At 35.6% G+C, this 72089-nt stretch overlaps 5 protein-coding genes and 1 pseudogene across 7 annotated transcripts; 5 read left to right on the forward strand and 1 right to left on the reverse strand.

Annotated features, from left to right (window-relative positions):
* Positions 1-12248: 12248 nt before the first annotated feature.
* LOC148565864 (uncharacterized) lies at positions 12249-12701 on the forward strand. Its single transcript, XM_088487272.1, has one exon. It carries the CDS (start codon positions 12249-12251, stop codon positions 12699-12701), a length of 453 nt encoding a protein of 150 aa, XP_088343398.1.
* Positions 12702-17798: 5097 nt separating this feature from the next.
* On the forward strand, positions 17799-25892 carry ERA1 (Prenyltransferase family protein). 2 transcript variants are annotated; one of them, XM_088486564.1, is made up of 15 exons: positions 17799-18299; positions 21050-21212; positions 21309-21395; positions 21480-21585; positions 22235-22270; positions 22795-22877; positions 22977-23030; positions 23198-23249; positions 23451-23515; positions 23904-23960; positions 24044-24116; positions 24225-24311; positions 24383-24527; positions 24618-24742; positions 25460-25892. In XM_088486564.1, the coding sequence occupies exons 2-15, from the start codon at positions 21091-21093 to the stop codon at positions 25697-25699; spliced, it is 1332 nt and encodes a 443-aa protein (XP_088342690.1). In that variant the 5' UTR covers positions 17799-18299; positions 21050-21090; the 3' UTR covers positions 25700-25892. The 2 variants fall into 2 exon arrangements, with proteins under 2 accessions (XP_088342690.1, XP_088342691.1); XM_088486565.1 differs by having other exon boundaries at positions 17799-18200.
* Positions 25893-44695: 18803 nt separating this feature from the next.
* LOC107642046 (CASP-like protein N24) lies at positions 44696-49164 on the forward strand. The gene is made up of 3 exons (XM_016345371.3): positions 44696-45168; positions 46983-47118; positions 48946-49164. The coding sequence occupies exons 1-3, from the start codon at positions 44696-44698 to the stop codon at positions 49162-49164; spliced, it is 828 nt and encodes a 275-aa protein (XP_016200857.1).
* A 1384-nt stretch (positions 49165-50548) lies between these two features.
* On the reverse strand, positions 50549-51415 carry LOC110272316 (uncharacterized). Its single transcript, XM_088486461.1, has 4 exons — positions 51331-51415; positions 51023-51227; positions 50781-50920; positions 50549-50697 (listed from the first exon to the last, which is right to left on the reverse strand). Exons 1-4 carry the CDS (start codon positions 51413-51415, stop codon positions 50549-50551), a joined length of 579 nt encoding a protein of 192 aa, XP_088342587.1.
* Positions 51416-59504: 8089 nt separating this feature from the next.
* On the forward strand, positions 59505-61699 carry LOC107642048 (2-methylene-furan-3-one reductase-like; annotated as a pseudogene). The gene is made up of 4 exons (XR_015883556.1): positions 59505-59830; positions 60033-60356; positions 60938-61097; positions 61181-61699. The product of XR_015883556.1 is annotated as a 2-methylene-furan-3-one reductase-like (transcript).
* Positions 61700-66307: 4608 nt separating this feature from the next.
* On the forward strand, positions 66308-69965 carry LOC107644032 (2-methylene-furan-3-one reductase). Its single transcript, XM_016347807.3, has 4 exons — positions 66308-66624; positions 66889-67212; positions 68790-68949; positions 69500-69965. The coding sequence occupies exons 1-4, from the start codon at positions 66409-66411 to the stop codon at positions 69763-69765; spliced, it is 966 nt and encodes a 321-aa protein (XP_016203293.1). The 5' UTR covers positions 66308-66408; the 3' UTR covers positions 69766-69965.
* Positions 69966-72089: the final 2124 nt, after the last annotated feature.

Here is a 72089-nt window from a genome sequence, read left to right on the forward strand (position 1 = left end):
GTTGGCGTTGCTTTTATACTATATATAATTATTTATCCCAATAATATTAAAGGACAAGTTGTCCTAATGGAATATCAACACCTTTTTATCTTAAGGCCCAAGTTCGAGCCACATGGATGTTAATTTTTGAATTTAAAAGGGTGGCTCTTACCATGATCCATGGCATCGCTTGTCCATCATGGAGGTGCGCAGGATATTGACCTGCGGGTTAAATATGTTCGGTTCGAACCAAATTGACCGGTTTAAGGCGAGTCAATCTGGTTTTCTGCAGGTCAATTGCAGAAACGGTTAGAAGAGTCACCCGGACCGGTTTAAAATCCGATTCACTGGTTTTTAGTCAAATCGACCGGTCCTGTCCGGGTTTAATAACTATGGGTATTGTATTCCCATATTACCTCTGGTACTAATTCAGCCAAAAGACCTTTTGCGTCGTCAAGTTTTTTTTGTAAAGCGTGCAAGATAACCTTGTTGGTAACTTCTGCTAAGCCGTTTGTTTGCGAATGTTTCACAGATGAGAAGTGTTGTTTGATCTTCAGGCCATGCAAAAAAGAGGTAAACTTATTATTGGCAAATTGGCGACCATTATCATTGATAATGTGTCTAGGTGTGTCGAATCTGCAAATAATAGTCTTCCATACGAAGGAGATCATTTGTTTTGATGTTATTTTTGCTGGAGGTTGTGTCTCTATCCATTTGGAAAAGTATTCAATTGGAACTATAAAAAATTTTACCTGCCCCTTGCTAAAGGGAAAGGGCCGAGGATATCGAGTCTCCATTGATTAAAGGGCCAACTTATGTCGAAATTGTGAAGGACCTCGGCTGGAAGGTGTGTGATTGGGTTGTGCTTCTGACAATTGTCATAGTGTTTTACCTTTGCGATGCAATCTTGTTGCAGCATTGGCCAAAAGAAACCAGCCCGTAGTATTTTGGAGAATAAGCTACGGGCTCCGATGTGAATTCCACATATACCTTCGCGCGCTTCAGCGAGTCTTGGAGAATTGTTATATATGGTAAAGAAAGATACCTGTTGGTAAAATTGCCGCACATTATCAATGTTTCTGGAATCACTCGAGTCTTGAGATATTCTATATAGGGTGTTTGCCAATCTTCATCCTATGTAACATTCATAACTTTGGTTAGTTTTATGCTCGGTTCATGTAGGACAGATTGATATAGTGTAGAACTCAGTGTCTGTGTATTGGCGAGTTTAGATAAGATATCAACTCGGCTATTGTGCTCATGAGGTATATGAAGAACTTCAAATTTTAAAAAATTAGAAATAAGTTTTTTGACAATATCCGAGATTTTTAGTTCGGCTGCAAGTCTGAGTCCTGCAATTAGAGCTTCGTACTCTATTTGATTGTTGCTTGCTTTGAAAAAAAGGTGTAAAGATTGTTCTAGAACAAAACTGTTGCCATCTTCAAGCAAGACCCCGGCGTCGCACCCTTGAGGGTTAGATGCTCCATCCACATATAGAGTCCACTGTGTTGGGTTATCCACCTAACTTGGTACAGTGAATTTAGCGATGAAATCTGCAAGGTACTGAGACTTTATTGGGCCTCAGCTTTGGTATCTGATATCAAACTCAGAGAGTTCAACCGACCATTTTACTAGTTGGTCAACCAGCTTTGGTTTTCGTAGTACTTATCATAGTGGTTGATCAGTTTGAACATGGATAACATGACTTTGAAAATATGGTCGAAGACGTCAAGCTGAAAATACCAAAGCTAACGCTAATTTCTCGATGTTTGGATAGCGAAGCTCGGTGTTCTGTAAAGACTTGCTAATAAAATAGATAGATTGTTGCTATTTTTTCCTTTCTGTAACAAGAACAGAGCTTATCACCCAATCAATAACGGATAAATATAATTAAATTTCTTTCCCTTGAAGGGAACCAGTCTCTCATCCAAGGCCTAGTGAAAGAACCATCGGTATCCTTCTGCTTGAACCAAGTCCCAAACCCCCCTTCGTGGATCAACCCAATACAACGATTCTTAGAAGATGGGACTCTCCTTGGAGACGAAAAAGAAGCCAAAGTGATAAGAAGAGAGGCTACTAAGTACGCAATAATACAAGGGCAGCTGTACAAACAAGGACTTAATCAGCCCCTGTTGAAGTGCTTGCGTCCCGACCAGACGGACTACATCCTAAACGAAGTCCATGAGGGGTGTTGTAGCCACCACATTGGAGGGAAAGCGTTGGCCAGAAAGCTCATCAGAGAAAGGTATTATTGGCCCTCCATGATGGCAGATACCCAAGAGTTCGTAAGGAAGTGCAAGAAATGTCAAGAGAATGCCAATTTCTACAAGGCCCCAACAGGAAAGCTAAGTTCCATGTTGGCCTCCGGACCTTTTTCCCAATGGGGAGTTGACCTCTTGGGGCTGTTCTCGGTAGCCCCAGGACAAGTTAGGTACCACATCGTAGCCATTGATTATTACACGAAGTGGGTGGAAGCAGAGCCGTTAGCTAGCATATCATCAGCAAATTGTCAAAAATTCCTTTGGAGGCAAGTAATTACCAGGTTTGGGATCCCAGAGATTGTGGTCTCGGACAATGGGACACAGATCTCCGATAAAATGTTCTGGGAGTTCTTAGCTGGACTGGGGATCAAATAGAAGTTTTCCTTGATAGAACACCCCCAAATTAACGGTCAAGTCGAGGTGGCGAACAAAGTCATTTTTAGTGGGCTAAAGAAGCGCCTCGATCAGTGAAAGGGATCTTGGACAGATGAGTTGACTTCTGTTTTATGGTCCTATAGGACAAAAACATAAACTTTCACCAGGGAGACACCTTTCCGGCTTACCTACAATGTTGACGTGTGATGAGTGGATATTTTATACGTTTTTTGGCATCATTTTCATATAGTTTTCATTATGTTTTGTTTAAGTTTTATTAAGTTTTCATAGGTTTTAGTGAAAAATTCACATTTTTGGATTCTACTTTGAGTTTGTGTGTTTTATGATGATTTCAGGTATTTTTTGGCTGAAATTGAGGAGCTTGAGCAAAAGTCTGATTCAGAGACAGAGAAAGGACTGCAGATGCTGTCAGGATTTGACCTTCGTGCACTCAAAGGAGCTTTTTTAGAGCTACAAAAGTCCAAATGGCACGTTCTCAACGGATATGGAAAGCTAACATCTAGGGCTTTCCAGAAATGTATAATAGTTTATATTTTGCTTTAGAAATGAAGGCCCAAACTTGGCGTTCAACGCCAGCGACCAGCCCCATTCCTGGCGTCTCGCGCCCACAGGGGAGCAACTGGCGTCCAACGCCCAAAAGGGAGTCTCAAGCCAGCGTTCAACTCCCCTAAGGGGTACTAGCTCATGGGAGACACTCAAGCTTAGCCTAAGCACTCACCAAGTGGGCCCCAGAAGTAGATTTTTGCACTACAAGACTAGTTTATCTTATTTTCTGTAATCCTTAGTTACTATACTAGTATAAATATAACAAAGATCACCATCGTTAGTCGGACTTTTGATCTTTGCCTATTCAAACCTTTTCATTGTATTTTCGTACAATATGAGTCACTAATCTCCTAAGGTTAAGGTTAGGAGCTTTGCTGAGTTTCATGGATCAATAATATTACTGTTTTCATTCAATATGTCTGATTCTATTCTCTTATGCAAACTCGTTCTTCATCTTATGAATTGAGGGTGACCCATGACAATCACCCTTGTTCTACATGGGTTCCGTACGATTCCTGACCCGGATAGCATTGAACTAAAGCTAGAGATTGCATTGCAAATTCCAATAGAGAATCTGAGCAACTTTGGATATGTGACATGAAATTCCGTTGACTATGGGTGCGTGGGGTCTCTGTGGTGTTAAGGCTAGAGTCAGAGAAGTAGCACTTTTTGATCCAGAAGATCTGCTTTGTCTGTAGCACCTTGAGTAGGATCGTGAAGGGGAGTAGATTGCTTAGAGTTTCATCTTCTGCTACAGTGAGAAACCTAGAGTGTGGCTTGATGAGAGGACATGAGTCATCTTAACATGGTGGATTGCTGCAGTAGAGGAGGTTAACTTGATGAGAGGACATAAGTTAATCACTTACGGCTGCCATTGACAGAATCAGAAGGTTATTGAAGAAGACAGCAAGAAAATTTAATCCGAAAAGACAAAGCATCTCCAAAGCCTCAACCATTCTATCACCATTAAATTATCATCTATCTAGTAATGTTTTATTTATTTATCTATTTTATGCATTTTTTCCGTGACAAACTATAATTTTTATCTGCCTAACTAAGATCTGCAAGGTGTCCACTGCTTGCTCAAACCAACTATCTCCGTGGGATCGACCCTCACTCACCTGAGGTATTACTTGGATGACCCGGTATACTTGCTGGTCTATCTGTGCAAAGTCTGTGGAGCCAGTTTCGTGCACCAATGTGGTTATCCCTGTAGAGATCAGAGAGCCAAGCCCAAGGCTACTCCTGGGTGGAGGTAGTAAAGCGATAAAAAAAGATTTAGTTGACTAGACAAGAGAGATGGCTCACTTGTCGGAAGCTGCACTAAAACAGAGGATAGCCTTGCATTACAATTGCAAAGTGCTTAACAGAAGCTTTGAAGAAGGAGGTCTAGTCTTTCAGCGTAACGACATCGTTCCGTGGCCCCGGGAGAAGGCAAGCTAGCAGTCAACTGGGAAGGGTCGTACCGAGTAAGAGAAGTTCTCGAAAAAAGTGCCTATAAATTAGAACGATTGGACAGGAAAGAGGTCCTAAGGACGTGGAACGTGGCGAACCTGAAGAGTTTTACTGTTGAGCGACTACTGACCTCCCAGTTAGACGGTTATCTTTCACCCTCCTTTTTATTTCAATTTACTATCATCCTTTACTTTAACATCCCCTTGATTGGTACCTTATTTTCTTTTTTTGATACCTTATGCTCTTTTAAGTACTTGTTATGAAGATTTTTTGCACTTTCGTTTGATTATTAAAGAAGCACACTTTCCCCTACCCTCCATACGAGGTAACGGTAAGGGGTTTTAACGAGGCCTACTATTGAGAAAACTTCGTTGTGGAAAATTTACATCATGCTTGATATCATATTCATGGTTTATTGCTATTAAGTTATAAAAACGGCAACCCGAGATTGATCACCTCAGGCGCCATAATATTGTAATAAGCTAAGAAGATATCCAACATACAACAATCGACGACTTCATGATCAAGAAAAGAAATAACAAAAGCTACTAAAATGTATTCTAACTATGAATGAAAATGGTAGCTTAAAAAGGGGATCACATGAGCCTGATAATAATTTAAAGTTTGTAGCACCAAAACTTACCACTTAACGATGATAAAAGGTAAATTGTTCCAAGTTACAAGATGAGGGCATCACATTGTCCCAATAAGACAAAATGTATAAAGTACAAGATTCAAAGATTTTTTACAAAAAGACCTCACTTCCTCGGGATATCAACAATCTTCCCATCTTGAATCATCTTGAAGGCTCCAATCACTAAGGTATCGAGGTCGGGAGCAAGAAGAGAGACTTAGACTTTGATCACCTCCTCGGTAGCTTTGACTACTTCCCGGGCGTCCTGACAATCTCCTTGTTCTTTTTTTCAAAGCCAAGGCCTCTTGCTTGGCAGTCTCAGCTGACCTCGGGGCCTCTACAAGTTTTTCCTCCAGCTCTTTTACCTTCACTTCTACTGCAACAGCCCGACCTTGAGCAATGTTGAGATCACGGGAGAGTGAGAGATCGCGATCCACCAGGCGATTGATCTCATCAACACTTTCCTGGGCTTTCTTTTCCTCCTCGTCAAGTCGGGTCTTTAGAGACTCTTCCCAGGCCTTCAAGTCACCAATGTCTTTCTTAGCGGCCCGGAATTTCCCCTCTCAGACCTGGCCTTGTGCTAGCACGAGTTCTACCTTCCTGGTAATGGCAGTTGGCCGGAGGAGGCTGCAGTACGTCCACCTCACTTGGGTAGCCAGGTCCTCTTCCCAGAAGAACTCCTCAGTACCCGGAAGGAGTTGGGAATTAATGAAGTACCCCTGTGTCAAAGTTCTTTTCCATAACCGTAAGAATTTTCGATGAGCCAGGGGTTGTTTTCCTCTTCTTTGGATTGGTGACAAGGATCAACTCGGGATCATCCTCAGCCCACTCCCCCTTACCCCGGTCCACCTCATCGGCAATAGGGTTCTCCTCAAGGTTCTCAAGGGTTACCTCGGCAGATGGGTGAGGCTGAGCATCTCCCTCGCTGATGACTTGGGACCCGTGCTCGACCGAAGGGGTTGCCGAGCTGTCATCATCATTGTCTTCCGCGAGGAAGACGTGAGTCATCAAATGAGCTATTGTAGTATTCCCAGCTGCCATAGCAAATACAAGAAAGTAGAAGAAAAAGCAAAGTTAGGATGTTAGAAAAATGGAGAATTTCAAAACAAGCAAAACAGACAAACTCATTGGGAGAACGGGACAATAATGAAATTCAAGCCTTATCCACGCATTTGCGACTGGATTCCCGGTTACCCATCAGTAAATGGGGATTAAGATTTTTTTAACCAAAAATTGCTAGCAAGATATCTACGATTTGGCGGTCCTCCCGACTTAACCCTTCATAGGACACCTTTAGTAAGTAATCGAAGCCATCACCAAAGCTCCAATACATTGGAATCCTCCTTTCACTCTCAAGGGTAAGCCAAAAAGGGTGACAATCCTGAGCTGGCCTAACCTTGAAATAGGTGCTTTTAAAGCCATGAAAAGAATATTAAAAAAGTCCAAAAATTTGTTTATTATGTACATCCCAAAAGGAAAGGTAGCCTTTTTTGTGCTTGCCTTCTTGGGAGGGGTTTGTGAATAAGAAAAGGTAAAGAAATACATTAACGGAGGTCAGAAACTCCAAGTATTTACATACCATCTCAAAATAACGGATGGCAGCCTAGCTATTAGGATGAAGTTGTGGCACGGCGACGTCACATCGATTTAACAAAGCCATGATGAAAGGGAAGAAGGGAAGATGAACACCCAGTGTGGTGAACATAGGTTTATATACCCATAACCAGTCGGCTACCCGGGGAGTCAATAAATTCAGCTGACAAATGCGCTCTTGGTCCCCCGGGACAAAAATGTTGTAATTCGCCTCTTCCGGGCGACCTCCACACAAGGCCCCAGAATTGCGAAACTCTTGTAGTTCCTCTTAGGTTATCTGGGAAGCCGTACCCTTCACATCGGAAGTAACCCAGATGTAGCGATCCACACGATTCGATGCCGCGGGCTACTGCGCGCATACCTGCAGTGGGGGCACCACTTAAGTTAACTCAGCAGATTGGAAATCCGGAGGAAATAAAAGAAAATGAAAGCTACATTCTGCTTTATCACTACTCTACTTTGCATTAGTCCAAGGCCTAAATCTAGAAAAAAAAGAGGAGAAGACGCCTATGGTACTCTATAAGAACTAGCTAACAATCACAAGCCTAATCCAAGCAAAATGCGCAAAAAATAATGAATAGCACACACAAAGATAGTAGTAACAGAGGCAAGCACAACAATCAACAATAAAGAAGAATTAAAAGTAGGTAAAACAAGCATGAAGGTATCTCTTACTAGTGATTGAAGCATGGAGGAGTGATTGATTGAGGATAAATGTGGTGGGATTCACAGCAAGCAAGTAGCAGAACCTCGAACATGCAACAATAAGAAGTGAAGAAAGATAAAGAAGGTGTGAAAGAAAATGAGAAAGAAGAAGTAACAAAAGTAAAAGAAATGAAAATGGTAACCGTCTGGGGGTGCGCAAAAAGACGGGAGCACAATAGACTTTTTTCCCTGCTTTCAAATCAGTCTTAAAGAGCATTAAATACTCTCAGCACAGAAACCAAAACGACGCCCAGGTAACAGTTGGGGGCAACTCATGTGCATTGGAAGAACAAAATTCATCAACGGGTTCCCAGGCTAGGAAGGGTCCGACTTGGGAAAGCAAAAGAAGTTCGAACGTACCAACCGCGAGCTCCAAGCTTCACGAATTGGTATGTTAGGGGCACTGTTCTGGTCCGGCCCAGCAAAGGCCATGGGTCCACTTACAAATCCCCGACCCGCCGGGAATTTGACCTGCGCCTAAAGGTGACCTGCGTGCCACCTCATGACCTACTGAGAACCTGGACAGCTTGCAGAAGCTTTTAGACGGACGGGTATAAATAAGGAGGGACCTATCCCTCTCCAGAGGTATGTAACATTTTATCTTAATTTCTAGCTGAATTGTACGGACACTAACTTTAGCATCAAATTGTCCTTGCAGGTGGCAGGACCCAGCGACCCACCGACGACTCACGCACCCTTCTCGTGGAGCTTGCGCCCAGGTCCAGATTCCCCTTCACAACCAATTACTCCAAACCCGACTCCATCCGAATCACTGTTCACCCGAGCAACCGAATAGATATATTTATCTTTTTATAATTAATTATGAGGATATTTTTGTATGTACAGTGATATAATATTTTTAAGAAATAAATAAAAAATAAATGCTGATAAAGATAAATATAATTCACATAGTAAGTTTTTATTTGTTCATCTTTTTATATCGTACTGATACAAATATTAATAATCATCTCAAAATAATAGGAATATGAAGAGAAGTTGATATAAATTCTTTCTTAAAAGATCCTTTATCAATATAGAATTTATAAATTAATTTTGTTAACTCCAAAAATTAAACTCATGATATTTTAATTTTAGTGTAAAATATTTACTATTTTGACTAACTTTAAAATTATTATTATTATTATCTACATTTAATTCATAAAAAATGATTAAATATACTAGTTTAATTAATTTAAATTCAAGTGATGTAAAATTATTATTTAAATATTTAATAATAAATACTGTATTTATTTATTTTATCATTTAAATTTTGATTTATTATAATTTATATATTTATTTAATTATCAACGAATCAAATAATTGGACAAATAATTTAACGGTTAAACTAATAACTCAGGGACTGATTAACTTGACTGAGTTGAATACCATAACTATGGTACCCGTCACAAATAAATCAAAGCTAAATGGTCTTAATTTTGCAAATGTCCAAAATACTTCTACCTAGCATAATTATCAAACCGGCTCCATCCATCGGTTCGATCAAAAACACAATTAGATCGAACCATTCATTGAACCGTTTATTTATTGAATTCGGTAAAAACCGATTTGATCCAGACGGTTTTCAGTAAAACTGGTGACCAAAGTTGCAAGAAGTGAACCGATTATTAAACCGGTCAAATAACTGGTTTAATAATTTAATGATTCGACGTTAAATATAAAATAAAATTATTAAAAATATAATATAAATCTTTTTTAAATTTAAATTCAATCATTCATATAATAATAAGATTTAAATTTTCATAACCTACCCACTAACTAAATTATATCTTATCTCATCATTAAAATTCTACATTAAAATTCAAACATCAAAATTTAGAACAAAAAAAAATCATGGTATAAAATACTATATCCATATTCAATAAAAAATCACCAACAATGTCAATAATTACTTAATTAGACAAAATTCATTCAATTAATGTCAAATTACTAATTAAAAATAACTATGAACCACATGTTTTCGGCCCTGATAAATTATGAGAGATCGAGAGAACGAGAGGGGGGGGGGACACGCGGGGGGTAGAAGTAGGGTGGTGCAACCACGCGCAAAGGACTCTAGGGTTTGGAATCGAGAAGCATATCATTGCCTGGAAAACGAATCTTTCTCTGTTTTCGTGGATAATCTGCCGGAAGATATCTCAAGGAGGGAATTATACCACTTGTTTTGTTGGACGGGAAGAATTAACGACATCTATCTTTGCCGAAAACAGAAACATGCCACAATTTATCTGTTTGCCTTTGTCAGATACACGACTAAAGGGGGAGCCTTGAAGGCTATAGCGGAGATGAAACACATGCGATTACAGGGTAAAGTCATATCCGTAGGAGAAGCTAAATTCAGAAGACATGCAAAAGCGACGAAACGATTGGTGCAGGTGGATCCTAGACGTCAGAAGAATGAAGAGAAGCCAGAGGAACCTCATCGTGAGATACAGGTGGTTAATGATCAGGTGGTGGGGGGAAACGACGCCGGATTGGCAAGTGGATGGCCATAAGGCGAGTGAAGGAGCGACAAGGATTGACATCCTTGTAGTGGAATTGAATTTGGATTGGCTGCGGCGGAGCTTAGTAGGGAGAACCTGGAGACCTATGGACATGCATTCGTTGAAGAAAACAGTATGCAAGAACTTCCCTCAGGTAGAGGACGTTAGGGAGATTGAGGCAACGAAGATGTTAGTAATCTTTGATACGGTGAAGCATGCAGATGAGGCTTTCACCTTCAAACTAGATAATTTGTTGCAATTGTTTCATACGATCAATAGATGGAAAGGCTCTGAATGTTGTAAGTCTCGGAGAGTGTGGTTGGAGTGCTACGGGGTGCCGCTACATGCCTGGGCACCGGAAATGTTTAAAGCGATCGGGGGACTCTGGGGTGAAGTAATTCAGTGCATGGTATCAACGGAATCAGGCGCTTCTTTTAGGGCAGGTAGGCTTCAAGTGGAGACAGGCGTGTTTGATGTCATTAGAGAGTGCGTTCGGATTAGTGTGGGGAACTCTGGGTTCGACGTCTTTGTTAAGGAGATGGAGGTGGGGACTTGTGGGGAAGGTAGTTACGTTGTTCGCCGAGAGGTATGTGCGGGGATCGAAATTTCTGGCTCACATGACAATAGCCGGCTGAAGGAGACGGAGCAGTGGGATCCGGCGGCCGCCTTTATTGGAGGTGATGCAAATGTGATCGAATATGGAAAGGACAGAATGGTAATTGACGAGGTGCTACTAAATAATCTTAATGTGGATTATTCAAATTTTAAACAGGATACGAAGGTCTCAGATTCTGTTAGTTGCACCAAGGCTGAGGGTGAGGCAGATTCTAAGGGATTTAATGTCAATGATGAGATAGAGTCTGACCGGACAGTTACACAGGGCTATGTTAACGTTGGAAGAGAGGATTTGGAGGATACCTATCAATTGGGCCATCCATATTGCTGCCCAAATGATTTGCAAAACCTTGAGGGGAGTGAGCTGGGCTTGTCTCAATTTGGCCCAATACACAAACAACAGGAAGGTGGGCTGTGGGTTAGAGAAGGTTGGCACCTGGGTCGGGTGGCTAAGGACGGATCTGACCTGGGTATGCTGTTGGCAAAACGGGTCGAGGGAAACCTTGGGTTGGAAGACGCGGGGCGGCCAGGTTGCAGTAGGGTCACGAAGGTTGCGCATGATCGGTTGAAGGCTACGCTTGGGAGTGGATTGCTCAGCGAACCTGGAACCGGGCCTAGGGTGGATGTCTCCCGAGAAGTGGTGGCTGAGTCGAGGGGAACGAATAGAAGTGCGTCTGGTGCAGTTGATGGAGATCTCGAGCCTGGGAGGTTGGGGACGGTGAGGAGCGTCAAGGTTGCAAGGACGCAGAAGCAAAGAGACTTGGCAGGAGCGAGAGGGTCGAACGTAGGCGGTGAAAACTGGCTGGTAAACCGGGAACGCTTAAGAGGGAAGGATCGGGAGTCGGGAGCGCACCCAACAGCAGTGGAGGAAGCACAAGGGGTGGTTACTGGCGAGAGAACCTTGGAGACTATGGCTGGGTCCAACGCTGAGTCAGGGAGGCAAAACGGGAAAGGTAAAGACAAGCTATCGCAGGAAGAACAACTGAAGAAAAATAAAGAAACATGGGCTTTGGCAGTGGAGTCGGGCGCTGTTCTGTATGATACAGAGGAGGATATCATGAGAATTTTGCAAGCTCAGAATGAAGAAATAGCGGCGAAGAGGAAACTGGCGAAACAAAAACAAAAGGCAAGAAGGAGTCGCCCGAAGAATCAAAACAAGGTGACTAAAAATTTGTTTAAATGATTGTGGGCTGTTGGAATATTAGAGAGTTGAGAGGAGATAGTAAAATAAGCATGGTGAAGTCATTGAAGAAAACATTTAAGTTGAACATGTTAGGTTTGCTTGAAACAAAAAGGGAGTTGATTAATAAATATGATGTTGCAAGAATCTGGGGAAATAGTTCTATAGGCTGGGAGTTTGTGGAGTCTGTCGGTGCGGCAGGGGGATTGCTATTAATGTGGGATGATATGCTGTTTAAAAAAATTAACTGTTATAAAGGTGAGAGGTGGTTATGCATTGAAGGTGTGTTAACAAAGAACAACTTTCACTGTGCCTATTGTTTGGTATACGGAGCGCACGGAAGGTAGGCGAAGCAGGTGGTATGGGAGGAGTTGAGCTACATTATGGGGCTGTGCCAGGTACCGTTCTGTTTGATGGGCGACTTTAATGAGATCATGCAAGTCGAAGATCGGAAAGGGGTGAACAGTTTACCAGCATCGGCGGAGGAGTTTAAGAGTTGGGTACATGACATGCAGTTGATGGATTCACCGCTTACTGATAGGAAGTTCACCTGGTTCAGGGGTCAATCATGTAGTCGGATTGATAGAGTTCTGGTAAATATAGAATGGGCAGAAGAGTTTCCAGATTTACGGCTAAAAGGTGGACCAAGGGGATTGTCAGATCACTGTCAATTGATTGTGGAAGATACAAGAGTAAGAGAAGGCCCCCGACCTTTCAGAAGCCTGAATGCCTGGTTTACACATGAGGATTTTATGAGAATGGTCAAGAATGAATGGAGAGGGTTGGGAGATGCTCAGTTCACGAGTAAACTGAAGGCCTTGACGATACCTTTGTGACAATGGCATCGGGATAACTTTGGTGACATGGATAACAAGCTAAGGAGGTTTGAGGAAGAGATCGGGAGGCTTGACAATATGGTTAGTGATGGCGTCTATGATGGTACAACAGAGGCTCGAAGAAAGGCATTGGTGAGCTTTTGTGAAAAGTGATATGTCAGGAAGGAAATCTACTGGAAGCAGATGTCCCGGTCCAAACATGCTAGGAACATGGATAAGAATACCATATATTTTCATAACATTGCCTCGGCTAGAAGAAGAAATAACAAGATAGATGCTCTGATGATTCATGGAAGGCTTGTGTGAAATCAGACAAGAATAAAGGTGGCAATTAGGGGGTTTTACAAGGATCTGTATCGACAGGACTATGTTCTGAGGATTGGTGTTCGGGATGGTTTGTTGAAACAGATTGATGGGGTTGAGGCTGAAGCTCTAGAGGTATTGCCAACGATGGAGGAAATCAGGGAGGCAGTATGGGATTGTGAATCTTCTAAGGCCCCAGGTAGTGATGGATTTAATATGAACTTCATCAAAAAAATGTTGGGAGGAGATTGGTATGGAATTCACTGCAGCTGTGATGGGGTTCTTTCAAAGTGCTAAGCTACCAACTGATGCGAATATCACATGGGTGACGCTTGCTTCGAAGTTTGTCGGGGCTAAGGAGATCAAGGATTTCCGCCCGATTAGTATGGTGGAGTGTGTGTATAAGGTGATTTCGAAGGTACTGGTGAGAAGGATGAGATCGGTTATGCCAGGCTTGGTAGGAGAAACTCAGAGTGCGTTTGTGAAGGGTAGAAAAATTCATGACGGCGCGCTCATAGCATGTGAGACGGTTCATTGGCTCAAGTCGCGGCGAAAGAAAGCGGCTATTATTAAGTTGGATTTTCAAAAAGCTTATGATAGAGCCAGATGGAGTTTTGTTGATATTGTGCTTCAGAAGATGGGGTTCGGCCACAGATGGATGACTTGGGTGAAGGAGTGTGTTAGTACGGCCACTATGTCAGTCCTGGGTAATGGGTCGCCTTCCAAGCCGTTCAACATGGAGAGGGGCCTCAGACAAGGAGACCCTCTGTCTCCCCTTCTATTTATGCTTGTGGTCGATGTTCTGCATAAGATGTTGGGGGAAGCCGTCAGGAACGGGCGCATCGCTCTGCTACTGGTCGGGGGAGATTGTATCGAATTGTCACACCTACAGTTTGCAGATGATACTATATTATTTTGTCCTCCAGAGACAGAGACAATTGTGAATTATAAGAGGCTGTTGAGGTGTTTTGAGCTGATGTCTGGGTTGAGCATCAATTTTGATAAGTCGAATCTGATTCCGGTGAACTGTGAGCAGGAATGGGTTGATCATGTGTGTGGCTTACTAGGGTGCAATCAAGCGGACTTACCTGTGAGGTACCTCGGGATTCAGTTGGGAGCTAATCCGCGCCTGGTGAAGACTTGGAAACCCATCATAGATAAGGTGGAAGAGAAACCCAGCTTATGAAAAGCGAAGGTTTTGAACAAGGCAGGTAAGCTTGTCCTTATCAAATCGGTATTGAACAGCCTACCAATCTATTACTTAAGTCTGTATAAGATGCCAAAGACGGTGGCTGACAAGCTGATTGCGTTACAGAGGAGCTTTATGTGGTGTAAGGAGGACGATAATTATGGTATCCCTCTAGTTAAGTGGGAGGCGGTACAGGCCCTGAAAAAGGCTGGGGGTTTGGGAGTTGGGGATGCAGTTCTTAGGAACACAGCCCTGTTTTTAAGTGGTGGTGGCGGTTTTCAAAGGAGGATTGCTCTTTGTGGAAGAAGATTGTTTGCTCGTGTAACAAATTGAATCCGCATGTAATGCTTGCAAATCAGATTCTACCGGTAAAAGGAGGCCCTGGAAGGACATATGTCAGTTGAATGTAAAAGAGCAGAGGATGAAGGAAAAAATGATTAGTGGCCTGGCGATGGAAGTAGGGAATGGAAGGAGAACACTCTTCTGGGAAGATAACTGGGTCCAAGGTGGCCCCCTGAAAGCAAGTTTTCCAAGGCTCTTCTCTATTTCAAACCAGCAGGGATCTGTGATTAGGGAGTGTGGGTTTTGGGACGGGTTAGATTGGGTTTGGAATTTTCAGTGGAGGAGAGAGTTGTTCCAATGGGAATCGGAACTTGTCCATCATCTTCATGAGAGATTAAGGCCAGTAAAGCTATCAACTGGTAGAGAGGATAATGTTATTTGGAAGTTTGATCAAAAAGGTATTTTTTCTACTAATTCTTTTCTGCAGGTACTACAATCGGAGACTTTATCAGACGAGATTACGAGCTATAATTTCACTAGTTCAATTTGGAGAGGGGTGGTACCTCCGCGAATTGAGCTCTTTGGATGGTTTGTGCTAGTTGGTAGAGTTAATACAAAAGAAAGGTTAAGTAGACTAGGCATTGTTCTTAACAGTGATAATATTTGTGTACTATGTAAAAAGGAGATAGAATCTGTGCAGCATTTATTTCTGTATTGTGAGTTCACATGGCAGGTATGATGTGCGTGGTTGAAGGCTTGGGATAGAGATTGGACTATTCCTGGCACCATGAAAGAACTGTTTGAGAGTTGGACTACCATGCACTATAGGAAAGAAACGCAGAAGACTTGGCTGACTGGGTTCTTTGCAGTGATCTGGAACATCTGGTTGGAGCGCAATGCGAGAATTTTCAAGAATAAAGAAACAGGTGTTGATATCATAAAGAGAAAGTCGTTTTTTAGCTACAAAGAATGGACTGATAATGATCCTTTTGGTTGTTGATGGCAATATCGGAGATGACAAAGGATTAGTAACTGTTGTATGCAGGTTTAGTTCTTGTATGTTTGCTCACGCTCCACTCTAATGTGTTGAGCTTCCTTTGTTTCAAAAAAAAAAAACTATGAACCAATCTCAGCAGCAATATTTTTTCAAGATGTGCAAAACAAACCATCCCCTACCCCTGAAAATCCTAAAAGAAAAGAGATTTACCAATAATTGACCAACTTCTATTTTAACATTCAATCCTTCCAAACAGTTCTCTTAAAAAATTGGTACAACCTCAGAAAAAAAAAGTCTAAAACTCAACTTCATGCTTTAGTTGCAGTTACAACTTGCAACATAGCATACCTTCACCGAGAATAAAACAAAGGGACAAAACAGAACCAAATTACAAATTACAAATATACATACAACAATTACAGTAAAATAAAACCTCAGCCATTACAGCAATTACAGCAAAATTACCCAAACTCCTTGTTAAGGCTGTTGGCAGCAGCATTAGTACTGGCCTTATCGGAGGCACCATATTTGAAATAAAATCATCCTTCACTCGCTCCAGAAACGCAATAGGAACTTACCTTCCAACAAATTCATCCGCAACAACATAGTAAACTGAAAAATGGCAATGCAGCATTTCAAATCACTCAAACACAATGAGAATTTCACGCTAACAATCATCAAAGCAAAAATGCTATATACACAAAATTGAATAAGAGGAAAACAGATCTAGAGAGAAAAAGAGAAGAACCGACTGAAGCCATTATTGACGAGGAAGTTAAAGGTGTGGTTGTTGCGGTTGTAGGTGAACTTGTTATTGGAGGAAGGAAGCTTCTGGAGGCACTTGAACGATGGTGAGGAGAACAGGCACGTTTGCAATGGCGAGGAGAACAGGGCTGAGTAGACGTTCGCGACATCGAGCAACAGAAAAGTTTGGCGGCAATGACGTCATCCTCGGGCTCAACGATGACGATGACAGGTCTGGGCTTGACGAACTTCTGACAACGACGAGGAGGATAGGTCCAGGCTTGACGGCACCCTCGGGCTTGACGACACGAGGAGGAAAGAATACCTTCGAGAAGAAAGGATGGCAATCACTGGTTGTCACCGCCGAGAGTGGTAGGGGATGATGGTGGTTGAAAAGCTTTGTTGATTTTGCTCTGATAGGGTTAGGGTTGGTCAATTTGAGGCTTTGTGCGTTTGTGGAATATTGAAGGGGGAGCCGGGGAGGGGTGTTCTCATTCTGGGTTGAGCGTTGTTTGTTTTGTTTTTTTTTTTTTTGTTGGGACCAAAACGCCGCCGTTTTAGTGTTGATTAGAGAATCGGATATTTTAAAAACCCGGCCGGTTTAGTCGGTTTACCTTTTTTAACCGGTTTTTTGCAGCATGGTTTTAGACATCAACCGGATCGACCAAATGACCGGTTTCCAGTTAACCCGGTCGAACCGATCAGTCCAGCCCGGTTTTTAAAACATTGCTGGTGACCCTACATGTTTATATGCTTATGTTTTTTTTTAAAAAAATAGAAACGGCGTCGTTTCCTCGCCCCAACCCAGAATGCCCTAATCTGAATGAGCCACGACCCTACCCACCCCTGAAGCCCCAACATCTCTCTGCTCTGGTTTCTTTCTTGCCACTCTCTCCCTCAAGCTCTCTCGCCTCTCTCACCGTCTCACGCCACTCTCGTCTCCGGTGTCTCACTTCTCTCTCGGCCTGGCACTCACCGTTTTGGACTCAGCCACTCGTCGCGCTCTGTGTTCTCAGTCCTCACAGTCTCAAGCTCAGTCGCCACCATCCTGCGCTCGCTTCCCTAGCGGAAGAACTAGATTCGGAACCAGCATCTGGTCCCTCAGGTGGTGGTCGTTGTCATCTTCTTGCTTCGGCCGTCAGTTCAGTTGGTCAGCTTCCTTCCTTCGCTGTCATTTTGTCCCTGAGCAGGTGCTGAGGTGAGCTTCCTTTGGCCCTGTTATTTTTTTTCAATTTCATTGCTGTAAATCATCACTATACCTTGAATTTGTTGCTGAAATAATGATTTAGTTAAAGATAACTCAATAAATACGAAGCTTCTGATCAGAAGCAACTTCATACTGTAGAGGATCCGGTTCGCTTAATACGGCAAAATGTTATGTTCTCTGTTCCAAGCAATGTTCTGAAAACCAGACCGGACCGACCGGTCGGACCGGTTTAACCGCGAACCGGCAGTATTAACGGTCCGGTCAGGCATATAACCGACAATAAAAAAACCGTCTAAAAACCATTGAACCGGCCGGTCAGACCGAACCGGAACCCGGCCGGTTTACACAAAATGGGAAGCTCCTTCGTTTCTTTCTCCCGTTCTCCCTTTCTTTCTTTCAGTCAGAGAAATCACAAAACCCTAGCACTGTAAGCCTACACCACCGCCACAAGGAGGGGCATACTGCTGCCGTCCGTCGCACTCAAAGCTCGCCATCCGTCATCTAGCTTCCCTCGTGCTCGAAGTCTTCAACCCCTGTTCGCTGTCACCGATCGCGGTTGCTTCCTCGAGCTCGGCGTCCGTCGTCTTTGTCTGCTCAGCCACGCTTCCGTCGCCGTTTGTTTGCCGTTCACGTTCGCGTCTTCGTTCGCGTTCTTCGCCGTTCGCGTTCGCTCGTCGTTCACCGTTCGCGTTCGTCTGGAAGCCACGTTGCTCTGCTTCAAACTCTGCGACCAACCCGCGTGCTCCACTCGTCGAACTGCTCTCTGTTGTCCCCGCCGTGAGTTCCCTAAACCAGCCACCAGACAATACACTCACACAACAGACAACACCAATACTCTTCTTCAAACTCTGCAACTTCTGATTTCTACTACAATACGTAATTATTTGATTTGGTAGTGGTTTGGATTTTTTCATAGATTAAATTAAAGTTACAATAGTTTTGTTCTCTTCTCTATCACATTGAAATTAAGCTTTGGATTCTCTTATTTCATTTTAATTTTACCGCACTCAACATGTTTGATGAAATGCTTTAACCATATTTCTGATTGGTTTTATAATTTCTAGCTTTTATAATTTCTCAGTCAAGGTTAGTGGTCTGAACTCTGAAATTTCAAATTACTCAAATATGCAATTTCTGAGATTAGGGATTTGTGAATATGAACTCTGAAGTTAGTGATTGATTTCTGATATGTTACTGATTCTGTTCTAATATGTGCTTTTGTTACTGATTTGTTACTGATTCTGAAATTGAGTAATGGATTTGTTTCTGAAATTGAGTAATGGATTTGTTACTGATTTTGTTCTATAGTCTTATGGATGATTATTGGATTTCTAGCCGTTCTGTTGCTGTTTTTAATTTGGATTATGATTTATTGAATTTAGTTATAATCAAGAAGCAGTTGCTTATAATGCCTGTTTGAGTAATAATTCGTCTGCCAATCCTCCTAATTCAAATGATTCTGCTAATCCTAATCCACCTAGTTCGAATAATAGTCAGTCACAAGGTTCTAATTTATGGATTTTGATGATTGATAAATCTTCATGTTGGTTTTTAATATTTAGATATTTCTTTTTACTATTTAACTTTTGAGATTGTATTTTGATAAGATCACACTTTGTTGTTGAATGCTAATTTTTGTTGTTGAATGCCCTGTTTGTTGCTGAATGATAATTTTTGTTGCTGAATGCTGAATGCTGTTGGTAATGGTGTTTTTGCTGCTGAATGTCCTGCTGTTTTTATTTCTTTGTTTGTTGCTGAATGTTGGTGGCAGAATTTAGATATGCTCATGTTGATAATTTTTTGATTTTTCAATGTGCTATGGCTAGTCTTTAATTTTGTATCTGGTTATGGATACTTCTTTGTTTTGTAGTTGCTGGTTTTGCTTTGATTTGTAGTTGCTGGCTCCTAATTATTGCTGGTTTTGCTGGCTTTGTTTGTTGCTGAATGTTGGTGGCAGAATTTAGATATGGTCATGTTGATAATTTTTTGATTTTTCATTGTGCTGTGGCTGGTCTTTAATTTTGTTTTAATTAATAAAACTTTTATTATTTTCAGTTATGGATAATAGTATTAATCAAATAGAGATTAATAAAACTTTTATTAATTTCGAATGATGCTGCTAATCCTAATCCTAATCCACCGAAGCAAATTTGCAACAAGTTCTTGTGGATTTTGATGATTGATAAATCATGATGTTGGGATTTAATATTTAGATATGTTTCTTTACTATTTAATTTTTGAGTTTGTATTTTGATAAGATCATATGGATTAGGTTGATGATATTTTATGTAGTGTTTTAAATTTCGAAGATATTTTAAGATTTATATTATACTATAATTATATTTTAGGATGTTTATTTATAATTTATTTATTATTTTATTCTAAAACGGTTTTTTCAGTTGAATCACTGGTTGGACCGGTTGGACCAGTAAACTAGTGAACTAGTGACTAGAACGGTTCGATGACCGGTCCGGTTTTCAAAACCTTGGTTCCAAGACTTAGTTAAATTTTTTTTGTTGCTTTAAATCATATTTGGAGGTAAAGATTTTGTTGCTGGAAATTATTATAGATGAATTTGTTGTTGAAAATTATCAATAAGCTGAATTTGTTGTTGTAAGTGGAATTTGTTGCTGAACATATCACTTAGCAATTTAATTTGTTGCTGGATAATTGGACATCACCGAGTTGAATTTGTTGTTGTTTTGTTTAAATAATCACTTAGCTAAATCATTGGTTGTTGAATTTGTTGCCGTGTTATTGAAATAATGATTTAGCTAAATTTTTTATTGTTGTAAATCATATTTGGAGGTAAAGTTTTTGTTGCTGAAAATGATCATAGTTGAATTTATTATTGAAAATTATCAATGAGCTGAATTTGTTGATGTGACTTGAATTTGTTGCTGAATATATCACTGAGTTAATTTTTTTTGCTGCTGAAAAACATCGCTCAGTTGAATTGTTGCTGATTATCATCACTGAACTTTAAATTTATTGCTGACTTGCTGTCTTAATTAAATAATCACTTAATTAAATCTTTTGTTGTGGTAAATCTTTTGGTTTTTTTTGTTAGAATTTTAAAAATGTCTTCATCACAAACACCATCAGAAACAATGCTATGGAAGACATAGATGCAAATCAAAATGAGGAAAATGTTGGTCAATCTCCAAATTTGTCCTATGAAGATATAGATGTCAACTTTATGATCACTCATTGGATTTGATTAACCGATTGTGTTATCTTTTGTTTTCTCTTGTTCATTTAAATTGAGAAAGTATTTTGTATTAGTGACTAATTTATTATCTTTTTTTGCATCATTAATTATGTCTAAATTGATACTTGATTTTTATTAATATATTTGTGAAGATATGCATTTTAATTTTTAATTTTAATTTTATTTTTATAGTTCTATATATTTATTTAATTATGACTGGGTCAACCGGGTTGAATAAATGATCCACCGGTTGAATTAGTATCCCGGTGACCCGGTTGTATGACCAGGTCAATTACCGGTTCTGATAACTATGCTACCTAGTCCTAAAGTGCAATGTTCCAGATTCATCCTCCCTTTCATTTAACCGTACTACACCCTATGTCTCAATCTTTCTGAATAAATAATGTGAAAACAGGAGCTGCGAGCCTGTGACGAACCGTTACCGTGCATGTGAAGATGGATGAAATGACATCATCGAGTCCAACAGTGAGCCAGCGTGACCAGTGGATGGTTGAGTCGCAAGTGTTCCAGATTTACCAGCTCTTCGCGACGATCCCTCCCAACGCCCAATCACTCATGTAACTAACTCACTCACTCACTTAATCCTCTTAATTATTCTCTGTTTTCTCTAATCATTCTCCCAATTCTGTTTAACCGGTTATATGATATGATAGGTTGGAGCTGCAGCGCGATAAGCACATCGAGTTTCTCACCAAAGGCCTTCGCCATCTCGGTCCCAACTTTTCCGTTCTTGATGCCAAGTCTCTCTCTCTCTCTCTCTCTCTCTCTGTATATATATATATATATATTAATTTTTGTTAAGTTTGAAAACTTGTTTTGTGTAGTCGGCCATGGCTTTGTTACTGGATCATTCACTCGATTGCTTTGTTGGGAGAATCCATCGGCGATGAACTCCAAGACAACACTGTCGAGTTTCTCAACCGCTGCAAGGTTTTGAATTTTTCATTCAATCAGTTGTTTTGGCTAAATAAATAAAAAAATTGTGCAACTAATGAGATTATGAAGCATTTGGATATGCAATTTCCTGGCTCTTCATTGGTAGTGCATTGAAATTATTTGCATATTACACATCGCAGTCATAATACAATATTAAGGTACATTTTTAAGTAAAACAAATAAACAATGTTTATAGGAGCTAGTATTCGTTTTTATTTTCTTTCGAAAATTAATAACAAAAAAAGGTTCTAGATGTTACGTTAGTATTAGTAATAGTAGGTTTATAGACAAATATTGTAGTTTACCCGTCCAAATTCGTTCTAAGAATTAAAAAGTAGAAGTAGAAGATTGTATACTAAATTGTCTCTAATGTGTCTGGCACTTGTCCAACATGGAGATGGTGACTATTTAGAAGCGTTCATGCCTAAAGAAAACAACCCTAAACAGAGAGACAAGAAAGAGAGATGTTGTGCTTATGTCTGTCAAGTTGAGATAATGAGCCCTAGTGTGTTGCTAAGTCTTATCGTGCCCTTTTTTACAGCGGAGATATGTTCTGGCTGTCTTTTGTGTTCTTTATATTTAGACTCGGTCTCTTGGCTGCCCTGCTCATTACTTTAGTTTCTTGTTCTTTGTGTATCAACAGGATCCAAATGGTGGTTTTGCTGGGGGACCAGGCCAGGCAAGCTGCTAATAAAAAATAATCTGTTCTCTCTTTTCTTTTTTCTGTTTTTTCCCTTTCTACTTGAGCATTGAGCTATGGTCTTATGGAGTTCAAATTTTAAGCTTTTCCTCTTTCTCTTGCTCTTAAACTGCAATTTATTGTGTCATCCTGCCAACTCCTATGTAAATGAATAGATAAGTAGATAAATAACTGACCAGGTTGTTAAAAGAAAAATTCTCTTAGTTGTAGTGCTTGAGTTGCAACTTGCAACCTGTTAAGTTGAATATGGATATAGCTTATTGGCTAGAGGGAGAACAAGGAAAACTAAAAATGAAAACAATCAAGTAGATTTAGATTTAATGCTTTGAATTTAGATATAGTTTATAATAGGATACTATGGCATTGGGTCCATGTAGTCTACTGACTAGTAGAACTAGCCCTGGTGTTGGTTGTTGTAGTTATTGTTATATCTCTCCCTTGTATTCTTTTACTGTTTAAACTTTAAAATAACATAATGATTCATATGCTTGAATCTTTCTCAGATGCCTCATCTTGCCACAACATATGCTGCTGTCAATACCCTTATTACTTTGGGTGGTGATAAATCTTTAGCATCCATTAATAGGTGTCAGTTTATGTCAATCAATACATGATGTTACGTTGTAATGATAGTTTTCATACTTCTGGAATTCATTGGTACAATTCTTTGAATATATTATCTCAGAGATAAACTGTATGGGTTTCTACGGCGGATGAAACAACCAAATGGCGGATTCAGGTATGTTGCCTTGCTTATCTTTCAGATTAATGATAGATGGTTGTGGTTCTACTTATATTTGGTGATCATTGCTTGAGTTTTATATATAAGAACTTATGCAATACACACTACGCATTTAGAGATGATTTGGTCCACCATTGTCGTTTAATCCCCAAATCTTTATCCAGGATGCATGTTGAAGGAGAAATTGATGTTCGAGCTTGCTACACGGCCATTTCTGTAAGTTGGTTATCTCTTTATCTGTTCCACATATGCTTAACTATAGATGTATGTATATATAATCGTACATTGCACTTTTTTGGAGACTAATCTTATTACTGTTGTACTCTATTATCCTCATTGTTGGAGGGAGACTTTTTATGGTACTTCTTTTATCGATACGCATCTATTTCATAACACACAGAATCTTGTTGGTTTCAGGTCGCAAGTGTTTTGAACATTTTGGATGAAGAGCTGACCCAGAATGTTGGGGACTACATTCTAAGGTTAGTTTCAAGAAGCTGTAACTTGAAATCTGTTGCCAATTCTGGCTGTATGTTTTTTGCTTGTAGAATAAAATTTATTATTTTCCATTTTTATTGGTTAGATTGTTGATAGATTATCCTTGAGATCAACTTGTGAGTGTTGAAATCATAGTGGAATTAATGCAGTCTGTTCTATGATCCGTAATTAGTTTACTATGTTGCCTTAAGTTGGGGCCTTTAGGTTAGCCGGTTGGCCACTTATAATTATTGAAAGCGCCAATAGCCACAATGTGATTATTTGTAAGCATTGTTTTCTTCTTGTTTGGTTCAATGGTCAACTACAAAGTTGTATAATTTCATTGTGTATTTCCTTGATATATTTTCTATGGTCTATGATGTTTCTCTGCAGCTGTCAAACTTATGAGGGTGGCATTGCTGGTGAGCCAGGTTCTGAGGCTCATGGTGGGTATGTTTCGGCATACTCTGTTTGTGATATACTTTCCAAATAATGTAATGTGCCATTATAGACATTGATTATTTCTTTATCAGGTACACCTTTTGTGGATTGGCTGCAATGATTTTGATTGGGGAGGTTAATCGCTTGGATCTGCCTCGATTAGTTGTAAGAGATTTGTTGCTTTCTTTCTGACTTTCAATTATTAGCATGTAAGAGTTACTTCTGAACTTGCCCATACTTTAAATGGTATAATATTCCACGGCTTTGTATTAGGAATGGACAGTATTCCGGCAAGGTAAGGAGTGTGGATTCCAGGGGAGAACAAACAAATTGGTGGACGGATGCTATTCCTTTTGGCAGGTGATTACAATTTTCTGTTTACTTCATGAGTCTTCTGTGACATAGTTGGACTAAAATTTGAAAGTAATCAGGGAGGTGCTGTTGCACTATTACAAAGATTATATTCTATTATTAACAAACAAATGGCCGAAGTCTCAAATATTTCTGGCATACCTGAGGAGAAAGTCTGTCTGCATGGAACCTCCAGTGATGCAGCATCCCATCTCTGGCATGAAGGTTGGCTCACTTCAAAGTATATGGTTTTAGTCTTACTATAATGAAATTTCATTTTCTTCTTAGTACCTGTATCTTCCGATATTCTCGCAGGCATGAGTGAATCCTGTTCAGCTGATTTTAAGAATATAGGTTATAACTTCATTAATGACTGGAGAGCAAAGGATCCACTGTTTCACAGCATTGCCTTGCAGCAATATATTCTTCTATGCGCACAGGTCCGCGTCTTATTTGCTGTTTCTGTTTTCACTTGGTATTTTGTATCATTCTCCTAAGAGTGAATATGCCTCGGTGATACCTTGAAAAGTTAGATATTTAGCTTTATATCATATCTGCATTCAAGACTTTGAAATCGTTGGGTAAATTTGATCACCCTTAGGGTGTGTGTGGTTGAAGGAATTATAAATAATTTCTAGGAATGTTAAGATAAGAATATTATGTTTTCATGTTTGGTTCAAAGTTTGAAAATATATTTTTAAGTAAGTTTGATTCCGGGAAATCAAAATACCATCATTTTAATTCCCACCTTCCCCTTGGGTATCTTTGATTCCCATGGGAATGGAATATTTATAACAAAGTAATACTTGAACCACACACACCTTAAGGTTATGCTGTATGATACATGACACCCTAAGATTCAAGTTATATAACAGTAAGGTACCTTTTCCCTTTTAAACATGGTATTTCATGTACTTCTTGGCATGCCTAATCTGCGGTATACAAATGAGCGAGGGATAGATACTTAAATTTCTTTAGCTACAAACTTTGACACAAATAAAAATGTCAGTTGAATCAGTTGCATAAAATCAACTAGCTCAAATCCGTAGAAAAAATTGCACTGGTTTCTTTTGCCTAATTTAGGATATCAGAATCATAATATTCCATTCTATTACATGCTTTTGACCCTTGAATATTCTATTCTTTCCTTAACGAAGGAGCAAGATGGTGGACTTCGAGACAAACCAGGTAAACGCAGAGACCACTATCACACATGTTACTGTTTGAGTGGACTTTCATTGTGCCAGTATAGCTGGTCAAAGCACCCAGATTCTCCACCTCTACCTAAGGCAGTGTTGGGCCCTTACTCCAATCTTTTAGAACCTATACACCCTCTCTATAATGTTGTTTTAGAGCGATATCGTGAAGCTCATGAATTCTTCGTTGGTGTATCATGATTAATATATTATGCCCATGTTTTGTTTCACTTTGATGTAAAATGCTACTATCTAAAGCTGTATTTATTCCTAGAATGTGGTACACCAATTTCGTTACAACATTAATGTACTTAACTATAGGATTGGTGGGTTACATATTATTGTTTTAATAATATAAACAATAGTACTAGGTAAATAAGTTCTTTTCAACCAAGTTTGATTTCCTTAGCTTCTTCTCCCATGTTCTGCGTGCTCTTTTCCTTCCTTCATTCTTTCTTTTCTCCTCCTCCTCCTCTGGCTGTTTTCGATGCTGACTTGTGCTATTTTCTTGCATTTTTTTCTTCTATTATTATTATTTTTTTTGGTTCTTCTTATGTTGGTTCAAAGAAATCGTTGTCATTTTTTCAAAAAAGTTTCTTTTGAGACTATCGAGACTGTTACAAAAACACTAGTTTGTCCAATATTTCTCTTATACAACTTAAAAGTGGAATTCTAATTATTATTAGTAGTTAGTATGAAATTTAGGTTACATTATCATAGAAGTGATTAATAACACATGAAGAATCTAGTATATTTGAAATGGTTTGACTTTGGAATGAATAGCTAAACGGACTTTTATGTTGTTTTCTTAACTTTGTTTTTTTTTTCTATTATAAATTAAAAAAAATTATTATTTCCCAAACAAAATTAAAGGGACTTTAATTTTTTCGGAATGGACTATAATTTTATAGAGTTTGTCGCACCCTGACGAATTTCATCCAAATCCTCCATAAAAAAAATTGGCTAGGAACGAAATTCAAATTTTTAAACCATTATCATCGTTTTCAACAGTATTGTAACCATTATCATCTTCTCTAAAAATACACAAATAATGGTTGTCACTATTAACTTTCCAACTTTTCTTTTGACTCAATTTGATATATATGAAGATGCCTAGTGAAGTTTGTCGGATGATACAGCGAACTCTATAAAAGTATAAAAGTTCACTGGGAGTGCAGAGAATCTTACAAAAAATAATAAGGTTCGCTGGTGGGTGCGACGGACTTGTTGAAATTTAAAAAAAATGTATTTTAAAATTTAAAGTCTGATAATTTATTTGGGAAAATAAATGTTTTAATTTTATTATAAAAAAATCTTTTTTTATTTTTTTATTTTAAAGCCCGAATAATTTATTGTGTTTTTCAAGAAATGGATTACAAATATTTTTTTAAATCAAACAGAACTCGTGATAGAAATGTGGAGATGGAGCTAGGACAAGATATTCGCCGCACGAACTCCAATGCATGTCTCCCTGATCAGCGTTACAATATAAGTAGGGATGAGATTATACGGGGCGGAGATTTTTCTGGTGTCCTCTCAACCCATTTAGTAAAATGTCTTCTATTCCTATTTTATTTTCGTCAAGAGTCTTCCTTTGTTTTCCTTGCAGGAGGAGTGAATTTTCGCGTATAGTATATTTATGAATATTAAATTTAGAAAAAATAATATAATTATAATAAAATTTAATATAATTCAACTAAATATATTAAATTAAACATAATTCAAATATAATTTTAACATAATTAATATACGTACAAAATTTTATATATATATATATATATATATATATATATATATATATGGCATTTAGGTAAATTTTTTTTGCAAAAAATTTATATATTTCCACGACATGTATCTCAATTTCTGCCCGTGTCTCCATTTATTCGCAGGGGCTAATTTTTGTTCTAATGAAAATTTTGCAGATCTCCATTAACTCTTTTGTCATAGGTAATCTCTGCGGGTGCAGATATTTTTGTCATTTTTAAATATGAAAAGCTATAGAATCACTAAATAACGAGATTTTATTAATTTGTGTATTAGATTTAAAGTTAAAATCATATATTATTAGTGTAAATCCCTAAATTAAAAAATTTTGGTAACTGTTCATACCCTGACCCAATGATAACGCCCAGGTCCAAACGAAAGGCCCAATCCAAAGGATTAAGCCTCGCTCTATACCGACCTTCACCCCACGAAGTCGGTTCCTACCACGACTTGCTCTAAAGAAGTCAGGACGAAGATTAGCTGGTAGATACACACCCATTCAAATGGGTAACTACCCCTAAAATCTCTCTACCTACTTCCTGGAGTCATATCTCAACCTCCCTAAGATAAAGGGATGGTTATTCCCCATGAATAACGGAACTACACCAACGGTGGTTATGGGTTCACCACTATAAATACACTGACACTTCTCAGGTATCTTAGAAGCCCAATACTCTCTAGACCTGTTTTGCTCCCTTTGCTAACTTTGGTATCGGAGTGTCTTTGCAGGTACCACCCCCCATTCTCTCATACCGAAGTCGGACGGGGGCCTTGGATCATCAATCCGCTTGGATACTCCCTCATTCCAACGATTGGGCCAGCCAAACTAATCCAACCCAATAATCTCCGGTTACCCATCGTAACATTGGCGCCGTTGCCGGGGACCCGAGAGATCAGCCAGTAATGGCGGATGTATCCCCTGAAGATGGTCATGTGGCGTCGGATTCCGAACAAGAGAATCTGGATACCGAAAACCACGACGCAGACCTGACCCTCCACCAGGAAACCAACGACCAACACAGGGAAGGAAGCTCCGAATTTAAAAATCCGAAGACAAATTCCTCGGAGGGGCGTGAGTCAGAAAAGGATGGACCACCCCACACAACTGAACTAATGGGGCTAGTCCATATCCACCAAAGTCGCTTGGAACAGCTAGAACAGGAGCAGGAGCGACAAAGGGAGATAGAAAAGCACCTAAGAGAGGAGATGGATCGACGAAAAGAGTTAGAGAAAAAACTCTTAAAGTTAGAATCCTCCTTCAGAGGTCGGAACTCCCGTGAAGATCGAGAAGAGTCGCCCCCGGGAGGGGAGGACCCTTTTAGTGAGGACATAATGAGGGCAAAAGTTCCAAAAAACTTTAAGAGCCCCGATATGGACCTCTATGACGGAACCACCGATCCAAAGCATCATCTAAGCAACTTTAAAAGTCGGATGTATCTAGCTGATGCTTCTGATGCAACACGCTGCAAAGCTTTCCCGACCACCTTATCGAAAGCAGCGATGAAGTGGTTCGATAGTCTCCCTCCAAGATTGGTCACCAGCTTCGAGGACCTCTCGAGGAAGTTTCTGATGAGGTTCTCCATTCAGAAAGATAAAGTAAAGCATGCACCGAGCCTCCTGGGAATAAAGCAGGAGGTCGGAGAACCTCTACGAGATTATATGGAAAGGTTCAACAAAGCATGCTTAGAGATTCAAGACCTGCCTACCGAGGCAGTTATTATGGGGCTAGTAAATGGACTTAGAGAAGGTTCCTTCTCACAGTCCATATCAAAAAGGCACCCAACCTCCCTGAGTGATGTACAAGAAAGAGCTGAAAAGTACATCAACATGGAGGAAAAGGCCAGGCTGAGAGAGTCGAGCTGGCGACCTGGGCACCTTCCCTCAATAAAAGAGAGAGAAAGGGAGCCCAAGAAGAAAGAAGACCTCAGTCCTGACAGACCCAGAAAATTTCACTCTTATACTCCTCTAAAGGTTTCTATAGTGGACGTATACAGAGAAATTTGCAATACTGAAAGGCTGCCGCCTCCCAGGCCCATTAAAAATAAAAAAGGGGGGAGTCGCAACGACTACTGTGAGTACCATAAAATATATGGTCACTCAATAAATGACTGTTACGACCTTAAAAATGTGAAGAAAAGCTGGCCAGAGAAGGCCGACTTGACAGATATCTCATAGAAAGGTCGGACAATCATGGGAAAAGAAAGCGAGACGACGCAGATAGAAGAGACCCACCACCGCAGACTCCGGAGAGACATATACATATGATCTCAGGAGGATTCGCGGGAGGGGGACTCACCAAGTCCGCTCGCAAAAGACACCTCAAACGAGTCTACCAGGTCGGAAATGAATCGTCCGACCTCCCCACCATCTCATTTACAAAAGAAGATGGGCAAGGAGTAATCCTTGGGCACGATGATCCAGTGGTAATAACTATGATCCTAGCTAATGCCCATCTCCACAGAACCCTAGTGGATTAAGGAAGCTCAGCGGATATCCTTTTCAAGCCCGCGTTTGACAAATTGGGGCTGGATGAAAAGGAGTTGAGAGCCTACCCCGACACCCTGTATGGGCTAGGCGACACGCCAATAAAACCACTGGGATTTCTACCCCTCCACACTACCTTTGGAAAGGGGGAAAAGTCCAAAACTCTGAGCATAGACTTTATAGTCATCGACGTGGGGTCAGCATACAATGCCTTAATCGGCAGAACTACCCTGAATCGACTCGGAGCAGTGATGTCTACCCCCCATCTTTGCATGAAATTTCTGACACCTGCGGGAATAGCAACAGTGCAGGGAGACCAGAAGTTGGCAAGAAAGTGCTACAACGAAAGCCTGAACCTGAGGGGAAAAAGCAAAGAGGTTCACACCATAGAGCTCGGTGGTGCAAGGGCCAAAGAAGAGCTACGACTACAGCCAGGAGGAAAAACTGAAGAAATACAGGTCGGCGAAGAGGAAGGGAAGAATACCAGCATAGGAGCCAACCTAGGGAAAACCCTGAAGCAAGGGTTGACTAAGCTCCTAAGAAACAACTCCGACCTCTTTGCCTGGAAGGCTTCCGACATGCCCGGGATAGACCCCGAGCTCATGTCCCACAAACTCTCGGTACATCCGGGATCCCGACCTGTACAACAGAGAAGGCGCAAGCTCGGCTCGGAACGAGCCCTGGTGGTGGAAGAGCAAGTTCAGGCACTCCTAGAAGCCGGCTTCATTAGAGAAGTTAAATATCCAACATGGCTAGCAAATGTAGTGCTAGTCAAGAAGCAAAACGGCAAATGGAGGATGTGTGTTGACTACACCGACTTAAATAAGGCATGTTCCAAAGACCCTTATCCACTCCCGAGTATTGATACCCTAGTAGATTCTAGCTCGGGATATCAATACTTGTCGTTCATGGATGCTTACTCGGGATATAACCAAATCCCAATGTATGAGCCAGACCAGGAGAAAACATCATTCATCACGCCCAGAGCAAATTTTTGCTACGTGGTCATGCCATTTTGATTAAAAAATGCAGGGGCCACATATCAAAGGCTGATGAACAAGGTGTTTACTTCCCACCTTGGGAGCTTAATGGAAGTCTACGTAGAGGACATGCTAGTAAAAACCAAGGAAGAAGCCGACCTCTCGCAAGTATTCGACACCATAAGGTTACACGGGATGAGGCTAAATCCCGCAAAGTGTACCTTCGCGGTGGAGGCCGGAAAATTCCTAGGATTCATGCTAACACAGAGAGGGATTGAAGCAAATTCCGATAAGTGTAAAGCTATCCTAGAAATGAAGAGCCTGACTTGCTTAAGAGAGGTTGAGCAACTGAATGGCCGACTCGCAGCCCTCTCTAGATTTTTGGCAGGATCGGCACTAAAATCCCTTCCACTGTTTTCTTTATTAAGAAAGGGATGCCAGTTCGAATGGACTCCAGAATGTGAAGGAGCGTTCCAGGAGTTCAAAAGATTCTTGAGCCAACCACCAATACTAACCCGACCTCTAGTCGGGGAGGACCTCGTCCTTTATTTGTCCGTAGTAGACAAAGCTGTCGCATCAGCCCTGATAAGGGAGGACGAGGTCGGACAGCATCCAGTTTACTTCATCAGCAAAGTTCTATAGGGCCCTGAGCTAAGGTACCACAAACTAGAGAAGTTTGCCTACTCCTTAGTAATAGCCTCACGAAGGCTACGGACTTACTTTCAAGCACATACAATAAAAGTCCGGACGAACCAACCCATGAAGCAAATCCTCCAAAAGACGGATGTTGCGGGGAGAATGGTTCAATGGGCAATAGAGCTCTCCGAGTTCGACTTGAAATATGAAACTCAAACAGCAATCAAAGTCCAATGCCTCACCGACTTCATAGCAGAATACGCGGGAGATCAAGAGGAAAAGCCAACTACATGGGAACTTTATGTAGATGGATCCTCAAACAAGACAGGAAGCGGTGCATGTATAATACTGGCCGACGAAAGGGGAACTCAAATAGAGGTATCCCTCAAATTTGAATTCCTAGCTTCAAATAATCAGGCAGAATATGAAGCCCTGATTGCAGGACTGAAGCTGGCCGAAGAAGTCGGTGCGACAAAAGTGATGATATACAGTGACTCTCAGGTGGTGACCTCCCAGATAAATGGAGAGTATCAGGCCAAAGACCCAAACATGAAGAGATACCTGGAAAAAACTCTGGAATACCTCGGGCGCTTTGCCGAAACCGAAGTTAAGCATATAACTCGGGATCTCAATAGCAGAGCAGACGCCCTCTCCAAGTTAGCGAGTACTAAGCCAGGAGGGAATAATAGAAGCCTGATCCAGGAAACTCTCCAAGAGCCCTCTGTAGTAAAAGCAGAGGGCAAACAAGACGTCCTTGAGGTATCCGGGCTAAATCTCGGATGGATGAATCCTCTGGTCGAATACCTAAAATTCGACATCCTCCCCAAAGAGGAAAAAGAGGCCAAGAAAATCCGGAGGGAAGCACAATATTACACTCTGGTGAAAAATATCCTTTATAAAAGAGGAATATCAGCACCATTGTTGAAGTGCGTACCGACCTCAAGGACCACCGAAGTGCTAGAAGAGGTCCACAATGGGATCTGCGGAAACCATCTCGGAGCCAGGTCGCTAGCCAGAAAAGTAATCCGAGCTGGATTCTACTGGCCGACCTTGTAGAAAAATGCCACAGAATTTGTGAAAAAATGCCAACCTTGCCAAATGCATGCAAATTTCCACGTGGCTCCCCCCGAGGAGCTCATTAGTATAACTTCTCCATGGCCCTTCGCAAAATGGGGAATGAATTTGTTAGGTCCTTTTCCCCAGGCGCCAGGACAAGTCAAATACTTAATTGTGGGAATAGACTACTTCACAAAGTGGATAGAAGCAGAACCATTGGCCACCATCACTGCCCAAAGAAGTCGGAGGTTCCTCTACAAAAATATCATCACAAGGTATGGGATACCTCACTCCATTACCATAGATAATGGAACCCAGTTCACCGCTTCCACCTTCAGAAGCCTAGTGGCCAGTATGAAAATCAAACACCAGTTCACCTCGGTGGAACACCCACAAGCAAATGGACAAGCCGAGGCAGCCAACAAAGTCATACTGGCAGGGCTAAAGAAAAGACTACAAGATGCAAAAGGAGCTTGGACAGAGGAGCTCCCCCAAGTGTTGTGGGCTTATCAGACGACACCCCAATCTGCAACTGGAGAAACACCCTTCCGACTTGTCTATGGGATAGAAGCTATGATACCAGTGGAAATCAGTGAGCAAAGCCCAAGAGTGATTCTCCATGATGAAATCGAAAACATATAGGGGCACAAAGAGGAGCTCGAGTTGCTCCCCGAAATCCGAGAACAAGCCCAGATAAAAGAAGCAGCGCTGAAGCAAAGGATGGCTACCAGATACAACAAGAAAGTCATTCGAAGAAGTTTCGCACTAAGTGATCTGGTCTTAATCAGAAACGACATAGGAGTCAACAAATCGGGGGAAGAAAAACTCGCTGCCAATTGGAAAGGACCCTACAAAGTTAATGAGGTCTTAGGAAAAAGTTATTACAAGGTGACCGACTTAAACGGCACCGAGCTACCAAGGTCGTGGCATGCTTGTAACATGAAAAGGTACTATAGCTAAAAGTGAACTCTACTCCCTGATGTACTCTTTTCCCAACTTCATGATTTTTTTCCCAAAAATTAAAGGGTTTTTTTTTCTGAAGAAGGGTTTTTAACGAGGTATCATAGTGGAGGCTAAGGGGGGAATAGATCATTAAACCCTTAGTAGCCGTAAAAGTACCTCCCCAAATAAATAAAGGTCTTTTTTACAATATCTCTTATAAATTTCTTCTCGTTTACTTTTCTACGAAACGCGCCGACTTAAGCTCGACAAAACGTGAAAATCCCATGAACCGACCTAGATGGTCGTCAGGATAAAACGACGAGGTACAAGTCGGTGTAAAGAGGTTATAAAAGTTGATCGTGAAAAACTCGGAAACATCCCGACTCATAAGTCGAAATGAAAAACCGAGTAGAAAAGAAAACGCATCGCAAAAATAACCTAAGTCATAAAAACTCAATAAAACAAAGTTGAGTATAAGGAATAGCAAAAAGGGATCGAAAAACCTAGAAAAAGCTTAAAAGCTGTCCTAAAGTCCTTAAAAGCGAAAAGGCTCAGAAAGACAGACAAGTCAAAGAAAAGGTTTTCAGAAAAGATCAAAGGGACTTCGAAAAACCAAAATCAGAAAAGCATGCACACAAAAAGGTAGCTGAAACCCTTATACCAAAAAGGGTATTTTTGTTAAAATAACCCTTATCCAAAAAAGGGTAATTATAAATATTCTTTTTTGTTTACGGCCATAAAAGGCCAATGTCGACACACCACCGCCACAAATATAAAGAGTTTAAAAAGGGGGGACCCACAGGCCGGGCCCCTATATAGCCAACAAATAAATTCTTAAAGAGCATCACCACCAGGACCAAAGGGAGTAGTCGGATCACCACCAGAGTCGGGAAGAGAAGTCGGAGCGCCATCAGGACCAGGGAGAGAAGTGTCCATAGGAGTCGGAGAAGAGGTGCTGAGAGGTCTGGAGGAACTCGGAACATCCTTTTGACGAGGTGGGGACTCAATGATTCTCTGCCCCCGAGTCTTCAAATCTGACTCGGTGACGACCTCGGGAGCTGGGGGATAAACTATGGCACCATCAATAACGACCTTGTCAGGATCCAAAGGAGAGAGATCCAGGTCGGGAGCAAGAACTCCGACCTGCTCCTTAAAAATCCTCCAGGCCTCCTCGGCCCCCTCAGCAATAGAGTCCTCCAACTCGACATAGGCAGTCCGAGAGTTCAACAAATCCCTCCTTACAGCCACAAGTTTCTCAAATAAATTCTGATAACTCTCCTGCGCCTTCTTTCTCAAGCCCTCCTCCATATTACATAAGGCTTGTAACTTGCTCTCCTTCTCTTGGAGGCCATCCCTCTCCTCCTTCAATTTGGCAACCTCCTTCTTCAACTCCTTCTCATGTTCCTGATATATGAGAAGCCTTCCCTCCAACTCTTCAACCTTAGAGGTTGAACCCAGAGAGCTAAGAGGAGTCTTCTCAAAAATATCAAGGAACTTGGCACAAATCTCCGCCGCCCTGATGCTCTCCTCAGCCAGAATAGTGAGGTGGTTCCGAATAGAAACATCATCCATACCTATACGGGTATGGGGATAGATGAATTTTCGGATAAATGCAGGAGCATCCACCTTAGCCTCACCTTCAAAAGAAGATCCAGACTATAAAGCCTTGCGCTTCTTCTTCTTTGGCTCAGGAAAAGGTCGGGGAGGAGGGAACGGCTGAGAAGAAGCCGAAGCGGAGATAACAATGGATTGAGAAGGAGTCCCCAAATTTCGGGAAGAATGGGGAGGAAGAGGAAGAGGAGAGCTTGTTACTCTGGCACCACCGGTTCTGGCGCGAGACCTCGCCTTGGCCTCCTGGACTCTCTGGTAAGACTCATTGGAATTCTTCCTCGCCATCTCTGTAAAAGAAAACAATTAGTAAAACAAGTCGGTAAACTTCAAGTCGGTAGAAACAAGTCGGAAAAAAAGTAGATAAAAACTACCTAGTTATGTCTGGACAAAAGACGACGACCCCTGGAGAAAATTTTTGGTATCCAGATATGGGGCCCTCCCCCATACTTCTCGGAGGAACCCTACAATGGCTGCCTCCACCTCATCCAGATCCTCCAAACCATATTTCTCACAGGGGAAAGCCTCTAACCAGTACAAGGGAAAGCGAGGGGAAGAATTCTCATCCAAGAAAAAGGGGTGGTGACCCTCTACGCCTTGAACTTTGAAAAAATAATTTTTGAAGTCATGGAAGGATTCATCAAAGATGGTGAAAACTCTCCGACCTTGTATAGCTTGGAAAGACACCCATTGTTGCTTGTTATTTTGCCCACTGAAGGGCTTGGTCATGTGGAAAAGAAAGAAGAAAATCCTCAAAGAAGTCGAAAAGTCTAAAGCATGGCTGATAAACTGGTAGATTTTCAGAAAATCCCAGGAATTGGGGTGAAGTTGGGTAGGTGCAACATGATAGTGACGTAAAACAGTAATTTCGAAATCAGAAAATAGAAGGAAAACACCCAAACGGGTAATCATGCTCTCATACATAAAGAAGAAATGAGGGGCCATCTCAGTAGCCCTCCCAAAGCAAACCCGGTCTTCCGGACCCGGGCAACCAGTTCATACTTTGGCTCATCCTCATCAGAGGTGCAGAGTGCGAAGGTCAGTAATAAAATCAATGTCAACCAGAGGTTCCTCTCCTAAGACTGTGACATCGACCCACTGAGCAAGAATTTCTACGGAAGACATTTCTTTTCCTAAAAAGGTGAGTGAAACCTACAAAGGAAAAAGAAAAGAAAATAAAAAACATGGTCTCTAAGGAGAATACGGAATCAGAGCCTACGAATCAACTTCTCTCTATCTAAAGAATAAAAGCATGCAAACAGAAAGCACGTCGTAAAGAAAGGACTAACCTTTATCTGGAAGTAAGGTAGAGGAAGATAAAGCCTTCAAACAAGGGGTGCTCCACGGACGGATGAGAAGAAGAAAATTTGAAAAATCGCAGAAACGAAGCAAAGAAAGAGAAGGGAAGTATTTATAAGCACGTTAGGGGCATAATAGTAAAAACGGACGCGGTCATTAATGGGTGCACCGTTACCAAGACAACCCCTACGCAAACCTCTAACGGACGCGACGTTTGATTAGACGTAACTGTGAAAATCAAAAGTCACAAAAAGTCACGTCGGTTCCAAACCATCACGTCGGTCCTCTAACAAGTCGGCTACGACCCCGAGTAGAATACTCGAACCCAAGTCCTAAAAGAAATTGGGCTCGAGTAGGGGCACTGTTCATACCCTGGCCCAATGATAAGGCCCAGGTCCAAACGAAAGGCCCAATCCAAAGGATTAAGCCTCGCTCTATACTGACCTTCACCCCACGAAGTCGGTTCCTACCACGACTTGCTCTAAAGAAGTCGGGACGAAGATTAGCTGGCAGATACACACCCATTCAAATGGGTAACTGCCCCTAAAATCTCTCTACCCACTTCCTGGAGCCATATCTCAACATCCCTAAGATAAAGGGACGGTTATTCCACATGAATGACGGAACTACACCAACGGTGGTTATGGGTTCACCACTATAAATACACTGACACTTCTCAGGTATCTCAAAAGCCCAATACTCTCTAGACCTGTTTTGCTCCCTTTGCTGACTTTGGCATCGGAGTGTCTTTGCAGGTACCACCCCCCATTCTCTCATACCGAAGTCGGACGGGGGCCTTGGATCATCAATCCGCTTGGATACTCCCTCATTCCAACGATTGGGCCAGCCAAACTAATCCAACCCAATAATCTCCGGTTACCTATCGTAACAGTAACTAAGATACCAAAATTAATATATTTAATAAGGATAATAAACATAATTTTTTATTGTTTTACTAAAAAAAATTTATCTTTTTATGTTCTAAACAAGTTAGTATCTTATGTAGGGACAAAGATATGCAACGTAAATAACACACGTTTCGGCCGACATAAACATCATTCTAAATAATATTTTAAAAATGAGATTTTAAATTAATTCGAATTAGGTTTGAATTTGAATAATTAGGATTAGACGCTATATAAAGTATAAACACACTCACAACACGTCATCTTTCCCTCTTATCGCGTCCTTATTCTGCCGTTCAATTGACCGTTCCTCTGCCATGATAGTGCGCCGTTGTCGCTAGTGGGAGCTCTCGCGAGGTGCGTGCCCTTTCCTCCCAGTCGTTTGCGTCGCCATTGCAGATGAAGCTGCGCTACTAAACACTCAGCTTGGAATGTTAGCGATAGTGCTGTTGTCTCGTGCAATTCTCTTGCGTCATTGTTGTTACTGTCTCGCGTTCCTTGCCTGCTGCGCTGCTGTTGCAGTCTTGTGCATATTTTGACCTCTGCAAGACTGCAACTTCGTCCCGCGATACGCCACCGTCGAACTCTTTTGTTTTGGATGATTCTTTTAATTAGTTTTGGATTTTTTTTCTAAATTTCGAATGATTCTTTATACTAGTTTTGACTAGTTTTGGATGATTCTTTTTCCTATGTTTTGGATGTTTCTTCTTTTTGGGTGGGTTTGAATGATTTTTTTAATCATTTTCGATGTTTCTTTTCTTAGTTTTTGAATGTTCTTTTTCAATATTTTTTAAATATCTCGTTTTGTTAGGTTTTTAAATTTTTAAAATTATTAGATATATCTTTTTTATTAAGTTTTGGATGTTTGTTTTTGTTACATTTTGAATGTTTTGAAAATTTTAAAATAATTTTCAATTTTTTAAAATAATTTTGAATTTTAAAAATAAATTTTAGACTTTTTAAAATGGTTTTAGATGTTTCTTTTATTTTGGATGTTTTTTTTTTTGCGTTGCGAGTGAGGAGCCTGGTGGATGTGGGGAGAGGAATTAAGATTTGTAACTTGGATGTAGAAAGAGGAATTAAAACGTGGATAAATGATGAAAGATAAAAATAGAATGAGGATAAGAAGAGGTGAATGGATTGAGATATTTTTTTCATGTTTTGTGGGCCTTAGAATGCAGCCTAATAGGACGTTGGTTGATGTTGTTGGCATCTCTATTGACTATTTAACGGAATTGATGTTTATATTAGGAAAAAGTATAGGTAGACAATGAAAATACTAAACAATATAAAAAATAGATATATCGGATGTTCATTTTATTAAGTATGCGGATGGTTATTCTAATATTAAGATTTAGGTAGGTAATTTGGAGGTGTAGTATGTTTTGATTTGATTGGTGGTTGTTCATGTTGTTCAAAAAAGTTATTAATTACCTAACATAACCCTTATATTAGCCTTTGAAATATATATTGTTCCCGTTATATTATATTTGTCTCATGCTTAAATAAAAATTACCGTATTAAGATTTATGATAAAGAAAATTTTATTTTATTTAATGACATTCGTTAATAAAAAAATGTGATATGATTAATAAAATTTATAATCTTTTATTAATATTTAAAGCTTTTGATTCCGACTCCTTACCGTCGTTTTCTGCTGATGAAGTGATTGACGGCATTTTTTCGTCGTAGAAGACGACGTCAACAACTACGCGAAGGTAGTCCGTCTTTTCGTCGCGCCCAACCATACCCTCCATCAGCCCTAAACTTTCTGTTTGTGTTCTGTTTGTTATTTCTCTTTTTTTAACCATTAATTGAAAGGAACGAACATAAATAAATTAATTATTGTTTGTGTTGTTGTTAGCAGAAGAGATACAGTAATGGATAAAAAAAATTATTGTTATTCTTTTTTGTATTTTCTTCTGTTATTACTGTTGGTAGTGTTGGTGGATTATAAGGAGTCTGGATTAATGTCTGGTGGTGAGAGAATGACAGTAGGATGAAGGTAGAGCTGTGGGTGACTGAGTGCATATGGTGGTGGGTGAATGAGGTTGAGTGGGTCATCGGTGAGTGAATGAGGTTGAATGGTGGTGGATGATGATGCAGATGAAGGAATGAAGATGAAGTGGTTGGAGGGAAAGGACAATGATATTTGGAATTGGAAACTATTTCCTTTTTTTTTAAGAAAAATATAGTAATTATTATTTTTTAATTTTAAAATTTACTTTTTGTTTACTTTTTTATTTTATAATTTATAATTTTATAATTTATTTTTTGTAAGGTTAAATTTATCTTTTTAGAGTGAAAATGATGATTTTTTAACGTTTTATGACGTTGAGGATGATTTTAATAAAAAAAAAATCGGGGACGATTTTGAGTTTGGCCTCAAATTTTAGGGACGAAAAAAGTACTTAACCCTTAGTTATTCTATTTTTAAATTTGAATTCTAAGTTTGGATGAGATCTTAACTGATTATGTTTTAAATTGTTATGATATGATTCATAAAATTTGAATGATTTAGATTTCAATTTACAATATACAATTTAAATTTGAATTGAGATTCAAATTCGAAATCAATAACGAATCTCATACTATATATATGTATGCCAAGAGTAGAGAAAAAACATAAATAACACAAGTATTTTATTCTTTTACCTCTACACATAAATTTATATGAGCTTAATTTTTGGAAAATAATTTTATGGTGTGAAAAGAGTTGCAAGAGATTTTTAATTTAGATCATATGTCTATTAGTCAAAGAGTTAACAATAAGAATTGATTTCGGTGTGAATACTCATAACACCTTTTTTTTTTTCTAAAGTCAGATAATTCCATTTATGGAATGAAAAAAACATATAGGTGTTCATATATGGGACAAATAAAAGTAATGGACACTCCCAACGTTCTACTATAGAGGTAACATCATATAATAATCTAATAAGAGAGATAAAAAATTAAAGTGCTCATCAATTAGAAAGTGGGAATTTGTTGAAGCTCTTTCTCCAGCTTCAAAGCCGACACACCATTATCTCTTCCACACTAGTTGATACATTATCAAAGATGAACCTGTTCCTAGCCTTTTATAAGGACCAGCTCAAAATCACCATCATCATTCTCTGAGAGGAGCTATTGAATTGGGTACGCAAGGCTCCCATTCTCAAGTTCCACTCAACATAGAAGTCAGAGTCTTCGGTGCTCCTTCTAGTAGCTGGTAAGTTCATTTTGACCAAATTTTCTTTGATTTTACACAATGGAAGATGCAATAATTGATTGTTTCTGGAAATTGTAGGCATCTTCGGCAAATAGGTTGAATCGATGGGATGCGATGATGAAGCTTTTGCAGCACTGGAAGCTTTTCATAGAAGCCCCTCCAGAGAAAAATCTTAATCTTCCCTGGGATTTTCAGCTTCCACAATTCTCGCCACAAATTTCGTTGTCTCATAATCTCTGGGCAAAATTCAATGGGAGGATGCAAGAACCCATAAGCCACACGGTACCCAGTACTCACTTCATGCAAACTACTTTATTAAAGGCCCAATAAATTTTATCTTTTCCATCCCCAATTGTTGTTGCTAGCACACGCTGACTAGTGTCTTCAGAAAAAATACTTCTAATTAGAGTTTGATTCCACTGACCATTAAAAAGTATTAAGTCTTTGACCATCAATGGTGGTTGATTTTGTAGATTGGAAGTTTCAGATGAAGAAACAACATAAGGATGTGGAGGAGAAAGTCAAGGATCACTGAAGATTTGGATACTAGATCTATCACCAACTCGCCAAACCAGCTCCTTTTCAACAATCTTACGCCCTTCCAATATGCTACGCCACCCCCCCACGAAGGTACTGTTCCAATCTCTGCATTCATTATAGAACTGTATCGAAAATATTTACCTTTGAGGAGTCTAGCTAGGAGTGATTGTGGCTGAGAGACAACTTTCCAACATTATTTTGCTAATAGCGCCAAATTCTTAGCCCCTAGGTCCTTAAAACCTAGTCCACCTTCTAATTTTGGTCTTGTTCCCAACTAAGTCATGCCATTTTTTGCTCTGTACTTTTTTGATCCCACCAAAATTGGGAGAGTATGTTGTGAATCTCCCTAATTAAAGTGTCAGGAAGACGAAAACATGATAATAAATAAATTGGGATAGCCTCCCCAATAACTTTAATTAGAACATGCCTGCCTGCAGAGGAGAGAAGTTTTTTTTTTTCACCCTTGAACTCGTTTCCTCACCTTGTTCTTGATTTCTCCGAAGGTGGCCTTTTTTTATTTTTGGACTGTAGATGGAAGACTCAAATATTCATCCTGTGCACCAATATGATTAATTTCCAATTTCCGAGCCAGTAGTTATCGAGCAGCGAGAGGAGTATTATTACTAAAGAATAGAGCTTATTTATGCAAATTAATTTTTTGGCCACTGAACCCCTCGTATGACCGAAGAAGATTGAGAATATTTTCACAATTGTTTACGCTTTGCAAAAAAAGATTGAGTCATCTGCAAACAATAAATGATTAACAGTAGGACATCTTCGATTGATCTAAATACCTTCAATGAGACCGTTTTGCTCTGTCTTGTTTAGTAAAAAGGATAATCCTTCTGCACAAAAAAAAAAGGTATGGAAATAGAGGGTTTTCTTGATGGATACCTCTATTTGATTTAAAAAAACCAAAAGGTTGACCTTCGACAACGACAGAGTAAGAAACTGTAGTCACCACCTCCTATATCCAACCAATCCACCTAAATTCAAATCTCAACTTCTCCAAAATGAACCAAAGAAAATGCCACTCAACACGATCATAGGATTTGCTCATATCCAATTTAACAGCCATTTCACTCGATAGGCTCCTCTTCTTTGTCTTTAGATAGTGCATATATTCATGAGCGGCTAGGACATTGTCTGAAATCAATCTATCCTTAATGAAGATACTTTGATTAGGGTTGATCAGTGAAGTCATAAATTTCTGTAGCTGATGGACTAGTACTTTAGAAATAATCTTATACACAACTGAGGAAAGGCTGATAGGTCTAACCTGTGTCATATCGTTTGCATTAGAAATCTTAGAAATGAGACAGATTTGTGTATGGTTGAAGCTCTTTGTTAGTCTACCATTAACAAAAAAATCGCAGACAGCCTTAAAAACATCCTCCCCTACTAAACATCAGTAGAATTGAAAGAATTTAGCTGTAAATCCATCATCACCAGGGGCGCTCTGGGGGGTGAACACTAAAGACCGCACGTTTTACCTAAGCAAAACTGACCGGTCTAGTTAATTTTCTGTTCACCGTTGCTGAAACTTTGGTTTCAAAATCTTTGAATGTATGTGCCGGATTAGCTTGGTTAATTGATGTGAAGATATCCTTGAAGTATGTTTCAGATACTTGTGTAATTTTCTCACGGGTGGTAGCATACGTACCATCATTCTTTTTCAGTTTCTAAATTTTATTTCTCTAGATTTTGGATTAGAATGATTGGTGAAAGAAACTTGTATTTCTGTCCCCTTCTTTTAGCCACTTTACACGAGATTTCTCCCTCCAATAGTTTTCCTCCCTAAAGTAAGTATCCTCAAGTTTATTTTTCAAGGCTTCAACCTATTTTTCCCCTATAATACCCTCCTCTCTGAGAATTTCAAGCTGAGATGTGAGTTCATTATTGTCCTTCTTCGAATTAGATTTGTTCTGCTGCTACCATTGAACAATATGATGCCTACAATGCTTCAATTTTTTAGCCAAAACAAACATTGCTGAGCCATCTACCCATTTCTTCCAAGTTTCAGTGATAATTATCCGAATTTCTTCTAAACCACACCATCTCTCCTGAAACTTAAACATCCGATTAGATTTTTCTATAACTGGATTTGTATCAAGGAGGATAGGCGCATGATCTGAACTATTTTTTGTGAGTCAAGATAGCGAGGCTGATGAAAAACAATCCATTCACTCACTGTTTGCAAATGCACGGTCAAGCCGCTCCCTGATTTGGTCCTGCCTTCGTCGCCTATTAGTTCAGGTGAACATTCTCCCAATCATACCCAAGTCCTTCAGTCCACCACCATCAATAAAATTCACAAATTCAGAAATAGATGAAGCTGATTTTAATCCCCTACTTACTTCTCCTCGAGGCTCACTATAGCATTAAAATCACCCATAATTATAATTTTTCCAAAGAAATCTTGTACAAAAGATGAAAGTTCTGTGTATTGGGTAGACCGAATCCCATCCAAGCTATTTAAATGTACCCCAATCAGCCCCCAAGAACAGTTCAAAACATGATCAGTTACCTTGGCAGCTATGAAAAACTCTTTTTCAGTAAGAATCTCAACCGTTGTGCCTTCCTTCCATGCTAAAGCCAATCCACCAGCTGTATCCGTTGGACTAATAATCCTCCAATACGTAAAATGATAAGATCTCAACTTACTTTCTACCAGACGAGATTGATTTTTTGTTTCACATAAAAATACAATTTCGAGGGAGTGAAATTACACATCCCTTTAAGGTTATGAACTGTTAGGAATCTTCCCAAACCGCTAATTTTTATAAAAGAATTCTCATGACGAATTAAAGGGAAGGAATAAAGAAGGGAATAAAGAAAGGATTAAAGAAAGAAATTGACAAATCAAATATTGACCTAAACGGCACAAAAGTTTTGTTTTAAAAAAAATTCTAACAGAATAAGTTAAAGGAGTATGTTCTCCTCACATGAAAAAACCTAAACGGCGCAAATAAATACTCATAACATCTTTATACCATAAAAAAATGTTATTTTTATTAATATACTTAAATATTTAAATTTGATCTATATATTATTTTTAAAATAAATTTAAGTACAAAATAAATTTTTAAAATTAATTTTTTTATTGCATATTATGAAGATACGATAATCTTTCAGTTGTGCATTACAACTGTTGTTTGGAATCGTCACTGTTTTCAGCAGACAAGAAAAGTTATGCATTCATTATCCTTTCTAAATTTTATATTATTATTATTACCAAAAAAATGAAGCAGAAGAGCCATTATGCATACTTTATACGACACTTGCTTCTTCATATTCTATAGGACCGAAACGGAAAAGTAATCAAATTATATATATATATATATATATTATTTCATAATCACATTATATTATTATATTAAAAATTATAAAATAATGAATAAAATATAATTGAACACTTCTTTTGTACATGAGTTGGGGTCATGCTACGCCTCAAGATGGCCAAGTGGTGATTGTTGCTTTAGCTAGAAAAAAAATAATATTTTTTCACACCACCTAATAGTACACACCAAAAGTCGAGAGGTAGATATAAGTTTAGTTAAATACTATTCTTTTATTCTAAATATAATAGGAAATGATCATTACATTAAGCAACATATCAAGCCAAGCGCATTGCTTTTTTTTTTTAATCAATTTTATTTTTATATTAATAACATTTTGGCTTCTTTGAGAATATATAAGTAGCTATATACTTATCAATATTTATAAGTGGAAGAGAAAATTTAGAAGTGTTCAATTTTGCACAAGTATCATAATGAGCAAGGAAACCTCAACACAAGAAATGAAAGATGTATCAAAACTACAAGAAGAGGAAGCAATAAAGCCTCAACAAGTGAAAAAGGATTCACAAGACAAAATAGAAACTTCAAAAGAGAAGAAGATCAAGAACAAGAGGAAGGAAGAACCGCAACTACCGGTTTCCGAGTCGCCACGGTCCATCACATACCATTCTTCCGGCGGCTCATTCACCAGCAGTGAGGCCCCTCCAGTAGGCGCAACGGCGGCCAAAATGGGGCAGGACGAGCCGGATAAGGTTGAAGAAGGCATAGTGGATGGGGGACGAAATAGTGGTTACTTGATGTCCAAGAAAGAGGCCAAGTTGAGCATGGTATTGCTAGGGCTCAGAATTGCTACATTTGTGTTCTGTTTGGTTTCATTTTCAGTGTTAGCTAATGATACCAATAAAGGGCCATTTTCTTACTCATTCTACACATATAAGGAACTCAAGTATGTTGCTCTTCCCTCCTCCTTCCTTCCTATTGTGTCATGAACAAGTTTCAACATTCTATTTTTTTAATTTTATTTTACTCAATTTGATCTAAAATTTTGTACGGGGATGTTGTTACATTCTTTTGTTACTATTATGCGTGCATTGTTTAATTACTTTTTAATTATTATGCTAAATGAACACAAAAATTTAGTCACTCTTATAGAAATACTATAAGGAGAGGGGCGGGGCCGTCAATAATTTTAGTCAAATTCGTGGTTAAAAAAAAATTGACGAACTCCCAAACTTTTTTTTTTTTTTAAATATTACTTCCCAACTCTTTCAAAAAAAATTTAGTCCTAAACTTCATGAGTTATTGGTATACCAATTATTTTAATTGAACAATTTAGTCATTTGTATTCGATAATTTTTGTTTATATCTAACTTAAATAATGCGATCATATGAATTTTGACTTGAATTTAATTTTGTTTTTATTTTTTCTTAATTCTTGTAACATATACTTTTTTATTTAACTAAACTCATATAAGCAATTATTTATTATTATTATTATGATTATTATTATTATTATTATTATTATTATTATTATTATTATTATTATTATTATTATTATTAAAAACTAAATAAACACATATACCACTTTAGTTTAAATTAAAAAGAGGTATTTAATAAAAAAAATATAAACATGCATGTTAGTTTTTGTGATAGAAAGATATGAAAAAAGAGATATTTATTGAGAAAATAATGGGAGAGGAAAAATATATATTATTAAAAATATAAAATTTATGGAAGGTAGAGAGATAATTAACAAAATATTGAACATAAGTTGTATGAATACAAAAAAAAAATTATCATCATTTCAATAATTATGATAAAAAATATTAAAAAAATAAAATAAATAAAATTATACAAAAAGACTTGGATATAACATTACATTATGAAAAAGTATAGGATATCAATATATTATCTGTCAATTTATTGCTAACAATAATTAATTATTATATTTTAAACACATATATAAAGAGACACATCCAAAAGATATATCTATAAAGATACTTCTATTAAACACAATCACAAAAAAAAGACATTTTTATTAGACACATCTAAAAAGACACTTTCATTAAACACGGTTATAAATAAAAATTGGCAGAAGTTGATAGAAATGCTGTTGATAACATAGCGAAATCGTTACATTATTCTTATCTTTAATAGTTACATACATATTTGTTTGCAAAAATTTCGGGACAAGGCCGTCTCTCTCCTCCTTTTTATTCTTCTGGATATATTTTTCTAAATGACCACGTATTTATATTTATAATTAACTTTTAAATATGATAATCAAATTTTAAATTTATACTTAAAACTAAATTTTATAAATAATATAATTAAATTATTTTATATTTATAATTAAAATAAAAATAAGAATGTAAAAATAGTAATTTATTTTGTGTTTATAAACATTTTAATTTAATTATATGGTTATAAAAATTTAATTATTTTACCATTGAAATTTTGAGGAATACTTTTTTATGAATTTTGATTATTTTAATATGTAAATATATACAAATGTACCGTGATTAATTTACTAATTAATTTTTTATATTTATAAATATTTTTTTGTTAACTCTATTATGAAAACTTCAATTTTATCCTTCAGTTAGCAAATATTGTCTATTGTCACTCCTAATTTTTGAATTATATATAAAATTTAGAATTAAAAGTTAAATTTTTTCATATATAAAAACTATTTATACATATAATAGCTAATTGTTGTATTATGTGGTAAAATTTGGTTCTGGTGTGATTATTATGCAGCTATTGCCTGGCAGCAAATGTGATCGGGTGTGCGTATACTCTGGTGCAAATATGTGAACTCGTGAAGTATTTGATCACTAAAAAACACATTGGAAACACCAAACTGATTCGTAGCATCACTTTTGCTATTGATCAGGTAAGCTAGTGTATTTATTTGGGTGTTATTAAGTAGTTAATTTTTTTTTAATAATTTTATTTTTATTTTTATTTTATTTAGTAAAATTTTAAAATAAAAGTAAAATATTAAACAAATATATATATTTTTTAAAAACTATAATTTATATATTTTTTAAAGATTTTTTATTTAAAAAATATTTTTAATATAATAAATAAACAAAAAAATAATTTTATATTATTATATTTATATATAATTATAAAAAAAATTTACATAAAAATTATTTAAATATAAAATTATTTTTATTTTTTTTTATTTTATAAAAAAAATATTACTTGAAAAAAAATCTGATCGTAATAGTTCATTCAAATAAGTCTAATGCACACTATTCCCTAATACTCTTATTAGATTCTTTAATTATTGTTAACTAAAGAGAAAAAAAATACACGATCAACATATAGTTAAATTATCTTTTTATTTATTAAGAACAATAGGTTACATAAATTAATTATGGTTAGGATTGGAAGTGAGTTAAATAAGTTTATGAGTTCATTTTAAGTTTAACTCCTTAACAGTTCAATAAATTAAGTTTATGAGTTTGTGAATTAATTGAACTTATTTATTAAATGAGTTGAATTTAAACTTAAATAAACTTAACTCGTTATTCGTAAACTAGCTCAATTATATATAATAGATAATATACATTATAATTATAATTAATAGAGATATAAATTTTTATTTGTATAAGATTATATATTATGTTTACGTTATTTGAGTTAGCTCAACATGTGTTCGAGCTAGCTTGTGACCAGGTGAGTCGAGTTAAAATTTTATAAAGTGGCTCGATTATTAATAGATCAAATCGTCGTAAATCAAATTTAAATTTGACTTTGCTCGGTTGAGTGTTCACTTCCAACCCTAATTATGATAACATGCATGCCATGATAAATAGCATTTTTTGTCTTAACACGATAATACAACACATGACATGTCATATAACATTTTTCATATCCCTAATTATTATCATGGACGTAATATGACGCGCATTAGACCTCTCAAATAGAGAATAAATGAATATTATAATTCTTATTTTTAATAATATTATTTTTTTATAAATTTATGTATATAATATAAAAAAAATGTGTAGAGTAATATTATTATTTTTTTAATGAATTAAATTTTTTAAATAATTATTTATATATAAATATTTTAATATAAAAATATTAATTAAAATAAAATCATTAAATAATTTAATATTTTTACTTAAATAACGTGTCTATATTTTAACTGTTATCTTTAAGTAAAAATATTTTTATTATATGAATAGGTTCTCACCCTATTTTAAAATATCATTATTAGATGCTGGCCGAGTAAAATTATATAAGGAAAAAAAAAACGGTTTATTTTATTTAATATTTATTAATTATTATAATAATTAATGAATGTTAAATAAAATAAATTTTAGTTGATTTTTATTATCAAATATTTGATCTGTGTAACAAAGAAACCGAATTATGCAGTGTATTTAATGTAAGTAGAAAAAATATAAAGTATTAATATATTATTTGTCAACTTATTAATAACAATAATTAATATTAAAGACACTTCTAGTAAAAGACACATGTATAAAAAGATATATTTAAGATACATTCACAAAAATATTTTTATTAGACACCGTCATAAAAAAGATATTTTTATTAGATACATCTACAAATATATTTTCATTAAACATCGTTATAAGTAAGAGTTGGCAGGAGTTGGTAGAATTCTTGTTGGTTACTTAGCGAGATTGATGTAAGTATGAATACATGATCAAGTAAATGATGAAGTACTGGGTGGTTGTTGCAGGTCTTGACGTATTTGTTACTGGCAGCAGCAACCTCAGCTGCCACTGTAACCTCAGTAATCAATACATCCCGACAGCAGCAATATGTGTTTTCTGTAGTAATTCCATCTGAATTCGTTAACATGGCTAGTGCATCTGTGGCTTTGTCCTTCCTTGCTTTTAAGTCATTTGCCATGGCCACTCTTCTCTCTGGTTACATCCTTTGCAAGTTCAACTACTAACTTGCCAGCTAGTTCAGTTCATGCAACACTACTACTTATTATTAGATTGCTCCACAAATGCAAAATGTATGGATATGAGGAATTATTACACAAACTCTATATCTCTGTGTAGTTGTTCATGAACATGAAGTTTGATGGCTTTCATGTTGATTAATTATAAAATTATTAGCACCTGTCCTAGATTTTCAGAAGCTAGCTAGATTGGTTTCTGAAGAGGTGGTTTTTTCGTTTCCTGAACTCTCAAGATAATGTGGGAATGAAATCAATGATATTTAATTTGTTTGTTTCAATTTTATATGTTGTTGGTTTTGAAAACCTAATTGGTCATTAAATCAGTAGAATTAAAAATTTAAAAATTTGAAAGTCCAATCAAAATTTAATTAAAGTTAAATTAGATATAGTAAAATAATATATTTATGTGTAAAATATATTTCTTTTAAAAAAATAATTTTTGTATATATTTTATTATTTTAAATTATTTAATTATTCAAAAATTATAATGGTTTAACCAATTATTATGTTCTTTGACTTTTCTTTTTGAGTTTTTTGATCAATTCATTACCAACTAATTTTTTACTTAAATCGAATTGATTTGGTGATCGATTTTCGGTCAATCTAATTGAATTGATAGAACTATTTAGAAATGCATTAATTATTTACAAATAAACAAGCTTTAATTTTTCCATTTTGATCAAGTAAGGTTTTAATATTTTCATTTTCATCAATCTTGATGAGGGCAGCGGCAACAAGGTTAATGAGCACTTGGTCTTGTTTGAGTTGCGGTATTGCTACAGTTTGATCAAACTAATATTGCCATATTTCGAGTAGGTCCAAGCTTTTATGTGAGATGTAATATTATCTATGCTTGCCATGTTCTTTGTGTAATATGATACGAAGAAAAAGAAATGATGAAAGCGCAAAAAACAGGTAACTTGTGTAAAATTCACAAAATTAAATTTTATAAATTTAATATTAATTTTAAAGAATTTAACTTAAAATCAGACTATTGGCCCAAACAAATTAGATCGGACACATGGCCCATCATATAAAAACTAAGATTTTCATCTGTTTTCCCAAATACTAAGTGAAACCAAGGTTCAGAAAACCGGACCGGTCATCAAACCGCTCTAGTCATTAGTTTACTGGTTTATTGGTCTAACCGGTTCAACCGGAAAAACCGTTTAGAGTAGAATAATAAATAAATTATAAATACACATCCTAAAATATAATTATAGTCTGATATAAATCTTAAAATATCTTTGAAATTTAAAACACTACATAAAATATCATCAACCAAATACATATGATCTTATCAAAATCCAAACTCAAAAGTTAAATAGTAATAAAAGCATATCTAAATATTAAATCCCAACATCATGGTTTATCAATCAAAATCCGCAAGAACTTGTTGCAAATCTGCTTCGGTGGGATGATCTTCACCTTCATTCCCACCCTGATCAGCAGAAGAAAGAGATGCAGCATAAAGACCACTACTACCACCGCCATTTTGATATAAATCAGCATCAATTTCACCTAATAAAATAGAAATGTTATCATTATATGATAAACTAACAACATTCTAATAAATCATTAGAAACTAAATATACTATACTCACGCAATAAGTCATCCACATTACTAGGAAGATCAGGCTCTTTCTCTACAACCTCTTCAGTCACCCATAAGTCAACTTGACTGATACTTTCATAATCAATTGGATCATGCTGTGTCTTTTGCTTTCTTTTTTCTTTTTCCTTCCTAAAAAGTTAAATACAATATATGGAGATTTAATAATTTACAAATTTATTATGATAAAGATTACAAATTAAACAATATAGTATTTCATGAAACATATATTACCTGGATTTAAGACGCAAATTATAGGTAACATAAACAATGTCATTCAGTCTATCATGCTCCAATCTATTTCTTCTTTTTGTATGAATCTGGTCAAAAAGGCTCCAATTTCTCTCACACCCAGAAGAAGCAGATGCTTGGCTAAGAATGCGAACAGCTATCTTTTGTAGACATGGAGCAGAGCCTCCGAATAACCTCCACAATTCATCTACCAATTATAAAACCATAACATATTATAAGATATTAATTAAGAACATAGGAGCTCAAAACAAGTTACTATTGATTAAACAAATATTCAACCATATTCTTACCAGGCTTAAGTTCAGATGCAGCTGGAATAACTTCTTGTCTATCAAAACTTTCCTTCCGATCTCTATATAAATGTATTTCTTTCATTGCCTAAACTGAATCCAAATTGTTACACTTGCAATACAAGGTAACAAGATCAAGCAAACCTCGCATAACATCAGGTGCTTCTTTATAATTTTCATTAAAAAAGAATTTAGGATTCAGGAAGTAAGCTGCCGCATGAAGATCTTTCTTTAAATGCTTGTCCCATCTTGAGTTGATAATATCTGTGTACGGCTGATATGCAGTCTTGGATTGCCTAAACATCTCCTTAATTGCATCTTCTGCCCTTAGCATTCCTTCATAAACATATCCCAAAGATGGGGGGTCATCAGCATCAACAACCCTCAACAAGTAAATCAGAGGGCCCACAAGTTTACATACAGTAAAGCAATCGTCCCAAAATTTGGCGTCCAGAATGATAGCCCTCACAGCTCTACCAGTAGCACTCCTTCCTAATTTGTGATCAGTGAAAATTGAATCTACAACCAATTGTTGCAACTCCTTTTTACGGTCAAAGATGCTCTTCAATGTAATAAACACAGTTGCAAACCGGGTTGCACCAGGACGTACAATTTCTCTCCAACGAGGTCTTTGTCTTAGCCAAGATAAGAAAACCGTATGATTGTACACAAATACTGTGATCTTTGAAGCACGAGTTGCAAGGTTAGAAATATACGCCATGCTGCTTATATCTTTTAAAATAAGATTAAGGTAATGAGCAGCACATGGTGACCAATAGATATTATCATATTTTCTATTGATAAGCCTACCAGCAGCAACATAATTGGCCGCATTGTCAGTCACAACATGCACAATATTATTTGGGCCAATCCATTCAATCACCTCAGAAAACAAAGTACACAAGTGTGAAGCATTTTTTTACCATACTGAAAGCATCTACTGATTTCACAAAGCACAAACCTTTAGAACAATACACCAAGAAATTGATTAACGTCCTTTGTCTTTGATCTGTCCAACCATCAGCCATGAGGGTACATCCAGTTTCCTTCCATGCACTCCTATAACTATCAACTAGCATTTGACTTTCTCTTTTAAGATCAGCCAACAAATGAACCCTTAACTTATCATAAGAAGGCCCCTTGTAACCAGGTCCAATACCAGCAACACCATCCAACATATCTTGGAAATATGGCGACATCACAGCATTAAATGGAATTTTACAATCCAAAAGCCACCGAGGAAATCGTTTATCAACCTCGTGTATCGCCTCTTTGTTTTGCAAAACACTCTTAATACTTGGTTGAGCTCCTGGAGTTGTTCTTGGTGCAAACATAGGAGGAATGACTTTGGCTTTTTTCTTTGGATCGCCTCCAACTCCTTGCTGATTCAAGGTACGCTGCTGTTCCTGTTCTTCTTGGATTGCCTCATCAATTGCATCCTCTACCTCATCACCACCCTCTTCACCAAAACTTACTTTTCTTTTCTTTTTGCTGGCCTGAATATCTTTCAACAAACTTTCCATCTGTTTTTCCACATCATATGGAACTTTAGGACATTTTTTCACGTCTCCGGTAATCTTTGCTAGATGTTTCTTCATCCTGTGAATTCCACCTCCATTGAAAACTTGTAGACAAAATAAACATTGATACTGTAGTTTTCCATTCACTGTTTGTAGAGCAACATATTTCCAAGCTAAATCTGTTTTTCCCCTAAGGTTCGAAGAACCTTGTGACTGACTATCGTTAGCACTACGGGAATTGGGATTAGCAGCATCATTCGAAATAGGAGTATCGGCAGGCATGTTATTATTCACAGAATCATTGTTATCAGCAGTTGCTTCTTGATTAATACTATCTTCCATAACTAAAATTAATAAAACATATATGAAATTAAAAACAGCCACAGCAATAAACATTAACAATTCTAACAATTCTAACAATTCTAAACAGCCACAGCAGAACAAATTTGAGAAATTCAGCCAGTCAACAAATATGCAAAACCGAGTCAGTTTCCAGCATTAACAAAGTACAAAACAGTAACAAATTTGAGCTACAAAACAGAAATTTGAGCAACACACAGAAATTAAACTACAAACACAAATTGAACTACAAACAGAAATTGAGCAACAGTGCAACACACAGAAATTCAGCTGCAAACCAAGTTACCAACAAACAGAAATTGAGCTGCAAATCAAGTTACCAACAACCAGAAATTGAGCTGCAAACCAAGTTACCAAGAAACAGAATTTGAGCTGCAAACCAAGTTACTAACAAACAGAAATTGAGCTGCAAACCAAGTTACTAACAAACAGAAATTGAGCTGCAAACCAGGTTACTAACAAAGAAGTTCACAGAGGCAAAGAACAAAGATGAGCAGAGGAAGTCAGTTCACAGAGGCAAGTCGAAGTTCACAGAGGCAAAGAAGTGAAGAACAAAGATGAGCAGAGACGAGTTACTCACCGCGCGACGATGAAGACGATGGGACGGGGCAGATGAAGACGAGGCAGACGGCTGGCTACTGGGAAGGGAACCAGGCGAAGAAGGAGGGTTACTTGGGCTGACGACCAGGCGACGGCGGTTGGGCTGTTGACCGGTGACCGCGGCGACGAAGGAGGGGGCGGTGGCAGGCTGGGGTTCGGGCGTGGAGGGTTCAGCTTCAGTCTTCTCTCATTCTCTGTTCTCTTCTCTCACGAAGATGAACAAGAACAACACACAGAATTAGGGATTCGGGGGGTGGTTGGGGTCACCGGGTCAGGGTGCTCTTCGGGTCGAGTTGGGTTAAGGGTTTCTTTTTTTTTTAATAATGAAACGACGTCGTTTATTCAGAACCGGCCGGTTACCGGTTCGGCCCAACCGGCCGATTTTTGGCCGGTTCACCGGTTCGTCGCCGGTTCTTTCCAGGACGATTTCTGCAGGAGGACCGGACCGTCTGCATCGCCGGTTCGCGGTTAAACTGGTCGAACCGGCCGGTCCGGTCCGGTTTTCAGAACATTGAGTGAAACACGTTGAGGATGAGAGTTTCAGCGGGAAAACCTAACCCAAACTCTTGTCAAATTTCAATTCGCCGTAACTTTCATTCGGAATTTCGATCGACGCATCGCTTGCAGTCATACTATCACCGCGTCGAGCTCTACAAAATTCACTGAATAATTTGGTAGGTAAATCTCTATTTTTTACCCAACTGCTCACTTCCTCATTTTCGAAAATCTTGTGCAAATGTGTTGAGATTTTGTTGAATTTTAGTGTTTAGGATCAAACTAGTTTTGTAGATTTGCTGGGTCTTGTCCCAAATTTTCATTAGTAAGGTGAAAAATCTCTAACTCTTGTGAATTATTAATAACTATGAACCCTAAGTTGATTTTGAGTAATATTGTTGGTATTAGATATTAAATTGAGTCTTTGGATTAAATTGGTGGTGTTGAAAAACTTGAGTTTGAATGTGGTGGTTGGGAGTTCGTGTTTGGTGAGGAGTTGAAGCGTTGGAGTTTGAGGAACGGTGAAATTGTGGTGTCTGAGTATTAGGGAGGAATTAGCTAAGGTATGGTTTTGGTTTCTCGTAAGTAATATATAATGTTACGTGAAAATTTAGGCTAATTGACTATAGATTAAGTTGAACTAAATGGAATTGTTAAGGTTTAGTAAGTTTTGTGTGAATTATTGAATTTGTGATAAAGGTGTGTTGAGTATTGATATTGATGAGGATTGATGAGAATTGTTGATGATGGTGGTGGTTAATAATGATAGTAACTTATGATGATGAAATTGATGAATAATGTGTGTAATTTGGATTGAAAATTGTATTGTATATTGATGAGATTATAGGTATGGATGATGAGAAATAGTTGGAAAACAGATAAATTATGATTGCGTGGTTGTTTTGGTTATAAACTTATGCTATAGGATTTTTAGAGTTTGGAAAGCATAGAAATTGTGGTGTTTTTGGGAAAAATTTGATTTTTAACCAATTTCGATGAGTCATAATTCGGCATTCGAACTCTTAAATTTTGTCAAACTTATTTCTAACGAATATTGGGTCCGTAAAGTTTATATTGTTTGAAGAACGGATGAAAATCATTTAAAACAAAAAAGTTATGTGCATTTAGAGTTTGATACAAAAATATGATTTAATTTTCCTGCAACTTAGCCATTTTGATGAAAAAAGGGGACATGCGTACGCGAGAAAAAAGTGAACCTATAGGAGACATTAAGTGGTAGTGGTCACTAGTGGATGGGGTTATGGAGGATAGAGTTCTAATTGAGAAAATGTGAACGTGTTGGTTATAATATGAAAGAGAACTATAATAATAATGATTAATTGAAAATGATAAAGTATTGTTGATATATGATTAATGATTGAGTTAATGTGAATTGTTTTAAAAAGTGCAAACACATTTCTTTGCATTATTAATATGCATGTTGTATTAATTTCTTTACAAGCTAGTGGTTGACAAGTATAAATTTCTTGTAGTTCACTGAGCGAGAACATATATTTGTGAAAGTTTATCTAGCAAAAAAATAGAAAGCCCACAATGAATAGAACATGTGAGACTTATCAAAGTGGAGAAACAGATGAAGTTGTTGGGTATATGTCCGGGGGTTGTAATTCGAAAACTCTGAGTGGGTGTGAAGTTGCTGATGAATGGAAAATTGGGATAATTTCAAGCATCTAATTGCTAATGAGGAATTTTTGTTTGATGGTTTAGTGAAGAAGGTGGCCTCAAGTGAATACTATGAGCAAATTATTTTAATGGTGTGTGTGAAGGACACTGGAATTGGGATTAAATTCAAAAATAAATGTGAAGAAGCTGAACATGGAAGATCTTTCTTCTAGTTTTAGAGGGCTTAAAGTTACAGTGGTTGATGGAAAACCTATTAGAGCTGCTGTCACAAGATACCATTTGACAAGACTTGGTATTCAAGCTAAAGTTGCAAACCACATTAAAAAGGCTGTTTCATTATGTGAGAAGAATGGTTCTTTAACTTCAGGGTAAGCTTCAATTTCTGTTTTGTTGTTAATTACTATCTTTTATGTTGTGTAATTGAGTGTATTTATTGAAGTTTAAACAATTGGATGTAGCATATTATTTCAGCCTGATATTATTTTCGTTGAGAAGGATTTATGATTTTTGCGAGAGCATAGAATTTTCAATATCTGGCAACTAGATTGGAGACAGAATGGTTATATGTTGAAAATATCCCAAATGATCCTTCTTGCAACCAATATTAGTAATGCCGAATTTAATAAGTTTAGTTATTTATCTTGTCTAAGTTTTTATGTTAGAAAATTATTTATTATTTTGATAAGTTTGTAAATTCATTATCTGATATTTAATATAAATTATATTTAAAATTTTATTTGTTTTATTATCTAATATTTTGTATAAATTTTATTTCTATACTTAAAAATTTATTTGCATTAATTGTCTACTATTTTTTAAATAGAAAAAAATAATTAAAATTTTAATTATTATCCAATAATTAAAATTGGCTATTAAAATCGACGATAAAGTTGTCGCTTTTTAAATTTAAAAATGACAAAAAAAAAACAAAATATAGATAACGAACTTGTCGGTATTTTAATAATTAAATCAACGGCTCTTTTGTCGATTTTAATGAATCAAATATTGACAGAAATATTGTCGATTTTGTATAATAATATCGACGGTAAAACTGTCGATTTTATTAAGCAAGTAAAATTCTCAAACTCATATTATAGACAGGAAGATTGTCGATTTTAATGAATTATTATTGACGGCCTGATAAGCCGTCGATTTTATTAGAATTTTAAAAAATTGACAAATTTAATAGCAACCTCATCCACCGTCAATTTTGTCGTCGATTTTTAATATTATCGACAGTCTAGCCGTCGATTATAACGGTGTTTCTTGTAGTGGGGCCAATATAATTGAATAATTTAAAGGGCTTATAATTCTATAGTTATTTTATTTATTTATGGGTGAATTATTAAAATAATATTTAAAAGTTTATACTATTAATAATAATAACCTTAAAGGATATAAATGAAAAAAAAACGCCTAAATGAGTTTTAAAAACGACAAAGATAAAAAAATATTATATTTTTTATAAGTTTCAAATAAATTTTGTATTAACAAATAATTTGTGTATTTATTTAAATTTTTGTGAGAACATTTGGGTAATTATTTATAAGGTGGATACAAAAAAAATCGAAACAAAAATTTAACTTTAGACTTTTTTTATTTTTAAAAAAATTGTTGGTATTTGACCTAAAATTACCAAATATTAAAGATAAAAATATCTAGATTTTCTAATAATACTTGTATAAAGAAGTACTAAAATTTGATCTTTAAAATTTTTTAAAAAAGATTTAATATTTGATTATTATTACTACGTTTTGAAAAATTTTCAGGTAACATTTAGTAGTTTAATTTATCTTTTATTTTGAAAGGTGTTTGCTATGGTACGATGATAAATTCATATGTACCGATACATTTAAAATATGGACAAGTAATAATAAGGCACGTGGAATTTATTTTTTACATCAGCATTTGATTTTTTTTTTTAAATATATATTATATCACCACTTTTACTAATACACCTTTTTAATTAAATAAAAATAAAAAATATTTTTTTTAATTTTATAAAAAATCTTAAACATTTTTACTTTATTTGATTAGACAAAAATACCTTTTTAAATTAATCAAATTTTAAAATTTAATTAATCCTAATTGTATAGTTTCAAATAATTTAAACAACAAAATAAAAACATAAAAAAAACTAAAAATCAATCGTTCTTTATCTTCTCCAATTTTCTTAAGCATTCGTCTCCTCCTCTGAAGCAAAGTAAAACATATCAAAAAAATAAAAAATCAATCGTTCTTCATCTTCTCCAATTTTCCTAATCATTCTTGCCCCCTTCTTGCCTTCTTCTAAAACAAATCATTGAAAGTCCCAAACCAAAACGACAAAACCTTAGTACTAGTTTTGCTTTTATGATTGTGATTGTTGTATGAAAGGCCGTTTTAAGTTACTTTATTTGTTACTATTCATGACTTCATACTTCAGTTTTATTTCTTAAGACCAGGCAATATGTATGAATTATCTCAATTAATCCCAAACTTTAGTGTCTGTTTACTCTATGGAGTAGCATGTCCTAACCCATTTACCTCCCTCTTCTGCTATAATAAGTGAAAGACAAGTAAATTATGAGTGGTACAGTCCCAACGACTTAAGCCTACGCCGTTAGATTATTATTTTATTTTTTATTTTATTAAAGGTAAAGGCCGTAAAGGAGAGAAAATTGGAAGTCCAACATCGTATTACAGTGTTTCAAAGCCTTAATGTTTTGCTAGGATTTTGCCTTTTGGGTTTGGGATTTTCAATGTTTTGCTTCAGAAGAAGAGGACACAAATGATTAGAAGAATTGGAGAAGATGAAAAACGATTGATTTTTTTATTTTTTTTGATATATTTTGCTTTGCTTTAGAGGGAGGGGACGAATGATTAGGGAAATTAGAGAAGATAAAGAAAGATTAATTTTTAGCTTTTTTTTTATGTTTTTGTTTTGTTGTTTAAATTATTTAAAACTATAAAATTAGGATTAATTGAATTCTAAAATTTGATTAATTTAAAAGGGTATTTTTATCTAATCAAATAAAGTAAGAATGTTTAAGATTTTTTATAAAATTAAATAAAAAATAATTTTTTTATTTAATTAAAAGGGTATATTAATAAAAGTGGTGATATAATATATATTTAAAAAAGAAAAAATTAAATGCTGATGTGTAAAATAAATTCCACGTGCCTTGTTGTTACTTGTCTATATAGCAAACACCTTTTGTAAAATATCGAACATTAAAAGACTTTAATTTATGAACCAAATTTTATGAATTGAGCCTACATATTGCGGCTAGTGTGCTCCAGTCATAACAGCTTTAATTTCCGTCTCAAGTTGTTTCAAAGCAAAAGTTAAAGTAGCTAGCTTAGTCAAAGAAATGCGACATTATTCTAAGTTCAACATCAACCAACGTTGCCCTTTTAACTTGTCCAAAACAAATGTAAGGAGTGACATCATGATAACTGATAAGTGCATTGAATTGAATTATTTCCCATTTTGTAAGGTGTAACACTATTATTGTGGCCATGCTATATAAAGCCATACTGCCATACCATCTTCATATCACAAACATACAAATATTACTAAGTTCAATCCAACTTCCAAATTTCATTTCTGTCCATTGAATCTTGTATGTCCTTTATTTCATTTATTTTCCCTTATACCAAATAGTTAGTTGATTAAATCTATTATCATGGCAAGCACACCTAGCATTCCATCTCACATGAAAGCTTGGACCTACTCTGAATATGGTAACATTGAAGACATTCTCAAGTTTGATCCTAATGTACCTGTACCAGAACTCAAGGATGATCAGGTTCTCATTAAGGTTGTGGCTGCAGCTCTTAACCCTGTTGATTATAAGAGGGCCCTTGGAAATTTCAAGAACTCCGACTCTCCTTTGCCGGTAATAGAATTATCTTAACTCGACACCAAGATAGTTTTAAAGATTTACTTTTATTTGAATACAGATAATATATTATGTGAAAATTAAACCTGTAAGTTAAGAAGTTTGGGAAACAACGTTGTACTATCAACATTTTTGCAATCAATTTGAATCTAAAAAATTAAGAATATCTCAACCTCAACAAAAAATATTCAAAATTCAGACTTCCCCTGGCTATGACGTTGCGGGTGTGGTAGTGAAAGTGGGAAGCAAAGTGAAGAAGTTCAAAGTTGGAGATGAAGTGTATGGCGACATCAATGAGAATGCATTGAAGAACCCAAAGGCCATAGGGTCACTAGCAGAGTATACTGCAGCCGAAGAGAAAGTGTTGGCTCACAAACCCTTCAATTTGAGCTTTGTTGAAGCCTCTAGCCTCCCTTTGGCAATCATCACTGCCTACCAAGGACTTGAAAGAGCTTCTCTTTCTTCCCAAAAATCTATCCTTGTTCTTGGAGGTGCTGGTGGAGTTGGAACTCATGTTGTTCAGGTTTGGTGCATTCTATTATTATAGTACTCGTTCTATTTCATAATGTTTATGTTTTGATCATATAACTTTTTTCATGTCTAATAAGGTCAAAACTAATGGTCAAATCACATTAATTTAATCAAATATATTAAATTATCTAAAAAATTTTAACTATCAATTTTTTATATCAAAATAACTACATAGGAATTTCTATCATCTACTATATATCTATATCTATATCTATAATATATATAATATATATAGGAGTAGGACAGATCAATATTAAATATATTTTATCATATATATTTTTAAATATAAAATATTAATTATTTTGTTTAATTTTATATTTATTAATAGAATTTAATTTTAATACACTATCAGTGTAAAACAATTTTACACGTGCATTTAATCACATAGCGCTATATTATCAAAAATAACTATTTTTATTGATTGTGTGAATGAATATCAAAAGGACGGATGTAATTGTACCAAGGTGTAAAATTTTTTACATTGTCAATACATTAAAATTAAACTCTTGCTAATAATATTATATATATTTAATAAATAAAAATATGAGTTAATCTACTTGTTTGATGAGGCAGCTTAGCAAGCATGTGTTTGGAGCATCAAAGGTAGCAGCCACAGCCAGCAGTGGCAAATTGGAACTGTTGAGAAATTTGGGAGCAGACTTGCTTATTGACTATACCAAGGTCAATTTTGAAGATCTTCCAGAAAAGTTTGATGTAGTGTTCGATGCAGTTGGTAAGTTGTTTGAAAAATCCAAACTATTTATATCAATTACACAATAGAAAACTAATTAAAATCATGAATGTTTCTAAAAACAGGTCAAAATGAGAGGGCATTGAAAGCTATCAAAGAAGGGGGCAAAGTTGTGACAATAGTAGAACCTGAAATTCCTCCTGCTATTTGGTACTTACTCAATTCAGAAGGTGTTGTGTTGGAGAAATTAAAACCTTACTTGGAGAGTGGGAAGATCAAGCCAATAGTGGATCCTAAAAGTCCTTTTCCATTTTCTAATGTCGTTGAAGCATTTGCTTACTTGAAGACTCAGAGCCACCGGCAAAATAGTCATACACCCCATCCCATGAACATAAATTGATTATTTATATATTAAGATATCCATGTCTCTGTGTTCTTAGTTAGTTTCCGTTGTTTTGTTGTGGCTATATGTAATAAAAAGGAAAAGAGTGTGGGTTCCTGAAGCTCCATTTACTAAGGTTGTTTTAACTATCCATTTGGTTTGTGATTTGGATACCTAATAAGCAATGACAAGTTGCATTGTATATTGATTATGGGGTTAAAAAATATTTATTATATACAAACATCTAGTTGTTTATTGACAAGTTGCATCATAAGCCATTTCAACCAATTGATGAGTGACTCTTAAACTAGCTTGGAGTAAGGTTCCATTAGATTTTTGGATGACAACTCTCAACATCTTATCCTCTACTTGAGCATTTAATTTAGATTGATTTTTCGTCTTTTAACTTTTTTTTTTATACTTCTTTGAGAACACTGTTACTACATGTGATTTTATAAATTTAAACTCTATTTAAAGATTTATTATTGGTTAATAGATTGTTTTAACACAAAGTTAAATTCAAATTTTTAAAATTTCAATTATTTTCATAGCTTTTTCTGAAAATTAGATCAGCTTCACTCACATAAATGAGGAAATAGTTTTTTTAACATTTAAAAGAATAAAGTATAATCTCTCATATTTAATTTTATAAGTGGGACTAAAAATAAAGAGAAAAGAGAGAACAATGAAAAGTGAGATTAAACATTGAATACCATCCATTTTTTTTCACTGGAGAAGAACCACTCCTCATAATGAGCCAAAGCTCAATAGACCAATGTTTTACGTTTCGGCTTATGTTACGTGTACACTAAAATCAGCCACCAAAATCAGCCACTAATATAAAATACATGTTAAAATATAAATATACATTGAAAATAAATTAAACCACACATGTATTTATATATAAATACATTAATAACTAATTTTAGTGGTTGATTTTAGTGTTTAAATAGCATTTCGCTTTGGTTTCACTATTACCCAAATAACAATTTGCCCATTACTCTTCACTACCCCTGCCATAGTTGTCAGAACCGAACCGGTGATCGAACCTGTCAAGTCACTGGGTCAGAGTCATTGGTTCAACCGTTGGATTACTGGTTGAACCGGTTGACTTGGTCCTATGTAAATAAAAAATAAAAAATAGTTAAAAGTTTAAAATTAAAATTTAAAATACATATTTTTACTAACATTTTAAAATATCAAGTTATTTTAAAATAATATGGAACATGAACGATAAATATTTTATTATTTTTACTCTATCATAAATATTTTTATTTTGTTTTTATATTAAAATAACTATTATTTTTTAATTTTAATAATTTATTAATTAGTTTATATCTTTTATACTATTATATACTATAAGTATTTATTAAAAAATAATATTAATAGATATTATATAATTATAAAAAAATAAGTGAGTTTATCACTATTGTTAAATAAAAATATAATTAATTTAAGAATAAGTGAATTTATAATTAAAATTAAAATAAATTAAATAAAAGTAAATTATTTGATAGAAGATATCTATATGTATTATAATTTGCATAAATTTTAATAAAAAACATAATGGTTTGGTGGTTGTGGAGTCTTTTGGTTTCCTTGAGGGCAGGATTCGAACCCTACCTCAAGCATTTTGAAAATATTTTCTTCCAAGCAGTTCGGTCAGACCACCTCACCGATTTTAACCGATTCAATTCCTTGTGCGGTTCAAACACTAAACCGAATTAATATAAGATTCAGTTCATCGGTTTTTCGATCGAACCGGCCAGTCCGATCCGGTTTTTATAACTATGACCCCTGCGCCTCTATCCGATTTATGATGACTACTATGGCATGTGAAATGAAAGAATATTAGTTTCAAACAAAAATAGCCCGGTATATTTATTTTTTAATTAAAATAAAAAAAACAAAAGATTGTTATACTAAATACTTATTTGGGTACTATTAAGTTGATAGAAAATAAAACTTTTTTTAGCGTATTTAGTAAATTTTTAATAATAAAAATAAAAATACTAAAAAAAATAAAAAATATCTTTTTTTAAAGTTATAATTTACATCTTTTTTTTAAATATTTTTTTACATAATAAATAAATAAAAAAATTTTTGCATAAAATATTCAAATATAAAATTACTTTTAATTGTTTATAAAATTAAAAAAAATAATTTAAAAAAATATATTTTTTTAAAAGTTTACCCCACAATGCAAATCCTTAAAGCTACTACTTATTAATTTAGTGTACACATGTATTTCAATATAATAAAAATATAATTTGATTACTTATGTTTGTATATCGTATATTTGGATAGTTTTATATATTATTTTATTATAATTCAATTGTTCTAGTTAAATTTTAATAGAATCGATTGAGACTCTAAATTTTAAACTGATAGTCTAAATTAAATAATAATTTAAAAAATAATTTATTATAGATCAGAATTTTATTTAAGAATTTTTTTTGGTCAATAAATTTTTTTATATTTCAAGTGAAATTTAAACTTTTGACACTTACTTAATCGAATTAGTGAATTATCTACTAAAATTTAGATGCTCTAAAAAAATTAACAAAATAATAAAATAAAAAATTAATTATCATTAAATTTATATCTCTGATTATATCAAAATCCCACGATTTTATTTCAAAAATGGTTAACCTTTCTCTTTATCACTGTATGTATCAACGCGCCTCCTAATCGGTAACCACTAGACGATTGGTTTCTTTTCCGGTCATTTTATTCATGGAAAATTGTCCTGTAATTCAGATTTCAGAGCACTACATTCCAAAAAGAAAAGGTAGAAGAAACACCCAATTCAGCACACTTGTGAAGTTGTGATAATGTCATTCCTTACATCTGTTTTGGACTTTTTGGCCTAAATAAAAGGAAAATGTTCGTGGTTGATAATGTCACATTTCTTTGGTCAAACTAAATACTTTAATTTTAATCTTCTTGTTGGGTAATGTGACATTTCTATGGTCAAACTAAATATTTTTTATTTGATATATTTTGATCGATACTAATTAATTTTTGTTATGTTTTACTAAAATATTGACTTTTTAATATTCTCCGTAGATATATGATATATTAAAAATATTATTAAAGTTTTATATCCTTAAAATACTTTTTTTTCTTTTTTTCATAATATAACAAATAAATAAAATAAAATAATAAAAACAACTTTTTCTTTTATATTTTTATTATATATTTACAAAATTATAAAAAAATAAAATAAAATAAAAACATAAAATGAACACATATTCTTCAGTTTTTTACGTAATTATCAAAACCAAAATGATAATTGAGATCCCATCAAAATATTGGATTAGTAGTTTGATCGGTGAATCAGGTTGAATGGCATATTTTATATTTAATAAAAAATTATATAATTAAAAATTTAATTATTTGTAAAAAAAATTAATTGCAATTAAAATTTAAAACATTAATTAAAATATTATAAGTGTTGCCCTAGTTACGTTGAAGAGGAGTATCAAAGAGTTGAGCCTGCACAAGCACAAGGGCACATCGCAACCTTAACTACATATAAATAGAGAATATAAACCTCAATAACAAAATTGAAAAGGGATAAGTTCAAAACGATAAATCGAAATTCTGAATTAGACGCACTTTTTTCTTTTAGCATCATTAATTGGCATAAAAATAATAATAATAAAAGAGATTTTTTTAGTGGGCAATTATTTTTTAATATTTTTTATTATAATTTAATCAATATAAATATTAAATTATTTTTAATAAATAAATTTTATTAATTTATGTGTATAAATTCTAAAAAATATAGATATAAATTATATTGATTTATATGTATAAAATTTGATAAATAGAAATATAAATTATATGTTTTTTGTATATAAAATTTTTATAAATATGAGTGCAAATTATTATTGATTAAGTACTGATAAAAAATAATAATATTTACTGGTTATATAATATTATTTATAATAAAAAATAAAAATACTGCCGTGATAAAAATAAAGGTATATTAATAAATATTTTGAAAATAATAATAATTTATACTGAATTAATTAAAGAAGAGTATTAGGATGTCAGTAATTTTTGTGATTTATAACTATCAAATAATTATCAATGATATTTTTAATGGTGTGAAATTTTATCCAATAATATAAAATTACTCACTTTTCTTTTATTAATTACATGTTGATAAAAATTTAATAAAGTTGCTTACCCTAAACTTTTTCTTAATTAAAAAGTGGCAAATCAGAATTTTAGCGCATGAAGCATGTAGCCTTTGACTTCTAAAGCCTATATGCATCTAGAATATTTGTACCTCTGCAAGATACATATTATTCATCAAGAATCCTTATTTTCTTGTACAGAATTTTCTTCTATAAAGATTAAAATAAAATCATGAACCTTGTTGAAAAATCGGCTACATGCATCTTAGCATTTCCATTAAAAATATATATATATATATATATATATATATTTGAGAGACAAAAAAAATAGTCAAAATTTATTTTATTTAATAATTATTAATAAATATTAAATAAGATAAATTCTAATTATTTTTTATTAATTTTTTTTATTATAAAACATTTACGAAAAAAATAGAAAGCAAGATGATCTTTTATCTTTTGTTGTTTTTGCATTCACAACATGAATCTGAACGGAAAAGAAAGCAAAGTAGTGAACAAAATTAGTGTATATAAATATAAAAAATTAATTTTGATGTACTAGAGATAAGAAATACGTACATTTAATTATGTATTGCTATGTTAGTCCATTGAAAATATGAATGATAATCTTTAAAAATAGAATAATAGATGTGATTAGAGGACTTTTTCTTTGTCAACTACGTTTGAATAATGGACGCTCTAACCAGTACCCACCCTCCCCCTGATTTAAAGTTCAACACTAATTATCAGTTATCACTCCCCATATTGTCTTCAGTTTCTAAGCTTTAGCTACATATTAAATATATCATCATCGATCAAAATTATGGCAGCAAGCACAGCCAGCATCCCATCTCACATAAAAGCTTGGGTCTACAATGAATATGGAAACATTGAAGAGACTCTCAAGCTTGACTCAAACGTAGCTTTACCACAACTCAAGGATGATCAGGTTCTCATCAAGGTTGTGGCTGCAGCCCTTAACCCTGTTGATTATAAGAGGGCCCTTGGATTTTTCAAGGACTCTGACTCTCCATTCCCAGTAAGTTTTTTTTATCATTATTTTTATTTGTTAAAAAATAATAGTTTTTAGTTCAAATTTTGAAATAATTATATATTTGTTGTATATAATAATATCATAAAAATAATATTAATTAATTTTGTAAGTAACAATCTTAATCAATTATTTTTTTGATACGTGTCTTTTTTGTTTTCTTGTATACAATTATGATAAAAGAAATTAAAGAAAGTACTGTTTTTTATTGTTTATTTAATTTGTGTATGTGGTGGTTGGAATTTGGAAAAGACTGCTCCAGGGTATGATGTGGCTGGTGTGGTGGTGAAAGTGGGAAGCGAAGTGAAGAAATTCAAGGTTGGAGATGAAGTTTATGGTGATATAAATGAATATGCTGTGAATAATCCAAAAGCTATTGGGTCAGTGGCAGAGTATACTAGTGCTGAAGAGAACGTGTTGGCTCACAAACCCTCTAATTTGAGCTTTATTGAAGCTGCTAGCCTCCCTGCAGCAATCATCACTGCTTATCAAGGTCTTGAGAGAGTTCAATTTTCTTCTGGAAAATCTATACTTGTTCTTGGAGGTGCTGGTGGAGTTGGAAGTCTTGTTACTCAGGTTTGAATAATGATGCTATCTTCCATCGTATAGTAGAATCATATTTAGATTTTCTAATACAGGGCCTTCAACACAAATCGATGAGACCCGGTTAGTCCAGTTTGTCTATATATACCTATAATGCACTTATATAAAGTATTTTGGATAAATTATAATAATATTTTATTAATATTAAAATATAAATTAATTTTTTAATTATTTAAAATATTTTTTAATTATATAAAATATTTAAAATATTTTTTATTTTAATAATTAATAATATATATTATTTCTAAACTTATTTCAAGAATACATATTAAGAATAAGATTAGATATGCTGACACCTAATGATATTTAGATATGTCCAAATATGTCTAAAAAAAAAGTTTTATTGACATGCATGTCAAATGAGTATTCATGAGTATGGAAATGGATCCTCTCAATTTTTTTAACAATTGAGGGAGTAAAGTGTGATCTCTCACCATTAATTCTATAAATGGGACAAAAAATAAATATGAGAGAAAGAGTAATAAAAGGTTAGAGATCACATTTTACATTTTCAATTTTTTTTAACAATTAAAAAGATTCATTCCCCATAAATATCGTATTCGAAATGTATCTTATATAAATAAAAAAAATGTCCATACTTCATAAAAGTCTTCATATTATATTGACTCGTTTATTTTTTATTTGGTCAAGAGTCTTAGTTTTCAGTTCTAGTTGGTCAGTCCAATGAGTTATATAAGCTGACTCATTCATTTTTTTATTTTTGAAAAAAAAAACTTGAATAAAAAATTCAATTTTAGGCAAAAAATTTGGACAAAAAAGACAACTTTTGAGACAAAAATCTTAAACAAACAAAATTTGTTTAATGGATAAATCAAGTATTTGGATCAGATAAAAAAAATACTTTAAAAAAATTGTTAAATTTTTTTAAAAATACAAAATAAACGGATTATCCGTTTAATATGCGGACTAATATATTTTTATTAATTTTTTAGATTAATCGAGCTCAATCCTCAGAAATTTGAATGGATTATTGATTTTAAAAGTAAAACACCATTTGTTTAAGCGATAAATAGATTAACCGATAAATTTGACCCATTGTACGGTCCTTGTCTAATATCTAAAGTTGAGATTAGTTTTTTCAAGACTCATTCCATTTATTTCAATTTATGGATCATTGTCTAGGTATATGCAAGTCAGCCCTGGCACAACATCTTTGGACAGTATTTACGGCTAGCTTAATTGTGACTATGTACATGTTGATGTTACAGTTAATAACCGTGAATAATGTCAGTTCGATTATAAATTGTCACGGTTTTGAGTTAAGCCCATGGTTATTTTTCACCTAGTTGCAAAACGTGATCATTAATTACAGTCATACTTTTGTCATTACAATTTAATCGTAACCTAATCTCTACTTTATTAGTATTGAGAGTGACAATATATAGACCAATGTCTATGGTCTCGTTTTCTAAAATTTTTTATTTTATTTATATCATTTTGATCGCGATTATAAAACATATAGTACTCAAGAATCAATAAGAATTTCTCTCTTGGAAACCGTACATTTAAAATAACGTTTGATGTTGTAGCTAGCCAAGCAAGTTTTTGGTGCAGCTAAGGTAGCAGCTACCGCTAGTACCGGAAAACTGGAGCTGTTAAGGAAGTTAGGAGTAGACTTGCCAATTGATTATACAAAGGAGAATTTTGAGGAGCTGCCACAAAAGTTTGATGTTGTGTATGATACAGTAGGTATGATATATGCTACTTTTGCCACTATTGAAAGCTATTTGTATGTGATAATTTTTTTAGTAGCAATTTGTGCGAATACTCTCAACACATTATATTATTTTCACGTGATGTTCTCTCATTAGTAAATTGTAATTAATTATTAATGTAAAGTTAAATTGTATAGAACTAAATTACTATTTTGAAATTATAAAATGATGTATATGTTGTTGGATGAAAATTAAAAAAAAAAAAAAAGATATTATTCATAGACAAGGTAGTAATTTGTACCTTTGAAGTTTATAATTTCACAAAGTAAGAAGAAAAATAGAATTAAATAGAGAACGAGTAGAATTTGCAGTACTGTAATTGCTAAAGAAAAGGGTGAGGCAAACTTTAAGTTATTATCCAAATAACATTCTTTCGTATATACATACATGTCAACCTTAATTTGCATGTGCCTTCGTTGAATAAAGTTGGTTATATCACTTATATGTTCGTTGAAATGACAATTAATGACTAAAATATTTGTTAAGGAATAAAATATCATTTGTTTTTTTTTAATCAAAAATAGGACAAACTGACAAGGCATTGAAGGCAATTAAAGAAGGGGGACAAGTAATAACAATAGCAGGACCTGCAAGTCCACCTGCAATATGGTTCTTTCTCCATTCAGATGGTGCTGTTTTGGACAAACTCAAACCTTATTTAGACAGTGGCAAGGTGAAGCCAGTGTTGGATCCAAAGAGCCCTCTTCCATTTTCTAAGGCAATAGAAGCATTTGCCTACCTCAAGACCAATAGAGCCACTGGAAAAGTAGTTATACATCCAATCCCATAAGCAGCATATAATGCATGTTCAATATTTCTAGTTAAGTGAAGGTGTGTGCATGTAATAAATCCATCTGAAAATGGTGGATGTAAAATAATTGCACACATTGGTTGTGTCTTGTTGACAAAAATAATTAAGAGCATGTATGATAATACTATATATGGTTTATACTTGGCTGGTAGCCATGTTATTAATACATGAAAATGTTATATTCTTGTTACTGTAAAATAATAAATTTAATAATCAAGATTAAATTTAATTTAAACAAAAAATTAAAATTACTATTTCCTTTTTGAACCAAAGTGTGGTGGCCTCTCACATCCCTTCCTCTCTCCACTGTATTCTCCTCTTACGGTAGATACCAAAAATCAAATCCAACCTCTCCTTGTTGTGTTTTCTTCACTAGTCTCGTCATCATCATCGTTCTTCTTTGTGTTCATCACTGTCATCGCTCCTCCCTAAATTGTTTGAGTCATTGGTCTTGTGGTTTTCAGCACTCTGATTTTTGGGTTGTTAGTTGTTGTCGTCGCCCTCTACTAGTCCCTGCGCCACCGCTGCCATGGCTCTATGGTCCGAGTGTGTTGTCACCAAGGTTATAAAAACCGATTTGAACAAGCCGGTGAACCGATCGAATCGTGAACCAATAAAAATAGTGATTCAGTTAGATGCTATAATCGGAAATTTTAGAAACCATCTTTAAACTGTTGAACTGGCCAAGAATCGGTCAATCGAATCGAATTATGATTCGATCGGTTTTCTCCCAAAAGTCCAAAACGGTCCCGTTTAGTTGGAGGAGAGGAACCCTAACCCAAAACGTGAGCCACTATCTCACAGTCACATACACTCAGCCACTCTCCTTCTCCTTCCTCTCATTGAGCTCCTCCCTCACTCCCTCACTTTTGTCCAGCTGCCGTCGCAACTTCCTTCTCCTCCATCGCACAGCTACTGTTCGAACTTCGAAGCCACCGTCGCCAGTGCAACTGATCTCGCCTCCTACCTCCATCACGCAGCGCCGGTGCCATCTCTGTTCCACTGCGCTCTTGTCCCTTCAGTCACCGGCGTCAGCTCTGTTCCCCTCTTGCTTAGTCTGCTACTCTGCTCTGTTCTAGCTTCTAAGTATTTTTTTTGTAACTATAATTGGCTAATTGTTGAATAATTATTGTTAGTTAATCTGTGAACCTTGTTGTTGTTACTGAGTTGAATAATTAATGAATAATTTTGAATAATTATTGTTTGTTAATCTGTGAACCTTACTGTCAACAAACTGCTCTTCCTTCCGCTAAGTCAGCCTTTGTGAGCTCCCTTTTTAATTTAAATTCATTCAGTTATAGTTTTAGGATTTTCTATCATATTATCTTTGTAATTTTAATTTATTTTGGTGAATTTGTTAATTATTATAGCATGATTATGATTTATGTTAATTATAATTTATATTTCTAATTCTGATTATTCTTGAAATTTTGTGATTTCTATGACGGGCTTCAATTCAAAAGGGTATAGTACCATTTTTGTGAATCAATCTCATTAGGGTTTGGTTTATTGATTTTTTCACTTTGGGATTTTTTTTAGAAATAAAATAAAAAAAATTATATTTTCTCAAATACTATTTTTGAACTTTAATTCCCCAAATACGATTTTTTTAGAGCAAGTTCGTCGCACCCCCGGCGAACTCTATAAAAATTAAATTATAGTATTTGCCTTACTCCGGCGAACTCCCTTTAAATTTTTTGAATCCCACGTTTTTAATCATCATCTCTAAATAGTATATAGATCTACAAACAGTATATAGAATAAAATACGACTTATAACTAAAAAAATCCTTGTTAAATATGACTTATTCCGGTGTACCTGTGTATTTTTGAAGACAATGATAATGGTTACCATTGTTAAATATGGTTTATTTTTTTTAATTTATAATTAAAAAAATTCTTGAAGAACACATGCTTGTTGTTTGTGTATTTTTGTGTACTCCTATATACTGTTTGTAAATCTATATACTATTTGGAAATAAAGATAATGGATTAAAAATGTGGAATTCAAAAAATTTAAAGGGAGTTTGCTGGGGTTAAGGCGAACTCTATAATTTTTATAGAGTTCGTTGGGGGTGCGGCGAACTTGCTCTAAATAAAAAAAAAAATCGTATTTGGAGAATTAAAGTTTAAAAATGGTGTCTAGAGAAATATAATTTTTTTTTATTTCTAAAAAAAATCCTTTCACTCTGCACCCAGAGAACAGTAGTAGATTAGATTATTGTTGATAAGATTTTATGATTTGTTTTTGTAGATAGTGTTGTGATCAATATGGTTGTTGGTGGGGAAGTAGTTACTCTCAAA

This window comes from Arachis ipaensis, chromosome B5, assembly GCF_059453495.1.
Source record: "Arachis ipaensis isolate K30076 ecotype BB chromosome B5, ASM5945349v1, whole genome shotgun sequence".
Lineage (NCBI taxonomy): Eukaryota > Viridiplantae > Streptophyta > Magnoliopsida > Fabales > Fabaceae > Arachis > Arachis ipaensis.

What these genes read in the sequence shown, in the direction of transcription:
- ERA1 (XM_088486564.1), top strand. Translation starts at nt 21,091, where the DNA reads ATGGATGAAATGACATCATCGAGTCCAACAGTGAGCCAGCGTGACCAG. An exon ending in CAACCAAATGGCGGATTCAG is followed by an intron (nt 23,031 to 23,197) that starts GTATGTTGCCTT and finishes ATCTTTATCCAG; the next exon opens with GATGCATGTTGAAGGAGAAA. An exon ending in GGTTCTGAGGCTCATGGTGG is followed by an intron (nt 23,961 to 24,043) that starts GTATGTTTCGGC and finishes TTTCTTTATCAG; the next exon opens with GTACACCTTTTGTGGATTGG.
- LOC107642046 (XM_016345371.3), top strand. Translation starts at nt 44,696, where the DNA reads ATGAGCAAGGAAACCTCAACACAAGAAATGAAAGATGTATCAAAACTA. An exon ending in TACACATATAAGGAACTCAA is followed by an intron (nt 45,169 to 46,982) that starts GTATGTTGCTCT and finishes ATTATTATGCAG; the next exon opens with CTATTGCCTGGCAGCAAATG. An exon ending in TCACTTTTGCTATTGATCAG is followed by an intron (nt 47,119 to 48,945) that starts GTAAGCTAGTGT and finishes TGGTTGTTGCAG; the next exon opens with GTCTTGACGTATTTGTTACT.
- LOC107644032 (XM_016347807.3), top strand. Translation starts at nt 66,409, where the DNA reads ATGGCAGCAAGCACAGCCAGCATCCCATCTCACATAAAAGCTTGGGTC. An exon ending in ACTCTGACTCTCCATTCCCA is followed by an intron (nt 66,625 to 66,888) that starts GTAAGTTTTTTT and finishes AATTTGGAAAAG; the next exon opens with ACTGCTCCAGGGTATGATGT. An exon ending in TTGGAAGTCTTGTTACTCAG is followed by an intron (nt 67,213 to 68,789) that starts GTTTGAATAATG and finishes TTGATGTTGTAG; the next exon opens with CTAGCCAAGCAAGTTTTTGG.
- LOC110272316 (XM_088486461.1), bottom strand. Translation starts at nt 51,415, where the DNA reads ATGAAAGAAATACATTTATATAGAGATCGGAAGGAAAGTTTTGATAGA. An exon ending in TGCATCTGAACTTAAGCCTG is followed by an intron (nt 51,228 to 51,330) that starts GTAAGAATATGG and finishes TATAATTGGTAG; the next exon opens with ATGAATTGTGGAGGTTATTC. An exon ending in AATTTGCGTCTTAAATCCAG is followed by an intron (nt 50,921 to 51,022) that starts GTAATATATGTT and finishes TTAACTTTTTAG; the next exon opens with GAAGGAAAAAGAAAAAAGAA.
- LOC148565864 (XM_088487272.1), top strand. Translation starts at nt 12,249, where the DNA reads ATGGGGCTGTGCCAGGTACCGTTCTGTTTGATGGGCGACTTTAATGAG.